The 72,089-nt window shown below is 42.8% G+C and overlaps 2 long non-coding RNA genes across 2 annotated transcripts; one reads left to right on the forward strand and one right to left on the reverse strand.

Moving 5' to 3' along the window:
* Positions 1 to 17,682: 17,682 nt before the first annotated feature.
* LOC134358143 (uncharacterized) lies at positions 17,683 to 57,023 on the forward strand. Its single transcript, XR_010020812.1, has 3 exons — positions 17,683 to 17,761; positions 42,218 to 42,353; positions 56,664 to 57,023. It is a non-coding gene; the product is annotated as an uncharacterized LOC134358143 (long non-coding RNA).
* LOC134358144 (uncharacterized) lies at positions 35,385 to 46,277 on the reverse strand. The gene is made up of 3 exons (XR_010020813.1): positions 45,888 to 46,277; positions 44,434 to 44,515; positions 35,385 to 35,474 (listed from the first exon to the last, which is right to left on the reverse strand). It is a non-coding gene; the product is annotated as an uncharacterized LOC134358144 (long non-coding RNA).
* Positions 57,024 to 72,089: the final 15,066 nt, after the last annotated feature.

A 72,089-nucleotide genomic window follows, 5' to 3' on the forward strand; every position in this document is an offset into this window, starting at 1 on the left:
TGAAGCGGATGGAGCGGAGGTGCTCGACAAAGCAGTCCACAGAATCAGTACATTATGGGTAAAGTCTTCCAAACGATCGAACACATCTACATGAAACGCTGTTGTAGGAAATCAGCATCCATCATCAGAGATCATTATCACCCAGGTCATGCTGCTGCCATCAGGTAGAAGGTACAGGAGCCTCAAGTATTCACCACCAGGTTCAAACACAATTACTACCTCCCAGTCATCAGGCTCTTGAATAGATGGGGATAACTACACTCAATTCCTACAACCAATATCTCACTTAAGGATTTTTCACCTTGTTATCTCATGTTCTCATTATTTATTGCTATTTATTTCTATTTGCTTTAGCGCAGTTTTGTTGTGATCTCTGATCTCAAGCCTCCGCTGCCTTGCAGCTATACCCACTCATGGGGAAGGCTTCGGGAGTAAACCCCGAGGGAAAAATCTGGAGCTGGAGTCCCTAAGGCAGTTCTGGGTTGAGTACAATGCTGGCTGGTAACTCCTGTGATGCTGCTGTTACCAAACTGTATCGGTCTCTGCCGCTGCTTTGGGTTCATTAGATGTGTGGAGCAGGGGAGATTGCTCACCATATCGTACTGCCCTGGCTTGTGTATCCAGACAGACAGGAATGCAACATCCATGGTCGACCCTGACCGACGGAGGCCTCACTCACTCACAGTTTGTTGTCTTCTGCACTCTGGTTGATCTTTCATTGGTCCTGTTGTAGTTACTATTCTATAGATTTGCTGAGTATGCCCACAGGAAAATGAATCTCAAGGTTGTATATGGTGACATATATATACTCTGAACTTTTGAATTTTTAAGTTATTTTGTAATGATGAAAAGTGAGAAACTCCTCTTTTGGCCGAAGGGGAGATAAAGATCAGCATTGTTTGTCACACGTACATCAAAACATACAGTGAAATGTGTCATTTTGTGTCAGCTACTAACATAGTCCGAGGATTGTGCTGGGGGCAGCCAGCAAGTGTTGCCACTTTTCCAGTGCCAAAATAGCATTGAGTTACGCTATTGGGCCATGCAAAGTTAGATATGAAAGCACCTGTCTTAGTACTGTGATACACGGAATGGCTAAACTCTTGTAGTTCACTAATGTCTCTCTGGTCTGGAAGTTGTGTATATTTAGACTCATCGATCCAGTTCTTTGTCCATTGCACCAGTTCAGGGAGGAGCAATTAGGAAATAGCAATAAATGGTGACATTACCAATGTGGCCTATCTCTTGCAAATGATTACTGTCCCTCATCGTGATCCTCCTATGTGCTCCTATCTGACTCTTCTTCCTTCTCCCTGATTTTCCCCTATCTCCGGTCTGTCTCCAGTAAAAGGGTGGCGATGGAACAAAGAAAGTTCTGGCATTCATCACCATCATGTACTTTGGAGGCTGGTTATAGCACTCATCAACTCTAGCCTCCCAGACAACATTGAGCCACAACAATTTGGCCACTGCCAAAAGAGGCCCACAGTAGAAGCCATCTCCCTGCCCTTATACCCATTTCAGAACATCTGGATATGTCCTACATCAGAGAGCAGCTTCTGTTCCTCATATACTAAAAGATGAACTCTTAATCTCCCAATTCTTCCCCAGTCTCACTTTATTTCCCTGTGAGTGAGTGGATGTTGCAAACATTGGGTGAACATTTCTGGCAGGTTTAATCTGTTCTAATTCTAGTTCCATACTTATCCTACAGCTGAAGGTCTAAAAACGTACATTAACATCTGACATCAGATATAACTCTTTCCTCATTAATTTGTGCTTCAACTTTGGATATTTTGTAACTTTGCAAGCTAAATTGGATTTTAAATCTTTGGAACTGTAGCTGGTTATGGCTCCTTTTAGATTTCTTCAAAATTTCCCTTCATAATTTACAACCTAAAATCTATGGCCTGTCAAGGTCTGTGCCCCTGAGCCGAATGGATTAGCTGAAATTGTTATTCACAGCGAGTTTCTCAGAAGGAGATTTATTATGCACACTAGACGCAACTATCTCTCAGGTTATTTCATGCATAAGGTCAGGTGTTTGCTCGAAGGAAGTACTTCTTGCCTGTCGGACTAATTCTTCACATTTGAATATCAATAAAGTTACTCACAGAATCTTATCATAGAGTCAATGTTATTTTCCTCCAGACACAAAACAAAACTCTGATGATACAACGTCCTTGGATCTTTGGCGGTGTCAGGCTGGAAAATTTTCCATTGCACTCAATATTGTTAATACCTCAAAACTCTTTTAGCTCTTTTTAAAAAAAAGATGATACACTCTGTGTTAATTAATTTTCCAGTGAATTATCAGGAGGGATTTGACCTGCCATGTTGTGGGAGGAGAAGATGGCAGCACGACGCAGCGCGCGCAGCTCTCCGGTGGAATAGTCATAGTCATACTTTATTGATCCCAGGGGAAATTGGTTTTCGTTACAGTTGCACCATAAGTAATAAATAGTAATAAAACCATAAATAGTTAAATAGTAATATGTAAATTATCCCAGGAAATAAGTCCAGGACCAGCCTATTGGCTCAGGGTGTCTGACCCTCCAAGGGAGGAGTTGTAAAGTTTGATGGCCACAGGCAGGAATGACTTCCTATGACGCTCTGTGTTGCATCTCGGTGAATGATATCGTATCTGTCATATAGGGGCCGTGGACAATTCTGATTTGATGGAGACAGATGTGAAAGCACAGAAGAACATCTGGAGAAATTTCTGAAATGTCCGGTTCGCTGCCACTGTTACTAGGCGATCGAGAATCTCCGGAGGGAAGGCCACAAAATCCCCAGTTTTGCCTGCTGCTGGCCACCGAGACTGAGGTCGAAGCGTTCGGATAGAGATGGCGTTCAGTACTCGGTGTCGGAGGGCTGATCAGAGCACAAAGTTTTCTGACGACTCAGAGTCAGACTGCGGTCGGGCCTGGCAGGGAGAGTTTTCTTCCTTCTCCCGTCTGCGTGAGATGTGGGACTTTCGAGAGACTTTGAACTTTTTTACTGTGCCATGGCCTGTTCTTCATCAAGTTATGGTGTCATTGTACTGTTGTAACTATATGTTATAATTATGTGTTTTTTGTTAGTTTTTCAGTCTTGGTCTGTCCTGTGTTTTTGTGATATCACACCGGAGGAATATTGTATTATTTCTTAATACATGCATTACTAAATGACAATAAAAGAGGACTGCGTGTCCTCATAATCTAATCTAATTTAATCTAATCCCTTCCCCCAATGATGATGCTCAACCTGTTGAGCTCCTCTAGTACAGAGGTTTCCAACCTCTTTTATGCCTGGACCTCTACCGAGGGGTCCGTGGGCCCCAGATTGGGAGCTCCTGCTCCAGTAAATTATTTGTGCTCCACATTCCAGCATCTCTCAAGTTTCCAAGGTAAAAGGTTAAATAGGTGAATTGGTTTAATATTGTCACATGTACTGAGGTACAATGAAAACCATTGTTTTGCATGCCATCCAAACAATTCACTTCATCACATCAGTATATTGAGGTAGTACAAGGGAAAACAACGACAGAATGAAGAATAAAGCATTATAGTCACAGAGGAAGTGGAGTGTGGGCAGCCAATTAGGTGAAAAGCCATATCAGAATACATTGTGAGGTCAAGAGTCTACCTTATCGTACTAGAGGTTTGTTTGATGGTCTCCTGAGGCCTCCAATGCTTAGGATCTCCCTTGAATGTTGCATCCTGGCTGTCTAGATATGCAAGCCTGGTCAGTACGATATGGACAACAAGTTGTTGCCCATGTAGCAAGCTCCCCCTCTCCACACATCTGATGAACCCAAAGGAACGGCAGAGACCGATACACTATGGGACCAACAGCATCGCAGGAGTTGCCAGTCAGCACTGAACTCAACATAGGACTGCCTTTGGGACTCCAGCTCGGGATTTTCCCCCAGGGTTTACTCCTGAAGACTTCCCCATCCATGGGTACAGTTGCGAGGCAATGAAGTCTTCCTTCGACTGGATGAACTGCCAACTACGGCTGATGAGCCCCATCTGCCCAAAGAGACTGGTTCTAAGGCACCAGTAACCTGCCTTTGCCCTTTCTCCTGTCAGTGGAAATGGTTCTGCTGGGCTTAGTAGCTAAGCCACACGTGAAGGCCAGGAGCTGGTTATGGTTGTCAGAGGCTATTTGAGGAGTACCGCAATTGAGGGCATTTAATAGGTAGTGGGAGCTTGTCCCCGTTACCTTATTATTGTTACATGTACCAAGATACCTTGAAAAGCTTGTCTTGCATAATGTTCATGCAGATCAAGTCTAATGGCTTCGGGCCTGTATCCTCCGCAGATGAGAAGAATGAGGGAGGATCTGATTTAAAATATAAGACCATAAAACCATAGATTGATCTTGAAATAGTTTAAAAGTTTGACAGAACTTTGTGGGCTGAAGACCCTGTTCTATGCTTTATGTTCCACAGAAATAGATTCTGTGGTTACATCATAAGACCATAAGACCATAAGATATTGGAGCAGAAGTAGGATATTCAGCCTATTGAGTCTGCTCTACCATTCAATCATGGGCTGATCTAGTCGTCCCCACTTTCCTGCTTTCTCCCCATACTCTTTGATGCCCTGGCTAATCCAGAATCTATCTATCTCTACCTTAAATGCACCCAATGACTTGGCCTCCACAGCCACTCGTGGCAACAAGTTCCACAGATTTACCGCCCTCTGACTAAAGTAATTTTTCTGCATCTCCGTTCTAAATGGGTGTCCTTCAATCCTGAAGTCGTGCCCTCTTCTCCTGGACTCCCCTACCATGGGAAATAACTTTGCCATATCTAATCTGTTCAGGCCGTTTAACATTCGGACTGTTTCTATAAGATCCCCGCTCATTCTTCTGAGTTCCATGGAATACAGCCCAAGAGCTGCCAGACGTTCCTCATTCCTTTCATTCCTGGAATCATTCTCGTGAATCTTCTCTGAACCCTCTCCAATGTCAGTATATCCTTTCGAAAGAAGCCCAAAACTGCACACAATACTCTAAGTGTGGTCTCATGAGTGCCTTATGAAGCCTCAACATCACATCCCTGCTCTTATATTCTATACCTCTAGAAATGTATGCCTGTATACAACTGCCATTAGGGTCCTTTTACCCTGTCATTTCTTAACTCAACCCATAGAGACTCTACACCTTTCGATCCTATGTCATCCCTTTCTAATGATTTAATATTATTTCTTATACACAGGCCACACCACCCCCTCTACCTACTAATCTATTTTTCTCATACACTGTATATCCCTGGATGTTCAGCTCCCAATGGCAGCCATCCTTTAGCCAAGTTTCAGAGATGGCCACAACGTCATACTTGCCAATCTTTCGCTGAATTTCAAGATCATCCATTTGAATATTGTAAGGCCTAGATAGAGTGGATATCAAGTGGTCATTTCCTATAGTGGTGGAGTCCAGGGCCAGTGGGCACTGCCTCAGGATAGAGGAATATCCCTTTAGAACAGAGATGAGGAGGAATTTCTTTAGCCAGAGGGTGGTGAATCTGTGGAATTCATTGCCACAGACGGCTGTAGAGGCCAAGTCACTGGGTATATTTAAAATGGAGGTTGATCAGTTCTTGATTACTGAAGGTGTCAAAGGTTATGGGGAGAAGACAAGAGAATAAGATTGAGAGGAAAATTAAATCAGCCATCTTGGAATGGTGGAGCAGACTAATTCTGCTCAAATGACTTATGGTCTTCTGGTGTAAGTCATTGCAGTGCATTCACATAAAAAAACAATAACAATGCAGAATAAAGTGTAAAAGCTACAGAGAAAGTGAAGTTCGGATAAACAGCAGAGTACAAGATCATTATCAGGTGGGTTGTGAGTTAAAAGGCAGGAGACTGGAGACTGCATGCTGAGTGCTGGAGACCTGTTCCTGAAATTAGAGGAATCTCTGTGTCGGAGGGAGGAAAGGGGCTTGTTTTGCTCCTGCTATTTTGTTGCTTCTTGTGTTCTGTGTTGTTCTGCTGGGCATCGTGGACATGTTATGTTGGTGCTGGAATGTGTGGTGACACTTGCGGCCTGGCTCCAGCATATCCTTGGGCATGTTAGTTGTTAACACAAATGACACACTTTATGTTTCCATGTATAGCACTCATAACAAGGTCAGTGAACGTGTGCCACAAATCAGTATAAAGGGGTATGATTTAGTGGTCATTTCCGAAAGCAGGGTGGAGAGGATTGGGAATTAAATATCCAAGGATACCAGGTAATACAGAAGGATAGACATAGACATACTTTACTGATCCCAAGGGAAATTGAGTTTCGTTCCAGCCGCACCAACCAAGAATAGAGCATAAATATAGAAATACAAAAACCACAAACAATCAAACAACAATATGCAAACCATGCCAGATGGAAATAAGTCCAGGACCAGCCTATTGGCTCAGGGTGTCTGACCCTCCACAGGAGGAGCTGCAAAGTTCGATGGCCACAGGCAGGCACAACCTCCCGTGACACCCAGTGTTGTATCTCGGTGGAATATGGCCTGAGGCCAACAGCAAAAAGTTCAATATCCAGGCTACAAACATGTTCCTCGATCGTAATATAACCAGGATTGCACCATCCGTTGTTAACCAGAACAGCAAGCCCCCAACTCCTTAATGTTTACTGCTCTCAGTGCACTTCCAGTCCGCCCGAACAGATAGGCAAGAAGGTAAGGGAGTTGGGGTTGCGCTCTTAATTAAGGATGAGATCAGGGCAATAGTGAGAGACGATATAAGATCTAAGGAGCAGAATGTTGAATCCATCTGGGTAGAGATTAGGAATAGTAAAGGGACGCTGATATCAAAAGGGATGCCAGGCATAACATTCTGACAACGGCTGAACTGCAGGAGCTGCCAGAATGATGTTGAATCAACATCAGACTGCCTTAGGATCTCTGAATCTGGATTTCTTCCTCGGGGTTTGCTCCCGAAGCCTTTCCCATGAGTAGGTTTTAAATCAGAGCTTTTTTTCTCCTGGGTGAGCTGCCTTCCAAGGCTAATGAGCCAATGTAACTTATCTGCCTTCAGGCCTTTCAGTTTCCCAAGAACCTTCTCTCTAGTTATGGTAACTTCACACACTTCATGACTCCTGACAGCTGGAACTTGCACCATACTGCTTGTGTCTTCCACCGTGAAGACTGATACAAAATACTTATACAGTTTGTCTGCCATTTCTTTATTCCCCATTATCTCTCCAACATCATTTTCCAGTGGTCTGATATTCATTCTCCTTTTTCTTTCCAACTTTGTGTAGCTGTAGAAACATTTGGTATCCTCTTACCTTAATTTCGTATTCCATCTTTACCTTCTTAATGACTTTTTTAGTTGCCGTCTGTTGGTTTTTAAAAGCTTCCAAATCCTCTGACTTCCCACTAATTTTTGCTCTATTATATGCCCTCTCTTGCCCTTTTATGTTTGCTTCGACTTCTCTTGTTGGCCATGGTTATGTTATCTTGCCTTTAGAATACTTCTTCCTGTTTGGGATCTATATCCTGTCTCTTCCAAATTTCTTCCAGAAATTCCAGCCATTGCTTCTCTGTCCTCATCCCTGCCTGTGTTTTTTCCCAATCTGTCCAGCTACTCTCTCATGCCTCTTTAATTCCCTTTACTCCACTGTAATACTGATACATCTGACTTTAGCTTTCCTTTTCAAATTTCAGGGAGCATTTGATCATATTATGATCACTTCCCCTAAGGGTTCTTTTACCTTAAGCTCTCTGATCAATTCTGGTTCATTGCACAACAACCAATCCAGAATAGCTGATCCTTTAGTGGGTTCAACCACCAGTTGCTCTAAAAAGCCATCTCGTAGGCATTCTTGAAACAACCCTCCTGAAATCCATCACCAACCTGATTTTCCCAATCTACCTGTATATTGAAGTCCTTCATGACTATTGTAACCTTGACCTTTTGTCATGCATTTTTTATCTCCCTTTGTAATTTTTGTAGGCCACATCCTTACTACTGTTTGGGGGCCTGCATACAACTCCCATCAGGGTCTTTTTACCCTTGCAGATCCTTAGCTCTACCCACAATGATTCAACACCTTTTGATCCTATGTCACCTCTTTCTAATGATTTGATTTCATTTTTTACCAACAGAGCAAAATCACCCACTCTGCCTTCCTGACTGTCCTTTCGATACAATTTGGATCCTTGGACATTAATCTCCCAGCTGTAATCTTTCAGCCATGATTCAACATCATACCTGCCAATCTGCAATGGTGCTGCAAGTTCATTTACCTTATTCTGCATACTCTGCGCATTCAGATTCAACACCTTCAGTCCTGTATTCACCCTTTTCGATTTTGTCCACCTTATGCACTTAAACACTTTGCAACTTATCCTGTTGACTGCAATTTTGCCCTATCTACAGCCTCTCCTCACTACACATTGCCTCTGTCTGTAAACCAGCTACCTCATCTTCAGCACTGTTATCTGCCGTTCCTGATATTTCTTGTATTGAAATATGTGCAGCTTACGACACTAGTCGCACCATGCTCAATCTTTTGATTCCTAACTTTGTCTGAGGTCTTATCAGCATCTGCCACCTCAATCTCTTCACTAACTGTTCTGGCCCACATTGAAAATATTGAATGTTACCAGGCCTCGATAGTGAATGTGGAGAGGATGATTCTTATGGTGGGAGAGTCTAAGACCAGAGAACACAGCCTCAGAATAGAGGGGTGTACTTTTTGAAAGGAGCTGAGGAAGAATTTCTTTGGCCAGAGAGTAGCGTATCTGTGGAATTCTTTGCCCCAGGTGACTGTGGAGGCCAAGTCATTGGGTATACTTAAGCTAGAGGTTGATAGATTCTTGATTAGTCAGGGCATGAAGGAATATGGGGAGAAGACAGGAGACTGAGGATGAGGGGGAAAATGGCTCAGCCATGATGAAATGCTGGACCAGACTCGATGGGCCAAATGGCCTAATTCTGCTCCTATACCTTAATGCCTTAAATAGATACAACATATAAAGCTCAGTTGCTGAAGACTTTTACATAATACTGAAGTAATTTTATGTATTGCACTATACTGCTGCCACAAAAAACAAACACATTTCACCCGGAGTACTGCATGCAGTTCTGATCTCCTTACTTGAGGAAGGATATACTGACTTTGGAGGCGGTGCAGAGAAGGTTCACCAGGTTGATTCTGGAGGTGAGCGGTCTAGACTATGAGGAGAGGTTGAGTTGCCTGGGACTGTACTTGCTAGAATTCAGAAGAATGAGAGGAGATCTTATAGAAGCATATAAAATTATGAAAGGGATAGATAAGATAGAGGCAGGAAAGTTGTTTCTACTGCAGGTGAGACTAGAACTAGGGGATATAGCCTCAAGATTCGGAGGAGTAGATTTAGGATGGAGATGAAGAGGAACTGCTTTTCCCAAAGAGTGGTGAATCTGTGGAATTCTCTGCCCAATGAAGCAGTGGAGGCTACCTCAGTAAATATATTTAAGACAAGGTTGGATAGATTTTTGCATAGTAGGGGAATTAAGGGTTATGGGGAAAAGGCAGGTAGGTGGAGATGAGTCCATGGCCATCAGCCATGATCTTATTGAATGGTGGAGCAGGCTCGATAGGCCAGATGGCCGACTCCTGCTCCTATTTCTTAAGTTCTTATATTATGTTCTTATATACATGACCATATACAACCCTGAGATTCATTTTTCTGTGGGCATACTCTGTAAATCTATAGAATAGTAACTGTAACAGGATCAATGAAAGACTAACCAGAGTGCAGAAGACAACAAACTGTGCAAATGTAAATAAATATAAATAAATAGCAATACACAACAAGAACATGAGATAATGAGATAAAGAGTCCTTAAAGTGAGAGCATTGCTTGTGGGAACATTTCATTGGGTGGGCAAGTGAGTGTAGTTATCCACTTTTGTTCAACACCCTGATGATTGAGGGTACTAATTGTTGTCGAACCTGGTGGTGTGAGTCCTGAGGATCTTGTACCTTCTACTTGATGGCATCAGTAAGAAGACAGAATGACCTGGGTGGTGAGGATCTCTGATGATGGATGCTGCTTTCCTCCGACAGCATTTCAAGTAGATGTGCTTGTTGATTGGGAGGGCTTTACCTGTGATGTACTGGGCTGAATCCACTATCTTTTGTTGGATTTTCCATTCAAATGTATTGGTGCTTCCATACCAGGCTGTGATGCAGCCAGTCAATACACTCTCCACTACACAGCTAAAGAAGTTTGTCAAAGTTTTAAATTACATGCTGAATTGCCTCAGAATCCTAAGGAGTAAAGGCCCTGCCATGCTTTCTTAGCAATTGCATTTATGTGCTGGCTCCAAGAGAGATTCTCTGAAATAGTAACACCCAGGAACTTAAATTTGCTAACCCTCTTGACCTTTGATCCTCTGATGAGGACTGGCTCATGGACCTCTAATTTCCCTCTCCTAAAGTCTACAATCATTTCTTTGCAACATACATCAAAGTTGCTGGTGAACGCAGCAGGCCAGGCAGCATCTATAGGAAGAAGCGCAGTCGACGTTTCAGGCCGAGACCCTTCGTCATTTCTTTGGTCTTACTGATATTGATTGAGAGGTTGTTGTTATGACACCACTCAGTCAAATTTTCAAACTCTCTCCTGTAAGCTGATTCATCACCACACGTGATATGGCCCACAACAATGGTATCATCAGCAAACTTGAATAAGGTGTTGGAGCTGTACTTAGCTACACAGTAATAGCTATAAAGCAAGTAGAGTGGGGGCTAAGCACGCAGTCTTGTGGTGCACCTGTGCTGATGGAGATCATGGAGGAGATATTGTACCCAATCCAAACTGACTGGGGTCTACAAGAGAGGAAATCCTGGATCCAAGTCACCTCTGAAGGAGGAGCTGATATGTTTCACCACCTGACTCTCAAAACACTTCATCACTGTGAATGTAAGTGTTCACTGTCCTGAAGGCAACTGAGGCATGTCACCACTCTCTTCTTCGGCACCAGTATAATTGAAACCTGCTTGAAGCAGATGGGTACCACACACTGCCGAAACGAGAGGATAAATTTCTCAGTGAGCACACATGCCAGTTGGTCAGCACAGGTCTTTAGTATGTGGTCAGGTATCCTGTCCGGTCCGGATGTTTTCCATGGATTCATCCTCCTGAAGGCAGCCTGCACATCAACTTCAGATACGGCGACCAGAAGACCATCAGGAGATGTGGGGGTTCACAATGGTTCCTCCATGTTCTGACAGTCAAAGTGAGCATAGAAGGCGTTGAGTTCATCTGTAAGCAAAGTCCTGCTGTCTCCCATGTCACTTGATTTAGGCTTTGTGGATGGCGATAGTATTCAAGCCCTGCCACAGTTGTCGAGCAGCCTTTGTTGATTCAAGTTTGGTCTGGAATCTCCACTTCACCTTTGAGCTGGCTTTCTGGAGATCATACCTGGATACATACAGACTCTGAGTGATTTAGTGGGGACACCCTCTTCTACAGCTGTTTCAGTAACGTCCATTACAGCCATGGTGTATTCATTCAGATCCCTAGATGAGTGCTTGAACACGGCCCAGTCCACTGACTCAAAGCAATCCTGTAACTGTCCTGCTGTCTCTCCTGCCCGCCTCTTAGCTGTCCTGATCTTTGAAGTCCTGCTTTTTAGCCTCTGCCAGTATGCAGGTAGGAGGAAGAGAGCCAAGTGATCCAATTTACCAAAATGCATTCTGGGCAAGGAACAGTAGGCATTCCTTGTCTTAGTGTAGCAGTGCTCTTGTACGTTGGGAATTCTGGTGCTGTAGGTTAAATGCTGCTGATAATTAGTCAGGGTTTTCTTCAAATATGCCTGGTTGAAGTCTCCAACTGCTAGACAGGTATATGGAGAAATTTAAAGTGGGGCTTATATAAGAGGCAGGGTCTAAGGGTCAGCACAACATTCTGGGCCGAAGGGCCTGTACTGTGCTGTACTATTCTATGTTCTATGTTCTATAATTTGTGTGAAGAAGTCATCTCTCAGTTTCTTATGAAATCTTTCCCACTCTCTCCTTAAGTCCACACCCTCTATCTCTTGCTTCTCCAACCTTGGAAAAAGGGCTTAAAGAGCCCTTCCTATTCCTGTGTTCCCAAATTTCCAGGGAACTGTGTCTGTGGATTATTCTTTTTAACATTACAGGAGAGTTTAATGGCAGAGGTACTGATTTTTGTGATGCAGCTGGAGCTCCCAAGTCTGCCAAAAATTCCAGCATAGTGCATTGTGCAATGGTGAAATGGTCCAAGACTGGAGCCTAAACAACACGACCACATGAAATCCAGAACTTTTGCAGGAGGGTTTTCTTCCTCTGTCTGAATAGGTGTGTCTCATAAAATACTTCAGCAAATTAAACTGAAGCTGCAAGATTAAGGTTTGGCTTACAAGATGATAAGACGCATAGAGTAAGTGAACAGCCAGAAACCCTTTGGTCAGGGCAGAAATGGCTAACAGCAGGGGGCATAATTTTAAGGTGATAGGAGGAGAGTAAGGGGGGAGGGTGATATCAGAAGTAGTTTTTTTACATAGAGGTTTGCCCACAAGAAAACAGATCTCAGGTTTCTGCACTATGTGGTGACATGTATGTTCTTTTATTACAAATTTACTTTAAACTTTGAGAATGGTGAGTCCACGGAACACCCCAGTGAGGGTGATAATCAGGGAGATACATTAGGGACATTTAAGAAACTCTTAGATAGGCACATGGGTAATAGAAAAATAGAGTGCCTTGCAGGAGGGAAATATTAAATTGATCTTAGAGTAAATTAGAAGGTCAGCACACACACACTGTAGCTAAAGGGCCTGTACTGTACTGTGCTGTAGTTTTCTGTGCTCTATGTCCTACATTCTACCAGTGACCATGTAGGTTTCCTCCAGGTGCTCTGGTTTCCTCTCACATTCCAAAGACATACGGGTTAGAGTTAGTAAGTTGTGGGCATTCTGTGTTGGTAGCAGAAGCATGGCGACACTAGCAGGCTGGCCCCCAGACTGCGCTGATCATTGACGCAAATGACTCATTTCACTGTATGTTTCAAAGTTTCAATGTACATGTGACAAGTAATGTTAATCTTATCTTAAACCTCCCCTTTAGTTTTAGAATGGGGGCACTGGCACCTGATTTATACGGCATTGCACAGAAGTCTTAAGCACACATATATACAGTGGCAATTAAAAGTATTCATGTTTTACAACATTCCCCCCCCCCCCATGGAAGTTTTCATATTTTATTGTTTTACAACATTGATTTAATCTGACTTTCTTGGACATTGATCAACAGAAAAAGACTCTCTCCTTTCAAAGTGATCTAAGTTAATTACAAAATATAAAACACAAAGTAATTGATTGATTAAGTATTCACCACCATTAATATGACACAACAAATTATCACTGGTGCAGCCAATTGGTTTTAGAAGTCACATAATTAGTTAAATGGAGATCGGTTTTTGGAGATCACCTGTGTGCAGTCAAGGTGTTTCAATTGACTGTAGGAAAAATACACCTGTATCTGGAAGGTCCATCTGCTGGTGAGTCAGTATCCTGGCAAAAACTACACCGTGGAGACCTATGACAACTCTGGAGGAGTTACAGTACCTATAAAAAGTATTCATCTCCCCTGGAAGTTTTTATATTTTATTGTTTTACAACATTGAATCACAGTGGATTTAATTTGGCTTTTTTGTACACTGATCAACAGAAAAAGACTTGTGTCAAAGTGAAAACAAATCTCGACAAAGTGATCTAAATTAATTACAAATACAGTGCCTATAAAAAGGATTCCTCCCCGCTCCCCGAAGTTTTATTGGTTTATTGTTTTACAAACATTGAATCACACTGGATTTAATTTGGCTTTTTTGGTACTGATCAACAGAAAAGACTCTTTCATGTCAAAGTGAAGACAAATTTCTACGAATTGGTCTAAATTTATTAAAATTATTAAACACATAATAATTGATTACATAATTACTCACCATCTTCAAGCTGGTATTTAGTAGATGAACCTTTGGCAACAATTAAAGTCTCGATTCTGTGTGGATAGGTCTCCATCAGCTTTGCACATCTGGACATAGCAATTTTCCCCATTCTTCTTTACAAACTTGCTCAAGCTCTGTCAGTTTGCAAATTCAGCTACAAATTTTCAATTTGGCTGAGGTCTGGACTCTGACTTGGCTACACCAGGACATTAACTTTGCTGTTTTTAAGCCATTCCTGTGTAGCTTTGGCTTTACGCTTGGGGTCATTTTCCTGCTAGAAAACAAATCTGCACCCAAGTCACAGTTCTGTTGCAGTCTGCAGCAGGTTTTCCTCCAGGATTTCCCTGTATTTTGCTGCATTCATTTTACCTTCTACCTTCACAAGCCTTCCAAGGCCTGCTGCCGTGAAGCATCCCCACAGCATGATGCAGCCACCAACATGCCTCACATAGGGATGGTGTGTTTTTGATGATGTGAGGTGTTTGAGTTGTACCAAACTTAGCATTTAGACTGATGGTAAAAAGTTCAAAGTCATCAGACCAATAGAACCTTCTTCCAACTGATACAACATGAATTCCAGCCCTTTGAGCCAGGACTAATCACAGGACAATTTATAATGACCAATTAACCTACAAACCCGTGCATCTTCGGACCATGGGAGGAAATTATAGCACCCGGAGTAAACCCATGTGGTCACAGGGAGAAGGTACAAACTCTTTACAGTCGGCAGTGGGAATTGAACCTGGGTCGTTGGTACTGTAAAACAGTGTGTTAACCACTATGCTATCGTCCCGCGCCCTTCCTCAGGATTCAAACCTCAATGTGCCAGCAATGGCTTAGTGGGAAACTCTCTCACCTTTGTGTTAAAGGAACACTCCAGAGAGCTCAGCTGAAAACTGACTCTGATCCTCTTGCATGTTGTCTCTCTGAAGCCTGTGCTGTATTTTGAATATAATATTCAACCTGTCCCACAGGTGGACATCTGACATCCCACAGCAATGCTCTGTAGATAGGGGAGGATGTTCTGGCCTCCACTTCCCCTTCGCAGCATTCTAGAATGGATATTGAAATGTGAGCTTTCCCCAGTTTAGCGGAGAAAACAGAAGTGCTGAGTATTTTTTTAATAGAATATGTAGAATGGCACAATTAGGAGAGCCATTGCCTCTGAGCTTCTGTGACCTGGGTTCGATCCTGACCTCGGGCACTGTCTGTGTGGAGTTTGCATAATCTTCCTGTTGGTTTCCCCGGGTACTCTGGTTTCCTCCCACATTCCAATGATGTGTGGGTTGTAGGATAATCGGCCACTGGAAATCGCTCCTGGTATGTGGATGAGTGCTGGAATCTGAGGGGAACCTGATGCAGGTTTGGGAAGGAAAATGTTGGGCAAGAATAGGATTGGTGTAAATGGGTGTTTAAGAGTCAGCACAGACTCAATGGGCTGAAGCACCTGCTTATATGCTGCATGATTCTGTGTTCAAAGATACCCAGTGTCCACTGAAGGATGAGTTCAGAAGGGACTCAGGAAAGGAAAACCCTAGGCCTCCCATCCCATGATCCTCTCATATCCCTTTTGCCAATCAACTTTCCAGCTCTTGGCTCCATCCCTCCCCCTCCCACTTTCAAATCTCTTACTAGCTCTTCCTTCAGTTAGTCCTGACGAAGGGTCTCGGCCTGAAACGTCGACTGTACCTCTTCCTAGAGATGCTGCATTCACCAGAAGTTTTTATGTGCGTTGCTTGATGTTGTGGTGTTTGCTGAGCTTGGCAATCAGCTCGCAGATGTTTCACAATCCTCTTGTTAGCCTTTACTGCAAGAGGGTTTGGGTACAAAATATGTCTTTCTTACTACAGTTGTATACAGTATTATGTTGATCAAGGGTCATCTTTATTCATTACATACATTTACATATGCTAGAAACTTGATGTGTGTTGGTCAGCACACGACATGAGATAAAAACATCATTCAACAATTATAAAGAATAAAGAATCACATAAAATTATTTTAGAGGTAGAATGTGCATAAATACATAAATACCAGTGAATATATGCGTCGTCCATGATGGTAGTAATGTGAAGAGGGCATGCCCTGGGCACTGGGGTTCCTTAACGATGGATGCAGCCTTCTTGAAGCACCGCCTTTGGAGACGTCCTCGACGGTGGGGAGGGTTGTGCCTGTGATGGGGCTGGTGGAGTTTACAACCCTCTGCAGCCTCGTTTTCTCCTGTGCATTAGGGCCTCCATTCCAGGTAGTGATCCAACCGATCAGAATGCTCTCTGAGGTACATCTGCTGGAACTTGCTAGAGCCTTTGGTGGCATATCAAATCTCTTCAAACTCCTCATGAAGTATAGCCACTATTTCTAACTATAGCAACACACACATCTGAAGATTTCCATGTGTTTAGATTTCTAACTATAAGTAATGTGCACAAAGTGCCAAGCAAATGCACACGTCTTGAAGGGATGGGTGAACTAAGTGGGTTTTTACAACAGCACAGTAGCTTCACGGTCATCATACTAAGACTAATTGCTTTTGTTTCAAATTAATTCCAGATTATTAACCAAATTAATCAAAACTGCAAGCTCTCCCAGACCTCAGTGTCATTGCTCCAGTAACTTAACATCTGTGTCAGCACCACACCCTTAGACTGACTCTGGCTGGACACATGGGCTCAAGGCAAAAAGAAAACAACAGGAATTCTGCAGATGCTGGAAATTCAAACTCAAGGCAAAAAGAGTTTATTCTAAATCTCACAGCAAGGAGCTCCCCACTCATTGCACTCACACTAGTATATTTGCATAATCTGTGATGATGTCATCTCTATAAAGGCATCCGTTAGTCTTGCGAGACCATGGATCTGAGCCTGGAAAGTCTTCACTCTCCAGGGCGCAGGCCTGGGCAAGGTTGTATGGAAGACCGGCAGTTGCCCATGCTGCAAGTCTCCCCTCTCCACGACTCCAATGTTGTTCAAGGGAAGGGCAAGGGCCGATACAGCTTGGCACCGGTGTCGTCACAGAGCACTGTGTGGTTAAGTGCCTTGCTCAAGGACACAACACGCTGCCTCGGCTGGGGCTCGAACTCACGATCTTCAGGTTGCTAGTCGAATGCCTTAACCACTTGGCCACATGCCTACATGTCATCTCTAACTGCATGACTATTCACATAGCTTCACACCAGCATACCAGCAAAAGAATCTTGTAGAATAAATATCTAAACCAGACCTTTAGGAACAAAGCAACACACATTAAAGTTGCTGGTGAACGCAGCAGGCCAGGCAGCATCTCTAGGAAGAGGTGCAGTCGACGTTTCAGGCCGAGACCCTTCGTCAGGACTAACTGAAGGAAGAGTGAGTAAGAGATTTGAAAGTTGGAGGGGGAGGGGGAGATCCAAAATGATAGGAGAAGACAGGAGGGGGAGGGATAGAGCCGAGAGCTGGACAGGTGATAGGCAAAAGGGATACAAGAGGATCATGGGACAGGAGGTCCGGGAAGAAAGACAAGCGAAGGGGGAAACCAGAGGATGGGCAAGGGGTATATTCAGAGGGACAGAGGGAGAAAAAGGAGAGTGAGAGAAAGAATGTGTGTATAAAAATAAGTAACAGATGGGGTACGAGGGGGAGGTGGGGCATTAGCGGAAGTTAGAACAAAGACAAGCCTTGCATTTACAGAGTATCATTCTTCTCCTTTTCAGGTTACCTGGAACTGTTTCCTGAAGCCAATGAAGTTCTGTTTTTCCTGAGGTGCAAAGGTTAATTTGAGAGAAAATACTTTAAAGGTGACTAGAAGAAAGAATAGGGGATGTCAGAGGTAAGTTTTTTACACAGAGAGTGGCAAGTGCATAGAATACCCTGCTGGGACCAGTGGTTGAGGCAGATACATCTGGGACATTTAAGAGACCCTTAGGAAGATACCAACTGAAAGTAAAATGGAGACCTATTTGGGAAGAGTTAAATTGATCTTGGAATAGTTTAAAAATTTGACAGATCTTTGTGGGCTGAAGACCCTGTTCTATGTATTATGATCAATAGAAATAGATTCTGTGGGTACATCATAAGACCATAAGATATAGGAGCAGAAGTAGGCCATTCAGCCCATCAAGTCTGCTCTACCATTCAATCATGGGCTGATCCAATTCTTCCAGTCATCCCCACTTCCCTGCCTTCTCCCCATACCCTTTGATACCCTGGCTAATCAAGAACCTGTCTATCTCTGCCTTAAATGCACCCAATGACTTGGCCTCCACAGCCACTCGTGGCAACAAATTCCACAGATTTACCACCCTCTGACTAAAGTAATTTCTCCGCATCTCTGTTCTAAGTGGACATCCTTCAATCCTGAGGTCGTGCCCTCTTGTCCTAGACGCCCCTACCATGGGAAATGACTTTGCCATATCTAATCTGTTCAGGCCTTTTAACATTCAGATTGTTTTTATGGGTTCCCCCCCTCATTCTCCTGAACTCCAGGGAATACAGCCCAGGAGCTGCCAGACGTGCCTCATACAGTAACCCTTTCATTCTTGGAATCATTCTTGTCAATCTTCTCTAAACCCTCTCCAATGTCAGTATATCCTTTCTAAAATAAGGAGCCCAAACTTCACACAATACTCCTAGTGTGGTCTCATGAGTGCCTTATAGAGCCTCAACATCACATCCTTGCTTTTATATTCTATACCTCTAGAAATGAATGCCAACATTGCATTCACCTTCTTCACCACTGGCTCAACCTAGAGGTTAACCTTTAGGGTATCTTGCAGAAGGACTCCCAAGTCCCTTTGCATCTCTGCAGTTTGAATTCTCTCCCCATCTATATAATAGTCTGCCGGTTTATTTCTTGCACCAAAGTTCATGACCATACACTTTCCAACATTGTATTTTGTTTGCCACTTCTTTGCCCATTCCCCGAAACTATCTAAGTCTCTCTGTGGGCTCTCTGTTTCCTCAACACTACCCGCTGCTCCACCTATATTTGTATCATTGTCAAATTTAGCCACAAATCCATTAATCCAAATCATTGTCGTACATCGTAAAAAGCAGCGGTCCCGACACTGACTGGTAACCGGCAGCCAACCAGAATAGGATCCTTTTATTCCCACTCTCTGTTTTCTGCTGATCGGCCAATGCTCCACCCATGCTAGTAACTCCCTTGTAATTCCACGGGCTCTTATCTTGCTAAGCAGTCTCATGTGCGGCACCTTCTCAAAGGCCTTCTGAAAATCATACGTACAAGAGATCCTGCAGGTGCTGGAAATCCAGAGGAACACCCACAGAATGATGGAGGACCTCAGCCAGTCAGGCAGGATTTATAGAGGGGAATAATCAGTTGATACTTTGGGCTAAGAAGGTCCTGATAACATGTCGACTGTTTATTCCTCTCTATAGATGCAGCCTGACCTGATGAGTTCCCGCAGCTTTTTGTGTGTATTACACGGAATCTAAAACTCTTACCTTGAAATATTGTCCTGTAATTATGATGTGTGTGGAAGCTTGCAGTGTGCACATTGGGTGCCAGGTTTCTTAACAGAGCTAAGGAGTACAGTCACTGGTAAAGTGCTTACCTGCTTCAGGCGAAGAGAAGAGGGACTTTTACTTCCAGAGGGCTTCACAATTCAGTACCTCTGAGAGGTGTGGAGGTGGAGTTATTGAATATATTCAAGAATGAGACAGCATTTTGGTCTTTAGGGAAGTTGAAGGTTTTGGGGAATGGAGCTAAGAGCAAATCAGATCAGTCATGTTATTACTAAGTGATCAAGCACCCAAGGGGCCATATGTTGCTTAGTATTCCAATGTTTATGGACATAACATTTATAACCATTTTAAAGTAGCTGCCAAAATCTAGTGAGGAATATTTTCATAACGACAAAAGAAATAAAGTTCTGAAAATGAACAGGGTCTGCTTAGTACTGCTCGTAAGTAAATAATTAATCATTCTAGTTAGCCACCTCTCCCTCCAGACCTCCTCTAACTATTACCTCAGTCACTACACTTCACTACAAAGGTGCTTACACTGTAAATACATGCTGGTATTCACGTCGGAAGGCCCCTACACTCGAGTAATCTCCCTCTTGCTCTCTCGGCGGTGAGTGAGAATCTGTTGATCCTCGAGTCAGGGAACTTGGACAAGTGACACGGCAGATTGTTACATCGAAGCAGCAAGCTGCTGGTCTCCCCTCATGTTGTCGCGAGTGAGAGAGAGAGCCTCTCTGAGATGTCTACGTGTTGGGATGGACAGTAGTTTTTGATGGACTCTTTGTAGTTTCTGTCGTTTCTTTGTAGATGCCATCAGTAATTTCTGATGGACAAAGATCATGGCCTCTTTGGGGGCTTTGCATGGTGAGGGGAGGGGTGTTTTTCCTGGAGCAAGTGGGAGGAGGGGAAGGGAAAGGGTTGATGCTTTTTGCCGCTGCTCGTGTGTAGGAGGAGAGAGGGAGCTTTGGGGTTCTACCGTTTTCTGTCATTCATTCTTTGGGTTTTTTTTCTATTTCATGGATGTTTGTATAAGAAGTTCAGGTTGTATACTGTATACATTCTCCAATATTAGATTGAACCATTTATGAATATTTTATCCATGTCCGTACTGCAAACTCTAACTTTATTCTTTAAAATTATTTAACATTGTTTTTTGTTGCATGTTGGGAACACACCACAGCAAATTCATAATACATGTAAATGTATATGGTGAATAAAGTTGATCCTTGATCCTTGATAACCAATTTAATGTTCAACAGGCCAGGGGAACACGTTATCCCAACATACCATTCACATAACTGCATGCATTTTCCTTCTGCCTTCTTGCTTGGTTCCTTTCCACTTTGAAAAGTGTTATGCAAGCTTGATTTGTTTTTTTTTTCTTTGCGTCTTCCATTATGGTCTTAACCTCCACATAGCGATCCTGTTCAATCATAGCTGTTTCTGCCTGACTTAGCAGCAAAAGTCATCTGGATTGATTTAATCCCACTACCTTAGCAGGAAAGTATTAGTAAGGCAGATCTGCTGGTGTTCTGAAAACGCAGCACTCCATGTGAAAAATTCTGTTTGTTCATTTGATTTACTCCAGTAATTAAAGCAGATTTTGTTACGAAAGTGATTATAATCAAGAGGAAAATGCTCTTGTGATTGCAAGTGTCTGTCTTTGATCAAAAGCTTCACTTAAAGGAACAAATGGAAATTCATAACACATTGTTTCATAAGGCAACGCTGAAAGGTCCTGTGGTATTCATACCAGAATAGACAGACAAAGCAGATTAGAACAGGAACCACATCATAGAGTCATAGTCATTGAAAAGTACAGCACTGAATCAGGCCCTTTGGCCCATCTAGTTCATGCCAAAACCATTTAAACCGCCCATTCCCATCGAGCTGCACCGGGACCTGGCCCTCCATACCCCTACTATCCACAAACATATCCAAACTTCACTTAAACATTGAAATTGAGTTTGCACGTGTCATTTGTACTGGCAGCTCATTCTACACTCTCATGATCCTCTGAGTGAAGAAGTTTCGACTCATGTTCCCCCCTAAGCTTGTCACCATTTACCCATGTAGTTTCACCCAATCTCAGTGGAAAAAGCCTGCTTGAATTTACCCTATCTATACCCCTCATCATTTTGTATACGTCTGTCCTCCCAGTCTTCCACTTTCCAAGGAATAAAGTCCTAACCTATTCAATCTTTACTTACAACTCAGGTCCTCCAGACTAGAGGTCTAAATTCAGCCTTTGCATTGCAAAACTAAAATCAGAGCATAGATCCACATTGATTGCTTGCACTATACCAGACTTAATTTAACAACCACCTTAAGGAAAAAAAGGAATTGGTTACTGGATGAAGAAATGGAAATATCCTTCACTTTTTAAATATGTTTTAGTTCAACAATCTGCATCAGGAAATAAAGACCCGTTCCATCAAGAATTGACTGGAGTAAAGCCTGTTTGTCTGATTGCATATCCTGCAGGAATATCTTTCTTGTCCCATTTCCTCGAATTCCCTCAGCCCTTCCAGACTGGAGGCCCCGGACTGTTGCATTGCAGTCTTTGTTGTGGTTCTATTGAAACTACAAATGTATACATTAAAGAGAACATTCATTGGACTCAGAGAACAGACAATGGATTTATAACCATTTTGCTTTTGAGCAGGTTTGATCTCTTTGTGCAGTTGTCTCCTTTACAACAGTGCCTTGTTGTCAGAGGTTCAGACTACCCTTCACATGTCCCAGAGGAGCGGAGAGCACAGCTTGCCTGATCCTCCTTTGGGACCAACTCTTCCTTTTTGATGACAACAGCCCTGCTTGTCCAGGTGGGTCTTCCCTAGGGAGTGTGGCAAATCTCTGGTGAAGCAGGACAAATGCTTAGACAGGAAGTTTTCCTGGGGCTTCGTAGCACAGAAAATATCGATGCTGGGTCTATCTTTCCAAACATTCTTATTAACTCTAATGAACAAAGCCCTGGGGAAATCAGGAAAAAGAAGTACACAGGATTATGAGGAGTATACCAATCCCACCAGTTTGTTCTGTCTGCTCTTTCCCCATATCTTGCAAACAGCTTTTCCAGCTGGTGACACTTGCTGGCTGTTCCCAAAACACCTATGAGCATAGCACATTTCACTGTATGTTTCGATGTACGTGTGATAAATAAACTTGAATCTTGAAGCTAACCAATTCCTTCTTGAGGGAAGTGATTGGTTTTAGTTTCAGATCAAATTTTCCTTTTGCATTAAAAAAAGCTAAAAATACACTTAAATATTTAGGTAGCACAAGAATTATTTAGATCTATGAACAATGTTGATAAAAATAGAATATATCTTCATCTTTCAGAATGCAGAGTGGGGATTAGTCATTTGACAAGCATCTGTAGAGTGCTAAAGTTAGAAATAAGCATTGATATGAGTCAGTTGTACTATGATTGCAACAGGAAGGAATGCCTTTGTAGGAACAGGAACGTGAACATAGTATTCTGTCTACGTATCCTTAATCCTCCTGCAGGGATCAGAGCGTCACCGAACATCTAATACCCAGCACTAATTGCCCTAAACATATGGCAAGGAAAGTTGCTTAGAGCAGTTCATTTCAGTGTGCTACAAATCGGGTTGTATACTGGCCCATTGCACACAGCAGATAAGAGTCAACTACATGAGACAGGAGATAGACTCAGAATTACAAATATATCTTCTTTTAAAAGACCATTCTTTGGACAAGAACAACATCTGACAGATTTAAATCCATAATGAATGCCTGGGTGCAGATTTGATTTTTTTCTTTTATTGGGTAATTTTCTCCTGCATTAAGGATGGAAAATTTCCTCCCCTGAATGGTGTTTAAGAAACTGGTGGTACTTTAAGACAATCCAGTACTCTTACGGTCACCATCTCTAACACAAGCTCTGCATCCCATAATTTTTTTTTAGCTTTCTGAAATTATCTACACCAGCCACCATGGTGGGATTCGAATGTGCATCTATGCCAGTGGCTATGTGTCAAAATAATTAGACTTGTATCTTAAATGCCAGGATGCGAGGTGACTTAAAGGAGGTATAGATGGTGATGAGAGGCATAGATCGAGTGGGTAGCCAAGAAACATTTTTCTAGGGAAGAAATGGCTAACATGAGGGGGCTTAATTTTAAGGAGATTGGAGGAAAGAATAGGGGGGACAGCAGAGATAAATTTTTTACACAGAAAGTGGTGAGTGCGTGGAACGCCCGGGCAGGGGAACTGGTTGAGAGAGATAATTTAGGGGCATTTGCGAAACACTTAGATAGGCATGTGGATTAAATAAAAATGGAGGGCTCTGTAGGAGGGAAGGGTTAGATTGATCTAGAGTAGGTTAAAAGGTTGGCACAACATTGTGGGCCGAAGGGCCTGAACTGTACTGGAACGTTCTATGTTTTTAACTAACATGCTACCATCTCCTTTGAAGACATCAAGTCTGTGCTTTGTCCTTTGTTTTCATGATTCGATCGTATTAGCATCAGCAACAAATACAAAGTGAAAGAAAAGCTCTGTCCATTTCCTCCTTTGCTTACTCCAGAAAATCTGCAGACGCTGGAAATCCAAAGCAACACACACAAGATGCTGGAGGAACTCAGCAGGTCAGGCATCGATGGAAAAGAGTAAACAGCTGACGTTTTGGGCTGAGAGCCTTTGCTACCTCAGATGCATTCAAGGCCAATGGAGGGTCAAAATCATCCATGGAGAGATTTGAAAGTGCCCCACCTTGTCAGTTAACTTTCATAGTTTGGCTGTAAGACCATAAAACCATAAGATATGGGAGCCGAGTTAGGCATGCAGCCCATCAAATCTGCACCAGCATGCAATCATGGTTGACTTTATCAACCTGGTACTCCTGCCTTGTCTCCATAGCCCTTAGGTATAACCCTTTGGATAACACCTTGATACCCAAAATCAAAGTAAAAATTTATTATTGAAGTACGTATATCTCACCATATAGATTACTGGTAACCTGTTGATTGTTGACGTTGTTGTTTCTCTTTTCACCATAAGGGTTCATATACCAAACTTATAGATCCAATGATGTCAACAATCAGCAATCACCAGTAATCTCGGGATCTGGACAGTTAAGCAAACACCTCCCTCAAAGCTAGCCAATCATAATCTTCTACTGCTGAACTGTTCACAGTGTTTTGAACCAGCCAACCAGATTACCACGTTTAATCAATATTCATTCGGACCTCGGAGGAGTACATAAGCCAGTATTCTGAGCCAGCATTCAACACCCTCAACAACACACTGATGATAACTTCTCAATTGGAGTCGAAATATCTGCAAACATTTTGCTGAGCTCGGCAATCAACCAAACTTCCAAATAGCCAACCCGAGCTACCAATATTCTGCAATATTTCTGGCATACTGTGTGCCATGGGTTTATGAACCATTCAGAAACCTGATGGAAGAAGGGAATAAACTGTTCCTAAATGTTAAGTATGGGTCTTCAGGCTCCAGTAACTCCTCCTTGATGATAGTAATGAGAAAAGGGTATGTCCAGATGGTGAGGGTCTTTCGTGATGGATACCACCTTCCTAAGTCACTACCTGCTGTAGATGTCTTCGATGTCTGGGGAGGATTGTGATTGTGCTCATGGTGGACTTTCTGAATCTACATCTCATCATCCATAGCTATTTTTCCCAACGGATGGCTTATCTTTGTATGTCCACAACAGCAGACCTGATTCTTCCTGCATCCCAGCTCCCCAGCCCTGCCTGATTCTCTCTCTCAGCTTGCTGAGTGTTGCAAACTCTGCAAGATCTTGTCAGTGTTTGAACACTTCACTAGATCCCGTGAGCACACATCCACTTACAATAGAAAGTTCTGTCTTGTCTCTGGGGTCAGCCAGCTAATGAAGGTACTCTATAGAAGTTGAAGTCGTTGTCACAGGAGCTTGAGGCCAGCTCTATTTCCCAGGTAAGTTCGTCAACAATCACCTCTTATTCCCAAATGATGTGATCTGTCCTTCCTGAATATGAAGGAAATCTTTACGGGCAGCACTGGAAAATATTTGTCTCAATATGCATGAAATTGCATTCAAGCCCCAGTAAAATAATATATACAGATATAAGGTTTTATTGTACGGCTTAAATCTTTCATGAATGCCTTTCTGTAACTTTAGCTCTTGGTTACGTACAAGGAGGATGAATTTCAACAGATTTATATTTTGTATTAAAATATTTGTTCTTTGTTTGAGCCCTGTGAAACTTTCTCAGCTGTTTAGTTCTTCATCCATTGAGAACGTGTATCATATTGAGAACCTGTGTTTCAGATTATCCGTGAATGAATGCTCTGAGGACTCTATTCCTCTGTGAAGACCACTTACTGTGATAGTGCCTATGGCTTACAAATGAAGGTTAAAGATTAGCATTATTTGACACATGTACATCAGAATAGAAGAATGTCCCTTTAGCCAGAGGGTGGTGAATCTGTGGAATTCATTGCCGCAGACAGCTGTGGAGTCTAAATCACTGAGTATATTTAAAGTAGAGGTTGATTAGTAAGGGCATCAAAGTTTATGGGAAGAAGGCAGGAGAATGGGATTGAGAGGGATAATAAATAAGCCATGATGGAATGGTGGAGCAGAGTTGATGGGCCAAATGGCCTAATTCTGCTCCTGTGCCTTATGGTCTACATGGAAACGTAGAAACATACAGTGAATTATGCTAGGTGGGAGCTCTTGTGTGTTGCTGTATTTCCAGTGAATATTCACTGTTCAAGGCCAGGGGTAGGATCCCTTTTGCCAAGCTCAGCTTTCTAACAGAGCAGCCGAGACTTCTGGAGATCAAAGAGTTGGTTTTGAGGAAGCTAAACTTCCAACTGATATTCTTTGTTCAGCTTTGTGTTATAAATGGGAGCCAGTCTTCAGTTCTTACTGTAAATGGAAAGCAATAATCAGTCTGAAGTTTAAAGGACAGCTTTGCAAACAAACAGTAATGTCAATAGAGCACAGTCTGATTGCCCAAAGCATGAGGATGACTACTTAGGACAGTTCAATTATGTAGTTGGTCCCAAATCAAACCAGAAAACATTGGCTAAGTTATTTAGTTCATGGAAGTTTTCAAACTAGATTGATTCTATCACTTAGCACATCAAATAGCTGATCTATCAATAGTTGGAAGATTTGTGCACTCAGAGGGTCAGTTTTCACAGCATTAATTTTGGGTGTTTGGGATTTCTGTAGCCCTGAGATTGTAGACTCTCTGTGTGAAAAGTTATCTGCAAAAATATGACATGTGTGTGAATTCACCCAAGTAGCAAAAAAAAAAGTATAGGTGTTAGAAAGCAGTCAGGATTTTTAAACACAGTCAAGGAACAGCAAGAAGAATGACAGAAAGATGGGGTGAAAAATATCTATTTCTTGGCCTTCAATTTCTGTGATGGACAACTTGTTCATCTGTTCCTCATTGGTATGTATTTCTAGGGGACATAACTTGGAATTGTACATCTGTGTTGGAAATCCTCTGTGTTTTAAAAATCATTTGTAATTGGGAAATCTTTTATAAGACAGAAAATCTCTGTGAGTTTTAGATGTGTTTAAGAATCTTGTCTGAATTTAAACATGTATCACTGACAATAAATGAATTGTTTAAAGTACTTTGTTAGCTGGAAGTATCTCCTCCTTGGTAGGGAGGGGAGACCCACCACTCAAATAGAGGGTATTGGCAGGTAAACTCATCATGGATGATAAACAGGGAAGTGATCTAGCCTTTGAAGGGTAGATGGCTGCTCTTTAGTGAGGGTACCTGTAGCTATCTATATTGGATAGGGCTTAAGATCTTCATTTGAGTTTAGAATTTTGTAGACAGCTGACGCAATGCTATCACAATCAGAATTATTCTACGTGGAAAATTTGATTTATTTAAATGTAACACACCATTGTGGTACAGAGTACAACACTGATAGAGGTGGCATTCTTCAGATGTGACACTAAATCAAGGGCCCGTCTACCCTCGCTAATGGATGATAAGAGATTATGATCCTATGTGGGTGGAATGAATAATGAGGTAGAAATATCAACACAGCTCGACTGTAGTTTGCACACAAACAATTGACACAATCTCACCACAATTCTCACATTATTTTAATATGGTCTTTAGCATAACTTCAACGCAACTTGGCTACAATTCACATATGGTCAGCATAATTTTTCATGCACATCTTCAACACAAGTTTAGTTTAGTTGAAATTCCTTTTCCACGAGTAAGGTTGACCTTGAGCAATAGCTCGTGAACTTCAATAATGTAGTGGACCAAGTCCACTTGGGTTCTAACCAAGCCATCAACAATGCAGGACAACCAAAGGCAGATTGTAAATCAGGTTGAATGGTACCACAACAGCTCTCACTCAATGTCAGCAAAACCAAAAAGCTGATTATTGACTACAGGAGGAAGAAGCCAGTGGTCCATAGATGCTGCTTGCTTGTGGCAGTACTCCTTGTAGATGTGCTCAAAAGTGGGGAGAGTTTTGCCTGTGATGGACTGGCCTGTGATCCTCATTCGAGGGTTCTAGGTGGAAAGAGTCAGTAACTTTAAAGTCCTTGGGGTTATCATATCACAGGATATGTCCCAGGACCAACACAATGGAGGCATGACAGCACCTCTACTTTCTTAGAATTTTGCCTAGATTCAGCAAGTCATCTAAAACCTTCATAGAGGCACAGTGGAGAGTATCCTAACAAAGGGCACCACAGCCTGGTAGGGAAACACCAATGCCCAGGAATGAGAATGTCTACAGAAAGTGGTGGATACAGCCCAGTACATCACAGGAAAATCTCTGCTCTCCATTGGACACATTTGCAAGGAGCGATGCCACAAGCAAGCAGCATCCATCATCAGGGACCCCCACCATCCAGGCCACTTTCTCTTCTCACTACTGCCACCAGGTAGGAGGTACAGGAGCCTTAGGGCCCACACCAACCAGGTTCAGGGACAGTTATTACCCCTCAACTTTAGGCTCCTGAATCAGCATAAATAACTTCACTCACCTCAATACTGAACTGATTCCACAACCTATGGACTCACTTTCAAGGAAACCACATTCATTTACTACTCATTTGTGTAAATATAATTTTTGTACATTTGTTTGTTAGTTTTTGATTATGTATAGTTTCTTTCATAAGTTCTATTGTCTGTTTTTATTTTCCTGTAAATGTCTGCAAGACACTGAATCTCAGGGTAGGAGATGGTGACATCTATGTACTTTGATAATAAATTTACTCTGACTTGACTTTGAAAGGTTATCGTTCAGGAACTGGCTCTTGGCCAAGTTATGTTAGTATCTGAGCATCAGCTGCTTACAACGCTTCAATCCTGAACTGTCTGTGGAGTAGTCTACAGATGGACATGACAGGATATGTGCTGAGTTTTATTTTCTTTGAAAAAATATATATTACAAAACAGTGCCCAATTACCTCATTTGACCCAAAGCAATTGGTGTTTTTTACATTTGGAGTTTCATTGTAAAGACCTTGACAGTTCAAGCAGACAGCAAACAATTACTCATCATTTATCTCTCGCTATATATGTCTGCCAGAGCTCTCAAGCATTATTCTCAAAGCACAATGGTTAGTCTGCAGTCCTCCTATGGACATGAGAGCACATGGAAATAGCTAGCTCTGCCATTCAGAGTGATCATGGTTCATCTGCCCAATGTCTTTACTGCTCCTGTGTGCCAGGTTCAGAGCGCACTTGATTCCTTCATCTTTCAAAAACTTAAAAGACTACGAGACCATAAGACATAGGAGCAAAATTAGGCCATTTGGCCCATCGAGTCTGTTCCACAATTTCACCATGGTGAATCCATTTCCCCTTCAACCCCATTCTCCTGCCTTCTCCCCATAACCTTTCACACCCTGCCTTATCAAGAATCTATCAACCTCAGCCTTAAGTACAGCCAATGACTTGGCCTCCATGGCTCAATGAGATCTCCCCATCCTGCCTTCTTCAAAATTGCAGTGTGTAAAGGCCCAGAGCCATCAAACACATCAAACGCTCCTCATACGATAACCCTTTTCATTCCAGGAATTATTCTTGTGAACCTCCTTTGAACTTTCTCTAATGTCAGCATATTCTATCTTAGATAAGGGGCTCAAAACTGCTCACAATACTCCAACTGAGGCCTCACCAGTGCTTTACCATGCCTTAACATTGTTTTTATATTCTAGTCCTCTCAAAATGAATGCTAACCTTGCATTTGCCTTCCTCACCACTGACACAACCTACAAGATAAACTTCAGGGAATCCTGCATGAGGATTCCCTTTGCACCTCAGATTTTTGAATTTTCTCCCTGTTTAGAAAATAGTATATGCTTTGGTTTCTTCTACCAAAGTGTACGACCATATACTTCCTGACATTGTATTCCACTGCCACTTCTTTGTCCATTCTCTTAATCTATCTAAGTCCTTCTGCAGCCTTTCTGCTTCCTCAACACTACCTGCCCCCTCCACCTATCTTCATATCTTCCACAAGCTTGGTCACAAAGCCATTAATTTCATCATCCAAATCATTAACATACAACATAAAAAAAAGCAGTCCCAACACAGACCACCGTGGAACACCACAAGTTACTGGCAGTCAATCCAAAAAGGAACCATTTATTCCCACTCTTTGCCTCTTGTCAATCAGGCAATGCTCTATCCATGCTAGAATCTTTCCTGTAATATCTGGGCTCTTAACTCATTTAGCAGCCCCATGCGTGGCACTTTGTCAAATCTTCTGAAAATCCGAGTACACAACATCCACCGATTCTCCTTTGTCTATCCTGCTTGTTACTTCTTCAAAGAATTCCTACAGATTTGTATGGCAAGATTTTCCTTTAAGGAAACCATGCTGACTATGGCCTATTTTACCATGTCCTTCCAGGTACCCCCAAAACCATAGCCTTATCAATCAACTCCAACATCTTCCCAACTAATGAGGCCAGGCTAACTGAGCTATAATTTCCTTTCTTCTGTCTCCCCTCATTCTTGAAGAGTGAAGTGACATTTGCAATTTTCCAGTCCTCTGGAAGCAAGCTAGAATCTAGTGACTCTTGAAACATCATTACCAGTTCAGCTATCTCTTTCAGAACTCTGCAGTGTAATCCTTCTGGTCGAGGTAACTTACCTCTTACCTACCTTCAGACCTTTCAGTTTCCCAAGAACCATCTCTCTGGGTAATGGCAACTGCACTCACTTTGGCCCCTTGACAGTCTTGAACTTCTGGCACAGTGCTAGTGTCTACCACAGAGCCGACTGATACAAAATATGTATTCAGTTTGTCTGCCTTTTCCTTTCCCCCCATACCACCTCTCAAGCAGTGGTCTGATATCTATTCCCGCCTCGCTTTTACTCTTTATAATAATTTGAAAAATCTTTTGATACCCTCTTTGATATTATTCAATAACTTACCTTCATATATCATCTTTTCCCTCATTATGGTTTTTTTAGTTCCCTCCTGCTGGTTTTTAAGAGCTTCATAATCCTCCAGCTTTCCACTGATATTTGTTCTATTAAATGCACTCTCTTTCATTTTTATGTTGGCTTTGTCTTCCCTTGTCAGCCATAGTTGTATCATCCTGACTCTAGAATACTTCTTCTTTGGGATGTATCCATGCTGTGTCTTCTAATTTGCTCCCAGAAACTCCAGCCATTGCTGCTTTACAGTCATCCCTGCTAGCGTCCCCTTCCAATCAACTTTGACTAGCTCCTCTTTCATGCCTCTGTAATTCCCTTTACTGATACATCTGACTTCAGCTTCTCGCTCTTAAATTGCAGGGTGAATTCTATCATATTATGATCAATGTCTCCTAAGTGTTCCTTTACCTTAGGCTCTATCGAATCTGATTCATTACACAACACCCAATCCAAAATAGCTGATCCCCTAGTGGACTAAACTATAAGTTCCTCTGAAAAGCTATCTCATAGGCATTCAACAAATTATCTCTCTTGGGATCCAAAACCAGCGCCAATCTGACTTTCCTTATCTACCTGCATATTGAAATCCTCCATGACTATCATAATATTGCCCTTTTGACAGGCATTTTCTATCTCCCATTTTAATTGTAGCCCACATTAAGGGAGGAGAGGAGGAGAAGATGGCGGCGCGACGCAGCACACGCGGCCTCTCCAGTGAAATGATATCGTATTTGTTAAACAGGGGCTGTGCATAATCCTGATTTGATGGAGACGGACGTGAGAAGCACAGAGGAACATCTGGAGAAACTTCTGAAATGCCTGGTTCACTGCGGCTGCTACTGTGCGATCAAGAATCTCCGGAGGGGAAGGCCCCAAGTCCTTGGCTTTGCCTGTTGCTGGCGGCCGGAGCTAGGGTCAAAGCACTCGGCAGAGATGGTGTTCGGTGCTTGGTGTCGGAGGGCTGGTCGGAGGCTCGAAGTTTTCGGACGGACTGAGAGTCGGACTGTGGTCGGGTGCTTCCAGGATGCTGCATCGGCAAGTTAGCGGCATTGGAAGCTCATGGCAGGGAGAGTTTTCTTCCTTCTACCATCTGCATGAGATGTTGGGACTTTCGAGAGACTTTGAGACATTTTTTACTGTGCCCATGGTCTGTTCTTCTATCAAATTACGGTATTGTTTGCACTGTTATAACTATATGTTATAATTGTGTGGTTTTTATCAGTTTTTCAGTCTTGGTCTGTCTTGTGTTTCTGTGATATCATTCTGGAGGAACATTGTATGATTTCTTAATGCACGCATTACTAAATGACAATAAAAGAGGACTGTGCGTCCTCATAATCTAATCTAATCTAATTATGGCTACTCTTCAGAAACGTCTATAGAGCTCCCATCAGTTACCCTTGCAGTTTCTTGCTTTTGCCCACAAGAATTCTATATCTTTCGATCATATGGCACCTCTTTCAAAGAATTTGATTTCATTTTTACCAGCAGAGCCCACCCCATCCCCTTTGCCAGTCCTTTTGATAGAATGTGTATCCTTGATGTAAGGCTCATACCTGCAAATCTCTAACTGTGCTATAAATTCATCTACCTTATTCCATGTACTGGCTGCATTCAAATATTTCACCTTTAGTCCTGTGTTTGTTACCCTATTACAATGCAGCTCATCCCACTGACTGCAATTTTACCCAATCATCTGCCTGTCATCCCTGACAGTCTCACAACACACTGCCTTTGCTTGTATACCTACTGTCTCACCCTCACCCCTATCACGCAGTTTCCCATACCCCTGATAAATTGGTATAAACCCTGCCCAACAGTTTGAGTAAACTGGCCCACAGGATATTGGTCCTCCTCAGGTTCAGGTGCAACCCGTCCCTTTTGTTCAGGTCATGCCTTCCCCAGAGAAGATCCCAAAGATCCAAAAATCTGAAACCCTGCCCCCTGCACCTCTTCCTCAGCCACACATTCATCTGCCAAATCGTCCTATTCTTACCCCACTGGCGCGTGGCACAAGCGGCAATCCAGAGATTAGTACCCTGAAGATCCTGCTTTTCAGCTTTCTACCTAGCTCCCTAAGATCTCTCTTCAGGACCTCTTCTCTTTTCCTAGCTATGCCATTGTTGCCAATATTTACTAAGACTTCTGGCGGCTGACTTTCCTCCGTTAGAATGCCGTGGACCCGATCCAAGACATCCCTGACCCTGGCAGCATACCATCCGGGTGCCTCTACTGTGTTCCCAGAATCTCATGTCTACTCCTCTAACTGGACCCCCTCTCCACACTTCTGTTCAGAGCCACAGCACCAGACTCAGTGCCAGAGAGCCAGTCACTGTCTTTTCCCCGGTAATTCGTCTCCCCCAACAGTATCCAAAGTGGTACATTCATTATTGAGAAACAGCCACTGGGGTGCTCTGTGCTGGCTACTCATTCCCTTTCCCTCACCTGACAGTCATCCAAGTACCTACTTCCTGTGTCTTAAGTGTGACTACCTCCCTGTAGCCTCTACCTATCACCTTCTCTGTTTCAGAGACTAAGGGAGCTAGGGCTTTACTCTTTGGAGAGAAGGAGGATGAGAGGAGACATGATAGAGGTCTACAAGATAATAAGAGGAATAGATAGAGTGGATAGCCAGCACCTCTTCCCCAGGGCACCACTGCTCAGTGCAAGAGGACATGGCTTTAAGGTAAGGGGTGGGAAGTTCAAGGGAGATATTAGAGGAAGGTTTTTTACTCAGAGAGTGGTTGGTGCGTGGTATACACTCTCTGAGTCAGTGGTGGAGGCAGATGCACTAGTGAAGTTTAAGAGACTACTAGACAGGTATATGGAGGAATTTAAGGTGGGGGCTTATATGGGAGGCAGGGTTTGAGGGTCAGCACAACATCGTGGGCCAAAGGGCCTGTACTGTGCTGTACTATTCTATGTTCTCTGTTTTTCCGAAGGTCATTCAGCTGCAGCTGTATTTGCTTAACATGTTATCTATCTCCCCTTTAGGTATCTCCAATGATCTGGCCTCCAAAACTTTCTTCAAAGATCAAAGTTCAAAGTAAATTTACTATCAAGGTATATCTATGTCGCCATATACTACCCTGAGAGTCATTTTCTTGCGGGCATTCACAGTAGATACAAAGAAATACAATGGAATCAATGAAAATCTACACACTTAAAAAGACCTATAAACATCCAATGTGCAAGAGAAGGCAAACAGTGCAAATGCAGTAATAATAACAATACTAAATAATAAATAAATATATTGAGAACATGAGTTGTAGAGTCCTTGAAAGTGAGTCTGTAAGTTGTATAATCAGTTCAGTGTTGACGCAAGTGAAATCATCCACATTGGTTCAGAAGCTTGATGCTTGAAGAGTAATAACTGTTCCTGACAGTTTTAGGTGACCATCCTCTTAACTTGTAATGATGTTCCCTCATTCAAGGATCTCCCATGTCCTGCCCCCCGTAACACCTTACATGCTTCAAAAACATCATCCCTCATTAACTTAAACTTCCAAAAATAGAGATCTAACATTTTTTGCTGCTTGAGCCTTCAATCTTCAGTAACATAGTCCCGTAAGCTTGTGTGTGGCATTTTATCATATGCCTTCAGGAAATCCAAATACTCCAGATCCACAGGTTCATCTAGAATCACTGAGCATAGAATCATACCTATCAGAAACTGACCTTTCAACCCACGAATGTTGTCCATCAAGTGCACATTTACCCCACTTTCATTTTTTTATTGTCCCTACTTTCCCATCCACTTTCACTGGAATCTATCACTCCACTACTCACACACTAGGAGTGTGTCTTCTCCCTTCCTCTTCAGTCCTAAAGAAGGGTCTTGATCCAAAATGTCAACTGTTTATTCATTTCCATAAATGCTGCCTGTCCTGCCGAGTTCCTCCAGCGTTGTACATGTGTTACCGAGAACATGAGCTGTAATGAATGCTGCATGACTGCGTTGCTATAGGTTACACTCTCAATATGTTATATACCTGAATGCCTCATCCTGTGCATCTCTCTGAGGTTGATCCTCAAGTGAAGAAATTCTTCCTCATTCTTGTCTGAAATGCACAAAACCCTTCTTCTGAATTAGTGACTCCTGAATTCAGATCCCCGTGAGAGAGAAACTTCCTCTCACTATTTACCTTTCAAATTCTTTCAGGGCGCGATGTTTCAAAATATCCCTGTTCTTCCAGACTCCAGTGCTCAACCTCTCCGAGGAAGGGAACTTCTTAACCTCAGGAATCAATGCAGCAATTCATCTCTGAACTCCTCCAATTCAGCCATATTTCTCCCTGGCTAAGTAGACTAAGCTGTACATTGTATTCTAGGTGTAGTCTCAGCAAAAAAAAATAAAGAAAAGAGAGAGATAAGACAAGGATGAGAGAGGGGTGTGACACAGAAAACAAATTTTGGCTTTGTACAGTGTGTTTAATGAAGGAGATTTATATAACAAAAATCAAAGCGAAGAACATTTCAAATAATTGAAGGATCTTGACCTGGAACAAGAATGTCCATTTCCCTTCACAAATGCCATTTGACCTGTGGAGTCCCTCCAGCACTTTGCTTGTTGTCTCTAATGGTTACACCTCCAGATGAAGGCTATGACTCTTCATTGTGTGAACAACCGTCCTTAAATTAAGAAATCTAAGTTTTAACAATTATTGCAGTAGCTTGGCATTGTGAGAAGACAGTCCAGATGTTAATCTGCATTATTCATTAATTAACTACTTACTTCTTTCATTCCTACACCATATTGTTAAACAGAGCAACACACAAAACACTGAAGGAACTCAGCAGACTAGGCAGCATTACGCAGGCACCAACCAGTCCAGATGAAGGGTCTTGACCTGTAACGTTGACTGGACATTGAGCATAGAACATAGAACAGTACAGCTCAGGAACAGGCCCTTCAGCCCACTATGTTGAGCCAAACCAGCTCAAAAATAAATCAAAAACCGTCCAAAACTAACCTTTCTGACCTACACAATGTCCATATCTGACCATCTTCCTCATATTTATGCGCCTGTCTAAACATCTCCCAAAAGCCTCTGTTGGAATGATTCTCAACCGGGGTGGTACCACCCACAAGGGAGCGAGTATGTGTGTGTCCTAAGGGAATGTTAGGGGAAATCAAAGTCACTGGGAGACATTTAAGATTCTTGGGGGTAGGCGATAAGCAGCACCCTAACTTGAGGCAAGAGACCTGACAGACCGTCAGGAAAACAGGCACTGGAATGCAGGAAGAACTATTGATCTACAGGCAGTGAACACTCATTGTCATAGCATGTCTGAACTCGGCAATCTCATCTGACCTTACCAACCAAACAGACATTACTGGTGATGCATAAATTAGCAAGCAACATAACATCTTGACTTTTGAACTCAATGCCTTGGACTAATAAAAGCAAGCACTCCATATGCCTTTTTAACCACCTTATCGACCTGTGTATTGTTCCCATAATTTTTCCTCGTTCCCTTCTTAAATAGAGAAATGATATTAGCTACTTGCCAGTCCTCCAGGACCTTGCCTGTATTCAGAAAGGACACGAAGATACTGGACAAGGCCCCAGCAAACTCATCCCTTTTATTGTTCAGTTATTAAGTCAAGTCCGACTCTTCATGACCTCATGGACTCCTACACACCAAGCCTTTGTGTTGGAAACTGCCTCTCTAAGATCCCCCAAAGTCATACACATTGTCTGAGTAATATTATCTATCCATTGTAACCTGTGTCATCTTCTATTTTTTTTTAACCTCCTTCAATAACGTGGGGTAAATCTCATCATTCCCTGGGAGCTTATCCACCTTAATATTCATTAGGAGGCCCAACACTACCTCCTCCTCTTCCTCCTTGACATCTAGATACCCTGGCATACTGTATTTATACACTCTTTATTGATCTCCTTGTCATCCATGTCCATTTCCTTGTTAAATACTAAAGCAAAGTACTCATTAAGTACTTCATTCACATTGTCCACATCCAAGCAAAAGTTCCTTCATCCTTCAGTGGTCCTATCTTCTTCCTGGTTGTCCTCTTGCTCTATGTATAGAATGTATAGAATGCCTTGGGATTCACCTTAATCCTACTTGCCAAGGACTTTTCATGACCCCTCCTGACTTATAACCATATAACCATATATCAATTACAGCACAGAAACAGGCCATCTCGGCCCTTCTAGTCCGTACTGAACTCTTACTCTCACCTAGTCCCATCGACCTGCACTCAGCCCATAACCCTCCATTCCTTTCCTGTCCATATAGCTGTCCAGTTTAACTTTAAACGACAACATCGAACCTGCCTTAACCACTTCTGCTGAAAGCTCGTTCCACACAGCTACCACTCTCTGAGTAAAGAAGCTCCCCCTCATGTTACCCCTAAACTTCTGCCCTTTAACTCTCAACTCAAAGGGACTTACCTAAATCCCTTCCTTAGGTCTTGTCTGGCTTCATATATTCATCATGTACTCCATTTGATTCAAACTTCAAAAGTTTTACATACTTTTCTTTTTTCTTCTTAGCTAAGTTCATCACCTCTCTGGACATCCAAGGTTCTCTTATCTTTCCATCCCTGTCCTTCCTCCTAATAGGAACATATTTTCCCTGTACTTGTGCTGAAATGTACTCTGTTCATTTTCCTCCATTTGATCCAGTATTTTGCATGTTATTCCAGATTCCAGCATCTGTAGTCTCTATAGTTAAATGGGATCTATTTTGTGAAGCTAAACAGGAACAAATACTGTGTTTCTTTTTTCCGCGGGTAAGAGAATGGTAATGGCTGTGGCCAAGTCTCTGGACTATCAATTTAGAGCTTGGTGAACTATCTCTGCTCTGGGCTATTTTGACTCCAAGTCTCCTGTGCATATTGAGACAGATGGGGTGAACTGTACAGTTCAATGCATGAGCAACTGATGCCAACCCTTATGGAGAGGAATAAAGAGACAACATTTTGGGCGGAGACCCTTCATCAGGCTTGAGACATCGACTCTGTACTCCTCGTCATAGATGCTGCCTGACCTGCTGAATTCCTCCAGCATACAGCAGGTGTTACTCTGGATTTCCAGCATCTTTAGAACCTCTTGTGTTTGGAATAAAGGAGTATTCATTAGATCTCCCATGAAATTATCCTTTGTGGTTGCATTGTCTGCCTTCATGGTTCATGTAAGACAAGACTTAGGAAATTGGAACTTGGAAATGAAAGAAAAGGCAAAAGCCATTTCCCCCTTCCAATCTATTCAACCACTCAATTAAATTCATTTCTGAAGTTCATTTTCAGTGTTGGTTCCAAAACTTTGACTATTCATTTTCATTAGTCTCAGTTTTTAATTGCCACCATTTTCAATTACTCTTTGGTTGAAGAGTGCTCTAGATTTCAATTATGCGCCTGTGTGAACAAATAGTTGGCTTAGTGAATTGTTAATTATTGTTGTCTCATATACCGACCCCATCACAACGCAGTTCATCACAGGAAAAGCCCTCCCCACTATTAAGCACATCTACAAGGAGCGTTGTCACAGGAAAGCAGCATCCATCACCAGGGACCCCCACCACCCAGACCATGTCCTCTTCTTGTTATGCTATCATGATGGAGGTACAGGATCCTTAGGTCCCACACCACCAGTTTCAGAACAGGTATTATCCGTCAGTGGGCACGTGGCCAAGTGGTTAAGGCATTCGACTAGGAACCTGAAGATCATGAGTTCGAGCCCCAGCCGAAGCAATGTGTTGTGTCCTTGAGCAAGGTACTTAATCACACAGTGTTCTGCGACGACATTGGTGCCAAGCTGTATCGGTCCTTGCCCTTCTCTTGGACAACACCGTGGAGAGGGGAGACTTGCAGCATGGGCAACTGCCAGTCTTCCACACAACTTTGCTCAGGCCTGCACCCTGGAGAGTGAAGACTTTCCAGGCACAGATCCATGGCCTTGCAAGACTAACGGATGCCTTAAAATTATCCGTCAACCATTTGACGCATAAACCAGTGTAGATAACTTGAGTCACCTTAATATTGAACTGATTGCACAACCTACGGACTCATTTTCAAGATCTCTACAACTTATGTTCTTAGTATTTATTTATTTATTTATCTGTCTATCTGTTTTATTATTATTCATTATTTGCTGTGTCGTATGACATGGGTGATCATGGTCTCATTTCTACAGAAGTGATTTGCCATTGCTTTCTTCTGAGCAGTGTCCTTACAAGATGGGTGACCCCAGCCAGTATTCTTCAGAGATTGCCTGCCTGCCGTCAATGGTTGCATAACCAGGACTTGGCTCCTCATACGACTGTCCACCACCTGCTCCCATGGCTTCATGTGACCCTGGTTGGGGGTCTGGAAGGGGCTACACCTTACCCAAGGGTAACCTGCAGGCTAGCGGAGGGAGGAAGAGCCTTACACCTCCTTTGGGAGAGACGTATCTCCAACTGGCCACCAAATAAAAATTATTATTATTATTTTGTGCTACTGTGAGTGCCTGCAAGGAAATGAATCTCAAGGTAGTATATGATGACATATACATAATTTGATAATAAACTTACTTTGAGTTTTGAACTTTGAGGTACAGTGAAACACTGTTTTGCAAGTCATCCATACAGATTATTTCACCACATCGATACATCGAGGTTACACAGGGAAAAACAGCATAATGTATTGAAGTGCAGGCAGACAATATGGTGAAAGGCTTGACGAGGCAGACAGTGAGGTCAAGATGCTATTTTTTGTACAAGTGATCTGTTTAATAGTCTTATAAGAGCAAGACACAAGTGGACCATGCCTGGTGGTACATTCCTTCAGGCTTTTGTATCTTCTGCCCAATGGGGTATCTGGATTGGGAGGGATCCTTGATTATGTTGGCTACTTTACTAAAGCAATAGTAAGTGTAGACAGGGTCAATAGACAGTATAGACTGGTTTTCGTAATGGAGTGGGGTGTGCTCACAACTTTCTGCAGATCCTAGCAGTTTTAGGAAGAACAGCTACCATGCCAAGCCATGATGCATCTGGGTTGGATGTTTCCCATGGTGTATCTACGCAAATTGGTGTGGGTTGCATTTCCTGGTATCATCTCTGGAAGGGCTAGCTCTAGATTTGAGAATATAACCTCTCTATTTAGAAAATCATTACAGTTAGCGGTGCTGTTGTGAAATTGCATTTGCCTATTCCACGGGAACTAAATTTCAGAAGTAAGTCAGACATGTAAAACACCATTTGAATGACCAACTAGGAATGAGCATCTAAGTAATTTCTAACAAAAGTAACATTTACACTCAAGCTACTCTTGCAAATCCTTTGTATTACCTGAAGCACATCAATCAAATCAAATCACCCATTAATCTACATAATCTAAGTTAATGTAAACCTATACAATCTGTTCTCACGGTTGAACACTTCCAGGTTCAGTGTTATTATGGTAATTTTGCACAGAGATACACTCAATGGCCACTTTATTCAGTACCTCCTTTACCTAAGAAAGTAGTCACTAAGCATATTTTTGTGGTCTTCTGCTGTTGTTGTCCGTCCACTTCAAGGTTCAACATGTTGTGTATTCAGAGATGCTTCTCTACTCACCATTGTTACCTTCACCTCCTGTCAGCATGAACTAATCTGGCCATTTTCCTCTGACATCTCTCATTAATAAGGCATTTTCCACACTCAGAACTGCTGCTCACTGGATCTTTTTTTGTCTTCCGCACCATTCTCTGTGAACTCTAGAGACTGTTGTGTGTGAAAACCCCAGGAGATCAGCAGTTTCTGAGATACTCAAACCTCCCCATCTGGCACCAACAATCATTCCATGATCAAAGTCACTTAGATCACATTTTTTTTCCCATTCTGAAGTTTGGTCTGAACAACAACTGAATCTCTTGACCATGTCTGCATGCTTTTACGCACTGAGATGCTAGCGCATGATTGGCTGATCAGAGTCCCTGTGGAATACTTGGACGTCTTCCTGTTTCTTCCCACAGTCTAACAGCAGTTAGTAGGTTAATTGGTCATTGTAAATTCTCCCATGATTAGTTTAAGGTTAAGTCGGGCATGGTTGGGCAATGTGGCTTGAAGGCTCAGAGGGGCTTATTCCATGCTGTATCTCTAAATAAACTTTGCATTAATGAGCAGGTGTACAGGTGTACCCAATAAAGTGGCTACTGAGTGTATGGTACCTGTGCCTGGGTTGTCTAACAGAGTTTTAGGTTACCTTCAGTGCTTTGTCTTCCAGCTCCTTTGAAATGATGGCTATCCCACTATCTGGTGACCTCTTGCTTCTATCTCTTAGTTTTCAATGATTTATATAGTCAGAATGTTTATCCTCAGGTAAAAATGTTGAATACTAGATGACATCTGGAGGATATCAATCTTTCATTGGGATCTGAACCAGCTGGGAAAATGGGCTGAAAAATTTGCAGATGGAACTTAATCCAGACACGTGCGAGGTTTTGCACAATCCAGTGAATGGTAGGCCTGTAAGGAGTGCAGTAGAACAGAGGGATCTGGGAATACAGATTCATAATTCCCTGAAAGTGGTGTTATGATAGATAGGGTCATAAAGAGAGCTTTTGGACATTGACCTTCATTAATCAATATATTAAGTACAGGAGTTGAAATGTTATGTTGAAGTTGTGTAAGATGCTGGTGAGGCCTGGGTTGGAGTATTCTGTGCAGTTCTGGTCACCTACCTACAGAATAAGATTGAAAAAGTACAGAGAAAATTCACAAGGATGTTCTCAGGACTTGAAGACCTGAGTCACAGGGAAAGGTTGAATCGGTTAGGCCTTTACTCCCTGGTTCATGGGAGAATGAGAGGAGATTTGATAGAGGTTTACCAAATTATGAGGGGTACAGACAGGGTAAATGCAAGCAGGCTTTTTCCACTGAAGCTGGCTGAGACTAGAACTAGAGGTCAAGGGGTAAGGGTGAAAGGTGAGATATTTAAGGATAACCTGAGGGGGAACTTCATCATTCAGAGGGTGGTGAGAGTGCAGAATGAACTGCCAGCAGAAGTGATGGATGTGGGTTTGATTTCAACATTTGGAGAAATGTGTAAAATAGATGGATGGAAGGGGCAAGCAGGGATATAGTCCAGGTGCAGGTTGATGGCACTAGGCAGCGGAATAGTTCAGCAGGGATTTGATGGGCAGCGGGGCTGTGTCTGTACTGCAATGCTCTTTGACTCTGTGACCCTTATTCTCACTGATAGATTAGTTTTCAATCATTGTACTTGTTACACCCAGTCAATATTTAAAATAATGACATTTACAAAGCCCAAAATGTTCCCCTCTATAGGTGCTGCCTGACCTGTTAGTTCCTCCAGCATTTTGTGTGCTTTGCTCTGGATTTTCAGTATCTTTTGTGCTTATTGCTTTGTTTTATTACAGACAAAGCTTCTCCTCTGCAGTGCACTGTCTGGATATGGCTACGAAAGTATTCTGTATGCTGAAACCATTTGTCACTGTTCGGGTAATGATCCAGAGCGGCCAATACATCTAGCTTGTCAGATAATAAGCTAATAAGGTACATTTGAAGTGCATGCTCTGGGACTCCTTGTAACAAGTCCCCATGAACAATATTCTGTTTTTGCTTTATGGCTAAATATTGTGTGAATGTTAGATTGAAAAGGCATCACACGGTTTGTTCTTATAAATACTCTTTATTGTGCACTGGTGAATGTACTTCCTCTCCTTACACAGTCCCTTAGGTCGGGGGTGATTTGCTTCTACACCAGTCCTGCAGGAGTTGATATATCGGAGGGAAAGTTGGGCGGAGTGTTGACCGAGAGGGTTGATTTCATTTTGGGAAGTCAAGAAGGTGTAGGATATATACAGTAAATGGTAGAGTGCCAAGGTACGTTGATAGACCTTGAGGTTCAAGTCCGTGGTTCCCCTGAAAGTGGTGAACACATGTGGACAGGGTGGTGAAGAAGACATACTGAATAGCCATGTGCCATGGAGAGCATCCTGACTGGTTGTGTCACTGCCTGGTATGGAGGCTCTGATGTACAGGTTCAACAAAAGGCTGCAGAGGGTTTTGTAGACAGAGCCGGCTGCGTCATGGGCACAAGTCTCCCACTACCGAGGACTTCTTCAAAAGGCAGTTTCTCAAGTAGCTGGCATCCATCATTAAGGACTCCTGCCACCCAGGACATGCCATCTTCTCATTAGTACCATCAGGGAGGAGGTAAAAAATCCCGAAGTCCCACACTCAACATTTTAGGAGCAATTATTTTTCCATTCTGCCATCAAATTTCCAAATGATCCATGAATCCATAAACACTACCTCACTATTCCTGCTTTGCACTAAATTATTTTATTTCCTATTCTAACTTATAGTAATTTTTCATTCTTTGCATTGTACTGCAGCCGCAAAACAAGAAGTTTCATAACATGTCAGTGATAATAAACCTGATTCTGATTCTGATTATGGTTCTGGTAAACCTTTACAGACGTTGGCATAGAGTATAAGAGTTCAGATGTTATACCGCAATATTACAAAACACAATTTAGATCTCACTGGGAGTATTGTGTGCAGTTCTGGTTACCAAACTCTAAGAAATATATAGTTATGCTGGATTTGTTTTCAACAGTGCTCTACTACCAAACACATCTTTACTTCTCCCTCACTCTCCGCTTTCTGCAGAGTTCACTCCCTCCGTGATTCCCTTGTCCATTCGAACCTCCTCAATAACCTCCCTCCTAGCAGTTATCTCTGTAAGCGACAGAAATGCTACACCTGCATACTCACCTCCTCCCTTGCCTCCTTTCAGGACCCCAAACAGTCCTTCCAGGTGACGCAATACTTCCCCTATGAATCTCTTGGGGTTGTCTATTGTGTCCAGTGCTCCCGATTCGGCCTTCTCTACATTGGTAAGATCCAACGTAAATTAGGGGACTACTTTGTTGAGCACCTCCACTCCATCCACCAAAATCGCAATTTCCCAGTGACCTGCTATTTTAATACCGATATGTTTACGTGATGAGGCTACTCTCAAGGTGGGGAGCAGCACTTCATATTCTATGTGGTGGCATGAACATCAATTTCTCCAACTTCAGTAAGTTTTCTTTTCCCCCACCTTCCCTCTTCTTCTATTCTCTACTCTACTCTCTTAGATCTTTTCCTCAACTGCCTGTCACTTTCCCCTGGGTCCCCTCCTTCCATTTCTCCCATAGTCCACTCTCCTCTCTTATCAGATTCCTTCTTCTCCAGCCTTTTGCCTTTCACACCACCTGGCTTCACCTATCATCTTCTATCTTGTCCTCCTTCCCCTCCCCACTTCTTTTTATTCTGGTGCCTTCCCCTTCCTTTCCAGTCCTGATGAAGGGTTTCAGCCCAAAACATTGACTGTAAATCCGGAGTTCTTCCAGCATTTTTTGTGTGTTGCTGTTGGAATTATGCTTTTAATATTTACATAATTTATCTTCATTTACACGGGGGCTGTTTGTCATTCTTTCAGTATAGATTTTCACAAATACTACTGCATTTCTTTATTTTCCTATAAATGCTTTCAAGAAAACAGATCTCAACATAATATACGGTGACATATACGTACTTTGAAAATAAATGAACTTTGACTTTTGAGTGTGCAGAAGAGACTCACCAGGATGTTGCCCGGATTGAAGGACTTCAGTTATAGGGAGAGGTGGGATAGTCTGGGCTTGTGTTCCCTGCAGCGAATGAAACTGAGAGATCATACGATACAGATAATAACTGAATCAGATTTACTTTCACCAGCATATGTTGTGAAATTTGTTAACTTAGCAGCAGCCGTTCAATGTAATACATAATAATATAGAAAGAAAAGAAAATAATAATAAGTAATTCTATTAAAGTAAGTACGTATATATATATATATTCTATAAGATTGAAAAACAGAAATAATATATATTAAAAGAAGTGAGGTAGTGTTCATGGGTTCAATGCCCATTTAGGAATCAGATGGCAGAGGGGAAAAAGCTATTTCTGAATCACTTAGTGTGTGCCTTCGGGCTTCTGTAATTCTTTACTAGAGGTAACAATGAGAAGAGGGCATACCCTGGGGTCCTGATGTTGCCTTTCTGAGGCACCTCTCTTTGAAGAAATCTTGGATTCCATGAAGGCTCTTAATTGGAAGCGGAGATAGAGTAGAGAGTCAAACCTTTTTCTCTTGTTAAGGGTATCAAAAACAAGATGACATAGGCTTAAGGTGTGTAAACTGGGTTCTGTCCTTATCCCGGATGCTGTCTGTGTGGGGTCTGCACCTTCTCCTTGTGACCATGTGGATTTCCCTAGGTGCTGCACTTTCCACCCTTATAACAAACGAGCATGTTTGTAAATTAATTTACCACAGTAAAATACACCTAGTGTTAGGTGGAATCTGGGAGAACTGAGGAGAATGGGCAGAGATTTCAATAGGGATTACTGTAGGATTAGTGTAGCAAGGTTTAGTCGATGTGGATTGTAGATTGGACTCTCGGGTTTAGGATGTGTTCTTGCTCTCGTCCTCTTTTTTGTTACTACCTTTGAACGACTTTTGAAACACAGTGGCCTACAGATAATGAACACTGAGCTGAACTGAACTGAAATATGCCTTTTAATTTCATGTTTTTATATTCAGTGTTTTCGCTCTTTTTTTGTTGCTGTTTGCACAGGCGGGGTGTTAGTTTGATGTTTGGTGTTTTTCTTTGTGCGGTTTGTTCCGTGGGGAAGACGAATTTCAGGGTCGTATACTGCATTCGGTAATAAATGTACATTGAGATTTGAAAAGGCTGGCTGATTGTTAGCACAGACTCTTGGGCTGAATGGCCTTCTTCCCTGCTGTATCTCTCCATGTCTCGTAGATGTGCATGAGCAGACATGGGAGCAAAGAGGATTGGGAATTAAATTTTATCACCTGGAGCGTCTGCTGCTGTAGAGCCTAACCAATTCCACTAGCCTGTGGAATTAGCTCTGTCATGTTGACACTCAGAGGAATTAAATTATTTACCCCCTCAGGATGGAAGAATCCTATTTTGGATAGAGACGTGAAGAGGAGGATAAATCAAATAATCAAGGAAGGAGCAGCAAAAGACTCACCGGGGACTGGAGGAGGGAAGAATCAGAGATACAAAGAGAAGAGGCAGAGTCGCACTTGCTGGATGGCCCATGGAGTCAGCATGGTGCTGTCTGTTTGCTGAATTTCTGGACCCTTACAACAGGCAAAGTGCAATTCCATTGCCAGTTCCAGGCGGCTTCTTGCTGTGAGCTCCTCTCCTTCGGGAGCTGCGTCCAATCCGCTCAGGTCTTGCCCCGGGATCATGAACAGCCATCAGCAAGAGCAGAACTTCATCCCATCTGTCTGTTCCAGCGCAATTGTGGATATTCGCTGCTACATAAATCCCTGTGAAACGTGAGCCATCATTGAGGGTGAGATTCTCATTCAGTGTCGGTCTTGAACATAGACGATTCCAATGAGCATTAACTCGCTGTGCCGTCCTGCATCATAGAGCAACAGTAAGCAATTAACAGATATACACAAATCAATATAAATAAGGGATGTAAGAAAAAAGTATACAAGAATAATCCATGCAATGGCTTTTCATTCTTATATTCATAGAGCAATTTGTTTAGTGTTAAATTATACTGAAAGATTAAAGATTAGCTTTATTTGTCAATGTACACCGAAACTTAGCAGTGAAATGCATCATTTGCATTAAATCAAATCAAATCAGCAAGGATTGTGCTGGGAAGCTGTAAGTGTCACCATGCTTCACGCACCAAAATAGCAGAGTTACAAAACACACGTGGACTAAGATGTTAACTGTCCTGTGCTATCACCAGTGGGATCATCAGTTGATCTGCCACCTGTCTTCAGGAGTTTCGGCCCGCTTATGATCAAGACTCCCTCAAGGTGGTGGGCCAGCAGTGCTAAAGCACCACCTCCCACTGGTGAGCTTAAAAACTTAGCATCTGCCTCTATCAGAGTTGTTGGTCACTTCCATCCAACAGATAGTCCACTCTTCAGGTGCCTATGCAACTACTGAAGGGTTTGCAAAAGATGTATACACTGTCTGACTATCTGCCCCTCTGGACATACTTGGTCCACACCCATGCTGATCCTTTTTCTGCTGCCTCAGCTACAGCCTTGCTGGTTGACTTGATCTCCCTTCTAGTAAAGCCAAGGTCACGCAGCCACTTCTGGAGAGTGAACGCAATAAACCCACCAAAATAGCATACCCTTAACTCACTAACCTTAACCGTACGTCTTGGACTGCGCGAGGAAGCCCACGTGGTCATGGGGAGAACATGCAAACTCCGTACAGGCAACACTGGGAATTGGATCCTGGTCGATGTTTGCTGGCGCTGTAAATCGATACGCTAACCACTACTCTACCATACCACTTCTTTAAAACCAATAGCACTGTTGCCACTCTTGTGGACCCCTGGAGTGGTACACTACCACGATAACTGAGGGCCTTCCTCACCCAACCTGTTCACTTGCTGTCTTGTAGTGGAGGAGCCCCATGCTGTGGCTCTTCCCCACTGAGCCCTTGTGGTGATTTGCATCAAGCTTCAGTGCATCTCCCAGGTCATACACCTGAAACCTGGAACGTGCCAGTCTGCAACCTTCCCGTACGGACATCTTGATGTGTTGGTAGACCAACAAGTTTCGGGCAGATCAAAGCACCTTTTTCATTGTGTTGGTTATCTCTCTGAAACACTGATGTCCATCTCTCTGTAGGTCCCTGGGAACAGCTTGTAGATCTGAGAGCCCCTTGTTATGCAACTGCCCGAAATGAACTGTTGCACCATACAAAGTACAAAGAAAGTTTATTATCACTAGATTCAACCCTGAGATCCATTTTCTTGTGGGCTTTCAAGAGACTTTGAGCTTTTTTACTGTGCCATGGACTGTTCTTCATCAAGTTATGGTACTGTTGCACTGTTGTAACTATATGTTATAATTATGTGGTTTTGTTAGTTTTTCAGTCTTGCTCTGTCCTGTGTTTCCGTGATATCACACCGGAGGAATATTGTATCATTTCTTAATGCATACATTACTAAATGACAATAAAAGAGGACTGCGTATCCTCATAATCTAATCTAATCTAAATCCAAGAAACCCAATAGAATCAATGAAAGAGCACACCCAACAGGATGAAGATGCAATCGATGTGCAAAAGACAGCAAACTGTTCAAAGACAAAAGGAAAAATAAATAAATAAATAAACAAACAATAAATATCAAGATCATGCGGTGGAGGATCCTTGAAAGGGAGTCCATAGGCTGTGGGAACAGCTTAGTGATGGGGCAAGTGTAGTTGAGTGAAGTTATCCCCATTAGTTCCAAAGCCTGATGGTTGAGGCTCTTGCATCTCAATTTAAACCAAAAACATCCTAAAGGTAATTGTTATAGGGCTATTTTTGCTTTACGTCTACTTTTTTTCAAAATGTCCCTCTGCAGTTCTTCAAACCACTCAAAGCTACTTACGAGGAAGGCTTGGTATTACTAAGGGCAGCTCCTTGAATATAAGGTTACAGCACAAGTGATCACAGGTGTGAGTGGAAGAAGTAATTGCAGAGCAAAATAAAAATGATCGCAGATGCTTCTCAGAATCTTGCCTTGGGCATATTCGTCAGTATTCCCAAACGAAGGAAGCCATGTGTAGATGAAAACACACAAGGAGGGAAAAAAACACACAGGAAAAAGGAAAATTAATGAGTCATGGAATTTTTCAACCATACTGGAAATCCATTAATTGAGACAACATTTTAATTCTCAAACTGGATTTGTTTTAGGGCCTACAACAAGTAAACAACTGGTAGCTCAAACAAGACATATTACCACGGTGATCTCAGTTAATGAATGCTTTGGTGTTCAAAGCCAGTATACACCATATTCTATTTATTTCTGTACAACTGTTCTTGATTATAAGGCCCATTTACTACTCCAAGGTCATTGCGTTTGGAGTGCATCTCCTCTTGAGTACCCACAGAGAGGAATCTCATTAGATTTTCATCTCATTCACTGAACTCTGACACTCTCCAGTAATCTGATAAAACAGCTTTACTACCTGGAGTGGTGTGCGTTGTTGGTTTATATTCAAAAACTTCTGCAGCACTAAAAGAGACCGGAATTTGTGCAAAAGGCTGCAGACAGTTAACGTTTGAAATTTTTTTGTTTTGAGTCTAATACCGGGAAGGAGCAGGTTGTTTCACGAAGAGAGATTGCGTAGCAAGTGGGGGCAAGGTAACGTAACAGTCAGCATAACACTATTACAGTGCCAGTGACCCAGGTTCATTTCCACAGCTGTCTGTAAAGAATCTGTACGGTCTCATCACGACCACGAGCGTTTCCTCCAGGTGCACCAGTTTCCTCCTATAACCCAGAGACATGTGGGTTAATTGGTCACATAGGTGCCTAGTGTTACTTTATGGATATTAAAGCTGCCTTATGTATTTATATTTATTGTGTTTTTTAAATTATTATTGTCTTTATCTGATTGTGTTTCTTTTTGTGCTGCATTGGATCTGGAGTAACAGTTACTTCATTCTCCTTTACACTTTTGTACTGGAAATGACATTAAACAGTTTTGCTCACTCTAACTATGACTATGACTATGACTAAAAGAAGTTGTGAGGTAGTGTTCATGGGTTCAATGTCCATTCAGAAATCGAATGGCAGAGGGGAAGAAGCTGTTCCTGAATGGTTGCACGTCTGCCTTCAGGGTTCTGTACCTCCTTCCTGATGGTGGCAATGAGAACAGGGCATGTCCTGGGTGATGGGGGTCCTCAATGACGGATGCCGCCTTTTCGAGGCACCGTTCCTTGAAGACGTCCTGGATACAATAGAGGCTAGTGCCCATGATGGAGCTGACTAATTTCAAAACTCTCTGCAGCTTACTCTGATCCTGTGCACTAGTCCCCCCACCCCCCATACCAGATGGTGATACAGCCAGATAGAATGCTCCCCTGGTACAGCTGTAGAAATTTGTGAGTGCTTTAAGTAACGCACCAAATCTCCTCAAACTCCTGATGAAATATAGCCACTGCCTTGCCTTTTGGGACCAGGTTAGGTCCTCAGTGATATTAACACCCAGGAACTTGAACTTGCTCACTATTTCCACTTCTTTGACTCCTCAATGAAGACTGGTGTGTGTTTCTTCGTCTTACCCCATCTAAAGTCTGCAATCAGTTCTTTAGTCTTACTGATGTTGAGCGCAAGATTTTCGCTGCGACACCGCTCAACTGGTTGATGTATCTCGCTTCTCATCACCATGGTTCACCATGGTGTTTCTCTAAACAACGATGCCACGAACAATAGTGAAATAGTGACCAGACCAAATTAATTTTAATTTGCCTTAAACTTAATTTTACTCACCTTGATCATCTTTGACAAAATGAGATCTTTTGCAAGCACCCAAAAGAAAGAAGGCAAAAAATGGTACATCATCTAAAAGATGATACTTCTATTTTAATCGCAGTTACAAGAAGTTGCTGTTGCTTTGATCAGGGAATCTGGCAAAGGATGAACAATATGTTTAATACCCTCCCCCCCACCCCTGACATCTCACTTGACATTGTGTCGGTTCTCTCTTGCTTTCTGGATCTTTAAATTTCTTGTTCCTTCAGCTCTTTTTCACTTGTAAGCCCTTGAATGGCATAAAATTCTGCTTGCAAATTATTCTTGCTAATTAGGTAATAGCTGTGCTCCACTGTGCACTTCGAGACCTGTCAAAACATTTAGTTTGGCTTGCAAACCCATTGATTCCAGCATAGTTCATGTAGAAACACAAACCTTCCACACCATGAGAATGTTTCTGTATGCCATGAATAACCAATTCATAAACCCATTTATAACCAAAATGAGGTTTAATATCACTGGCATATGTTATGAAATGTGTTGTTTTACAATACATAATAATAAAAACTGGTTGGGTTGAGTTGTTCTCCGATCTTGGCAATTTACTTGCAAGTCTCGCTGCTGATTGGCTGTGCGGCAAGCTTTGGCCATTGTGGTCTGGAATTTTGCCCGTAACCGGTTCATAAATAGGATTGAGGCCTCCCCACAATCGGCGATGAGATTTCCTCCCCACATCATAACTGAGTTCCCGAAATGATACCCAATCTTCTGATTGAACAGTACATAAAGGCCAAGCATTTGGGGGACATACCAAGTCACAGTGCAACAGATGATGTCTCCTTGTATGGTGACGAAATGTTTGCAAGTAAATTGCCAAGGTCGAAGAACAACTCAACCACCTGAGCTACTCATCTTCTAAATTATTATGCAATAAAAATATTATTAACTATGATAAGAAATATATAAGATTAATTAAATAAGTAGTGCTAAGGAAAATAAATAAAGTGAGGTATTGTACTATGATGTGGGATGGAGATACATCTCTAACAAAGGAACATAGAGCATACATAGAATAGTACAGCACAGTACAGGACCTTCGGCCCACAATGTTGTGCCGACCCTCAAACCCTGCTTCCCATATAACCCCCCCACCTTAAATTCCTCCATATACTTGCCTAGTAGTCTCTTAAACTTCACGAGTGTATCTGCCTCCACCACTGACTCAGGCAGTGCATTCCATGCACCAACCACTCTCTGAGTAAAAAACCTTCCTCTAATATCCCCCTTGAACTTCCCAGCCCTTATCTTAAAGCCATGTCCTCTTGTATTGAGCAGTGGTGCCCTGGGGAAGAGGCGCTGGCTATCCACTCTATCTATTCCTCTTAATATCTTGTATACCTCTATCATGTCTCCTCTCATCCTCCTTCTCTCCAAAGAGCAAAGCCCTAGCTCCTTCAATCTCTGATCATAATCAGTACTCTCTAAACCAGGCAGCAACCTGGTAAATCTCCTCTGTACCCTTTCCAATGCTTCCACATCCTTCCTATAGTGAGGCGACCAGAACTGGACACAGTACTCCAAGTGTGGCCTAACCAGAGTTTTATAGAGCTGCGTCATTACATCGCGACTCTTAAACTCTATCCCTCGACTTATGAAAGCTAACGCCCCATAAGCTTTCTTGACTACCCTATCTACCTGTGAGGCAACTTTTAGGGATCTGTGGACATCTACCCCCAGATCCCTCTGCTCCTCCACACTACCAAGTATCCTGCCAGAAGTGTAAGGTACTTCTTCCATCCATAACCCGCAGGTCACCCCTGGGTAAGATGTAGCACCTGCTTAGCAGCCCCCCCACCCCGTTCTGGATCACATGAAACCATAGGAACAGGTGGTGGATGGTCATTTGAGCAGCTGGAGCATATCACAAGTCCTGGTTATGTGACCACTGAAACCTGGCAGTCAATCTCTGAAGAGTATTGGTAATGACTGGGGTCACCTGTCTTGTGAAGGCACTGCCCGGAAAAAGGCAACGGCAAACCTCCTCTGTAGAAGGATTTGCCAAGAATAATCATGGTCAGGGATAGAGAAAAAAATAAGTAGAACAGTGTGAAGTGATCTTCCCCACAGGGAACGATCACATTAAAGACAGATGGAAGACCACGTTCGCCCACGTCATGTGACACAGCACATGATCACCGTAGCTGCTCACAAAGGTTCCTCCCAAATGTTTGATGCCTTCAGTCATAAAGGACAAAGAAAGGTAACACCTGCAAATTTCCCTCCCTGTAGTGTGTTACCATGACTTGGAAACCTGCTGTTGCTTCAGCACTGCTGTGTCCATATCCTGGAGATTGCTAACCAATCACACTGCATCATCAACTTCATTGGTAAGGCCGCTGAAACTCAAGAAAGCATCTTGAATCACACCTTCTTAAGGGAAGTTCTTCCTAAATACTGACCTCAAAGGCAATGTCTGCAACCTATAAATCCAAATGAGTAGTTCCCCTGATCAATGTAAAGTCAAAGTAAATTTTAACATCAAAGTACTGTACTACCTTGAGATTCATTTTCCTGAAGGCATTTACAGGAAAATCAAAGAAACACAAGAGAATTTCAGAAAAAAATATACATACCAATTACTGACAAACAACCAGTGTACAAAACAAGTCAAACTGTGTAAAGAAAAATATAAATAATAGAGAACGTCAGTAGTTTTCAGTATTAAAGGTGAAAAATTTAAGGGGAACGTGAGGGCAAATTTCTTCACTCAGAGGGTAGTGAGAGTGGAACGAGCTGCCAGCACAGTGGGTGCAAACCAGCTGAATTTCAACAGTTAAGACAAGTTTGGATAGGCACATGAATGGTAGGGGTATAGAGAGCTATGGTCCCAGTGCAGTTTGATGGGGGTAGGCAGATTAAATAGTTTGGCATGGACTAGATGGGCTGAAGGACCCGTTTCTGTGCTGTACTTTTCTATGACTATTATTTGAATGAATCAAAGTCTTTTCACCTCACCAAAGGCCAATTCAGATTCAGATTCATGCCCAACAATAGAGAAGAAATAAGCATCAAAACAACAACAGCAAATCAAGCCCCATTCCTCCCTCCCACCCACGCACTCTCCTCCTACCCCAGAACGAGTGTCTCTGGCCTCCAGCCTCCAGCGGACTCTGGCTCACAGACACTGGGTTTCAACCAGCCTAGTGAGCTCACAGCCTGGCAGACTTACGGCTCCAGTCCCTGGGGTTTGACTTCTTATTCCAACTGTTATTTAAAGAAGCATTAAGCAATTAGTCCATCTCTGGGACTTAAATCTAGACCATACATTATGATGAGAAGTCCTTTGCATACTTTCTCCATGCAAAAGAAGTTTGTGCTGTCTCAAAGCGAGTGCCTGTATATAAGTAAACAGAGCAGCAAGTAGACATCAGGTTGAGGACTAATTAGAACTAATTTAATGATCACACACAGCAGGGCCATAAGGACAGTGCATGCAGGAGACAGAAGAGGGAGACAGTTGTCTTCAAGTTACTACCCTGTAGTGCAATCCATTTTTATAATCATATTAAATATTAGATGAATTTAGGAAGTACATTTAACTTTACCTGAGGTGGAAAGGTAAGCATCAATGCTAACTAACGTGTGAGAGAGGGGGGTCATTATATCATTCACTATGCAGGTCACCCTCTTCTCACTGCTGCCATCAGGTAGAAGGTACAAGAGCCTCAGGACTTGCACCATCAGGTTCAAAACAGTTACTACCCCTCAACCATCAGGTTCTTGAATAAAAGGGAATAAAGATACTACTTGCCCCATCAATAAAATGTTCCCACAGCTAATGATCTCACTTTAAGGACTCTTTATCTCATTTATCTCATGTTCTTGTTACTTATTGCTATTTATTCATATTTGCATTTCCTCAGTTAGTTGTCTTCTGCACTTTGACTGATCCTGCTATAGTTACTATTCTATAAACTTGCTCAGTATTCCCACAAGAAAATGAATCTCAGGGTTGTATATGGTGGCATATATGCACTTTGATAATAAACATTACTTTGAACTTTGAACTTCAATAAACTACAGTCTCTGGCATTGAGGGTTTGGTACTCCACCTCAGAAATGTTCAAAGGTTTTAATCTGGTTGCAAAAATTACTTCAGATGATGGAAACGGAAGCAACACTGGAAGGACTCAACGGGTCAGGCAGCTTCTGTGGAGGGAATGGACAGTCTACGTTTCAAGTCAGAACCTTTCATCTTGACAGAAAGAAAGAAGGGAGAGAGAAAAGTGGAGGGAAGGGATGGAGCAAGAGCTGGCCAGAGATAGGCGATGTTGGCAAGGGGTGTTGATAGGCAGATGAGGGAAGGGGGAAGGCTGGAAAGATGGTAGAATCCGAGAGGTGATCGATGGAAGTGACAAAGTGCATTTTGTTACCAAAGACTGTAGAAAATTTCTACAGATATACAGTGGAGAACATTCTGACTCGTTTGCATCACCGTCTGGTGTGGAGGGTTCATTGCACAAGATTGAAAGAGACTACAGAGGATCCTAGACTCATCCAGCACCATCAGGGATGTGGCCCTCCCCACCATCAAGTCTACCCTCAAAGGCTGGTGCCTGAAGAAGGAGGCATCCATTAATAAGGACCCCCACACGTAGTGCAAAAATCAAAATAAAAAAGTAGTGAGGTAGTGTTCATGGGTTCAATGTCCATTCAGAAATCGGATGGCTGAGGGAGTACCTTAGGCTCCTGTGCCTTCTCCCTGGTGGTAGCAATGAGAACAAGGCATGACCTGGGTGATGGGGCTCCTTAAAGAAGGGCATCGCCTTTTTGAGGCATCAATCCTTGAAGAAATTTTGGATATTATAGAGGCTGGTGCCCATGATGGAGCTGACTGAGTTTACAACTTTCTGCAGCTTTCTTCAATCCTATGCAGTAGCCCCCCCGCCCCACCACCCCCCATACCAGATCGTGATGCAGCCAGTTAGAAAGCTCTCCACAATACATCTGTAGAAACTTGCGAGTTGCTTTGGTGACACACCAAATCTCCTGATACTCTGAATGAAATATAGCTGATGCTGTGCCTTCTTTGTAGCTGCATCCAGATGTTATTTTCTGGATTCTAGTTCACCCTCCTCTGTCTGTTACCCCTGTCACTGCACGGTAAACTTTTTAACCTGCTTTTTATAATGCAGTTTACATTGAAAATACATGCTGGTATTTATGTATTTACATACTTTTTATTCCCTATCTGTACTTTAACCTCTAACTTTATTTTTTATATAATTCTTTATTCTTTATAATTGTTGAGCGTTGCTGTTTTTTGTCGCATGTCGTGCCCTGACCGACACATTAATAAGGACCCAATTCCTAATACGTGTAAAGCTATATACAGTATCAAACCAAGTTGATGCTTGATCCTTGATAAAGCTTTAGCCTGAGTAAAAGTTTGCTTAAAGCAGAGGTTTGTTATTAATGTCCAGCATGCTGGCTGGGTCATGGGTTTTTGTGTGTATAGGGAGAAAACAAATACTATGATGAAGCCCATGTAAATATCTGATCAATTTCTTCTGGAGAGTTACTCAGGCATAACTATTCAGGTTAGTCTCTGCGGCAGTGCCTCAGATGTGTGAGATACAAATACAGCTGTGGGGAGCAATGGTAGTAATTCGTTCATTGTGACATCAATTAACCTTTGAGCTTGTGAAAGGATGGAAGAGACGCACTTTGATGGGACCCAATTTCATTCCCTGTCTGCTGCCCAAATGCGATTACTGTATTAAATTGAAGACATTACAATTCCTAAGCAAGTTTAAGAAAATCCCTACTAATCCAATGAGTGGGGAATCCAACTTGATCTCCCTCCCCTCTTCTCATCAGGGAGGAGGTACAGGAGCCTAAAGACACACACTCAAAGTTTTAGGAACAGCTTCTTCCCCTCTGCCATCAGATTTCTGAATGGACAATGAATCCATGAACACCCCTTCTCTACCTTTTCTTAATCTCTTTTTGCTCTGTTTGCGTCATTTTATTTATTTATTTATTGATTGATTGATTGATTGATTGAGATTCAGCTCCAAGTAGGTCCTTCTATCTGTGCCACCCAGCAATCCCTTGATTTGATCCCACCCTAATCACAGGACAACTTACAATGACCAATTAACCTACCAACTGGTACGTCTTTGGACTGTGGGAGGAAACTGGAACACCTGGAGGTAACTCACGCATGTTACGGGCAGAATGTGCAAACTCCTTACATGTAGTAGCGGGAATTGAGCCCAGGTCACTTGTACTTTAAAGCATTGTGCTAACTACTAAGTACTGTGCCTCCCCATATTATATATATCTTATTGTAATTTATACATTTTAAAAAATTTATTGCACTGTACGGCTCCACAAAACAACAAATTTCATGACAGGAGGAGGAGCTAAAGATGTCTTGACTTCTTCCAGTCCATCTGAGAAACAGTTTAATTTCTTCTCTTTAATGTCTTTTCTTTCCTTTTGAAGACAACTGGGGTTCTGTCAGAGTCCATTGTCTACAGCTGCACTCAAACTGCTGTTCTTCACGGCAGAGGGTTCTTGCTCCCGGAGCTCGCCGATCGGCCTAGTGTTTCTGATATCTCCAGCATCAGCCTGGAAGACGTCCACTTCGGGGTACACAGGGTGCGGCCTTGCCAGTGTTGCCAACTGAAGCATCGCAGGAGATTAAAACCTTGAGACAGCAGTGGACGCTCCGGTTGAAATAAGCAATGCTGCAGACTGTAACATCAAAACAGCGAGATGTTGGCCTTCACTCCTGCTAGTGAGAGAGAGGGCCTGTGGGATGTGAGTGGTGGATGGACAGTGTTTTTTAATGTACTGTAGATCACGGTCTCTAGGGGCTTTGCAGTTGCATGATGGGGGGGAGGGAAGGGAGCAGGGTTGATGCTTTTGCTTGGAGGGGTCTTTGGGGTTCTAACATTTCATGGATGTCTGTGAAGAGTCAAAATTTCAGATTGTATACTGTATACCTTCTCCGATATTAAATGGAACCAATGAATATATGCCAGTGATGTTAGAGCTGATTTTGATTCTGAGTGTAGCTTTGTTGGAGTACAGCTCTACAGACAAAGTGGGGATGACAAAAAGACAGACTGCCAATGCAGACAAGGTAATTTACCTGTCAATTAATTGCACAATGCAATGTAATATTCAGATAGGCATCCACATGCCGATTATTTTCTCGGCCAAAAGAAATATTGCAAAAAGCAAGAACAACCAAGTGAATCCTAACCGTATAAAATACGTCAGAATAATGATTGATCAATTTAAGATGGCCTGCAAAAGATTAAGACAAGTGAAGCACTTGATTCATCTACTTCATTGCAATCAATAACTGCATTTTGATGCATGGCTGGATGACTATGGTCCCATTAGATCAAAAGCATGCAAATCACAAATTATTCAGTGATTCAAATTCACGTGCAAACATTATTGCAAATTCCCAGGGAATTCCCACTTCTGACAATATTTTGTTTCGGTTTCCTGCCAAATCCTGTGCAATTCTCTGAAGTAAAACACACAAATTGCTGGAGGAACTCAGCAGATCAGGCAGCATCTCTGGAGAGGAATAAACAGTCAACGGTTCAAGCCAATACCCTTCATCAGGAATAATTCTCTGAAACAGCAAATTCCTAAATGCATGTAACTGTATATGGTGAATAAAGTTAATCCTTGACCCTTGAAATTCTCAATGATTAGCCTCCACAGTCCTCCATGGCAAAAGATTCCATAGATTCAGCACATTCTGGCTGAAGAAATTCCTCCACACCTCCATTTTAAAGTGACAATTCTTTATAGAGTCACAGAAAAGTACAGCACAGAAACAGGTCCTTCAGCCCACTTAGTCTGTGCTGAACTATTTGTACTGCCTATTCTCATTGAACAACTGCAGGAACATAACCCACCAAACCCCTAATATCCTTGTACCTAGCCAAGCTTCTCAAACATTGAAACCAAGCTTGCATGAGTCACTTGCACTGGCAGCTCGCTCTACACTCTCAAGACCCTCTGAGTGAAGACATTTCTCCTCATGTTCCCCTTAAACTTTCCACCTTCACCCTTAACCCATGATATCTAGTTGGAGTCTCACCCAATCTCAGTAGAAAAAGCCTGCTTGCATTTACCCTATCTATACCCCCTCATAATTTTTATACCTCTATCAAATCAACTCTCAATCTTCTATGTTCCAAGAATAAAACCCTAAACTACTCAATCTTCGCTCTCATAGCCTAGACTCTCCCACTAACGGAAACATTCTCTCCATGTCCACTCTCTCTAGGCCTTGCAGTATCTGATAACCCAGTGAGATCCCCATCATCCTTCTAAACTCCATTAAGTGCAGGCACAGAGCTAGCAAAAACTCCTCAATCTAAAATCTCAACTGTCCAGTGCTTCCTGGTTCATGGAGTTCCTCCAGCATTTTGTGTGTGTTGCTCCAGATTTCCAGCAACTGCAGAATCTCTCGTGTCTCCAATAATTTTAAGGTGACCAGCAAAATTCTCAAGGATGACATATAGAAGAACTATTTTATAAGAGGGCTTATGACTTAGATTACGGTTTAGTAGGTTAGTAAAGACAGTTCATGGTAATTTTTAATAAGGAACTGGGCAAATAATTGGTGTTGAAAGAATGGTGGGGTTACAGAGATGCATCAGAGATCTTGAACAGCACACCAAACGCTGGAAGAACTCAACAAGTCAAGCCTGGAAAGGAAAGGAGGCAGAAGCTAGACTAAGAAGGTAGGTAGAAGGGAGGTGGTTAGTTAGTTAGGAAGGTTCAATCGTTAGGCATTAATATCGAAGTAGTAAAATGGATTCAGCAGTGGCTGGATGGGAGATGCCAGAGAGTAGTGGTGGATAACTGTGTGTCAGATTGGAGGACGGTGTGTAGCGGTGTGCCTCAGGGATCTGTACTAGGTCCAATTTTATTTGTCATATATATTAATGATTTGAATGATGGGGTAGTAAATTGGATTAGTAAGTATGCAGATGATACTAAGATAGGTGGCGTTGTGGATAATGAAGTAGGTGTTCAAAGCTTGCAGAGAGATTTAGGCCAGTTAGAAGAGTGGGCTGAAAGATGGCAGATGGAGTTTAATGCTGAAAAATGTGAGGTGCTACATTTTGGTAGGACTAATCAAAATAGGACACACATGGCAAATGGTAGGGCATTGAAGAATGCTGTAGAACAGAGGGATCTAGGAATAATGGTGCATAGTTCCCTGAAGGTGGAATCTCATGTGGATAGGGTGGTGAAGAAAGCTTTTGGTATGCTGGCCTTTATTAATCAGAGCATTGAGTACAGGAGTTGGGATGTAATGTTGAAATTGTATAAGGCATTGGTAAGGCCAAATCTGGAGCATTGTGTGCAGTTCTGGTCACCGAATTATAGGAAAGATGTCAATAAAATTGAGAGAGTACAGAGGAGATTTACTAAAATGTTGCCTGGGTTTCATCTCCTAAGTTACAGAGAAAGGTTGAACAAGTTAGGTCTTTATTCTTTGGAGCGTAGAAGGTTGAGGGGGGACTTGATAGAGGTGTTTAAAATTATGAGGAGGATTGATAGAGTTGACGTGGATAGGCTTTTTCCGTTGAGAATGGGAGAGATTCAAACAAGAGGTCATGAGTGGAGAGTTAAAGGGCAAAAGATTAGGGGTAACATGAGGGGGAAATGAGAGAGTGGTAGCTGTGTGCAATGAGCTTCCAGCAGAAGTGGCTGAGGCAGGTTCGATGTTGTCACTTAAAGTTAAATTGGATAGGTATATGGACAGGAAAGGAATGGAGGGTTATGGGCTGAGTGCAGGTCGCTGGGACTGGGTGAGAGTAAGAGTTCGGCACGGACTAGAAGGGCCAAGATGGCCTGTTTCTGTGCTGTAATTGTTATATGGTTATATGGTTATAGGTGCACAAGCTGCAAGGTAATGAGTGGGTGAGGCCAGGTAAGGGGGAAGATGGGTGGAATGAAGTGAGAAGCTGGGAGGTGAGAGGTGAATGAGACAAAAGGCTGAAGAAGGAATCCGATGGGAGAGGACAGTGAACAACGGGAGAAAGGGAAGGAGGAGGGGAACTAGGGGGAGATGAGGGTAAGAGAAGGAATGAGACAGAAACTAGAATGGAGAATAGAAAAAGAGAGAAAGAGGGGGTAATTCTCCCTTCTCGGAGGAGTGGAAGTGCATTTGCTTTTTGAGGGATTGCTGCAGGCTTGATGGCTAAATGACTACAATTCTACCATAATATAGACTTGACACATCTAAATTCAAGCAAAGCAATCACAACGATATTGATTTAGTCCTGCGACACTGTCCCAATATCCTTTAAAATAGTTGACTATCAAATTTTGACCCAGAGTGCTGTGAAATTATTTGAGTCTATCTGCACTGTGCTAAATAAATTCAGGTAGTTTTTGTAAACGATGTCAACTTGGTCAACAAAGTCATAGGGTTGTATATGAAATCAGGCTCCTCGGCCCAGCTGAGCCATGCTGACAAAGGTGTCCACCTAAGCTAGTCCCATTTGCCTGCACTTGGCCCACATCCCACTAAGAATTTCCTATCCATGTACCTGCACAGATGTCTTCCTCATGCCTTTCCATGAGGAAGACATGGAGGGATTGCCTACAGAGTCTCCGTAGGTGGAAGTTAGGAACAGGAAGGGGTCAATAACTCTACTGGGTGTTTTTTATAGACCACCCAATAGTAACAGGGACACCAAGGAGCAGATAGGGAGACAGATTCTGGAAAGGCGTAATAATAACAGATTGTTGTGGTGGGAGATTTTAATTTCCCAAATATCAATTGGCATATCCTTAGAGCAAGAGGTTTAGATGGAATAGAATTTGTTAGGTGTATTCAGGAAGGTTTCTTGACACAATATGTAAATAAGCCTACAAGAGGAGAGGCTGTACTTGATCTAGTATTGGTAAATAAATCAGGTCAGGTGTCAGATCTCTCAGTAAGAGAGTATTTTGGAGATAGTGATCACAATTCTATCTCCTTTACCATAGCATTGGAGAGGGATAGGAACAGACAAGTTAGGAAAGTTAGGAAATTGGAGTAAGGGGAAATATGAGGCTATCAGGTAGGAATTTAGAAGCATAAATTGGGAAATGTATGGAAGAAATGTGGCAAATGTTCAGGGGATATTTGCCTGGAGTTCTGGATAGGTTCATTCCAATGAGACAAGGAAAGGACGGTAGGGTACAGGAACTATAGTTCACGAAGGCTGTTGTAAATCTAGTCAAGAAGAAAAGAAGAGCTTACAAAATGTTCTAAAAACTCGGTAATGATAGAGATCTGGAAGATTATAAGGCTAGCAGGAAGGAGTTTAAGAAAGAAATTAGGAGAGCCAGAAGGAGCCATGAGAAGGCCTTGGCGGACAGGATTTTCCTTAAGGCATTCTACAAGTATGTGAACAGCAAGAGGATAAGTTATGAGAGAATAGGACCAATCAAGTGTGACAGTGGAAAAGTGTGTATGAAACTGGAGGAGATAGCAGAGGTACTTAATGAGTACTTTGCTTCAGTATTCCCTACGGAAGAGGATCTTGGCAATTGTAGGGATGACTTACAGTGAATTGAAAAGCTTGAGCTTATTGATATTAAGAAAGAGGATGCGTTTGGAAAGCATCAAGTTGGATAAGTCGCTGGGATCAGACGAGCTATACCCCAGGCTATGGGAGGTAAGGGAGGAGATTGCTGAGCCTCTGGCGATGATCTTTGCATCATCAATGGGGACGGGAAAGGTTCCAGAGGATTGGAGGGTTGCAGATGTTGTTCCATTATTCAAGAAAGGGAGTAGAGATAGCCCAGGAAATTATAGACCAGTGGGTCCTACTTCAGTAGTTGGTAAGCTGATGGAGGAGATCCTGAGAGCCAGAATTTATGATCTCATTTGGAGAGGCATAATGTGATTAGGAATAGTCAGCATGGCTTTGGCAAAGGCAGGTCATGCCTTACGCGCCTGACTGAATTTTTTGAGGATGTGAGGCAGGCAGGAATATAGTGTATATTCTTAGATATAGTAGATATAGTGTATATGGATTTCAGCAAGGCATTTGATAAGGTACCCTATGCAGGGCTTATTGAGAAAGTAAGGAGGCATGGGATCTAAGGGAACATTGCTTTGTGGATCCAGAACTGGCTTGCCCACAGAAGGTAAAGAGTGGTTGTAGAAGGGTCATATTCTGCATGGAGGTCGGTGACCAGTGGTGTGCCTCAGGGATCTGTTCTGGAACCCCTACTCTTCGTGATTTTTATAAATGATCTGAATGAGGAAGTGGGTTAGTAAATTTCCTGATGACACAAAGGTTGAGGGTGTTGTGGATAGTGTGGAGGGCTGTCAGAGGTTACAGCAGGACATTGATAGGATGCAAAATTGGGCTGAGAAGTGGCAAATGGAGTTCAACCCAGATAAGTATGAGGTGGTTCATTTTAGAAGGTCAAATATGATGACAGAATATAGTATTAATGGTAAGACTCTTGGCAGTGTGGAGGATCAGAGGGATCTTGGGGTCCAATTCCATAGGACACTCAAAGCTGCTGCGCAGGTTGACTCTGTGGGTAAGAAAGCATACGGTGCATTGGCCTTCATCAATCATGGGATTGAGTTTAGGAGCCGAGAGGTAATGTTGCAGCTATATAGGACTCTGATCAGACCCCACTTGGAGTACAGTACTCAGTTCTGGTCGCCTCACTACAGGAAGGATATGGAAACAGTAGAAATGGTGCAGAGGAGATTTACAAGGGTGTTGCCTGGATTGGGGAGCATGCCTTATGAGAATAGGTTGAGTGAACTCGGCCTTTTTTCCTTGGACCAACGGAGGATGAGAGGTGACCTGATAGAGATGTATGAGAGACATTGATCAGGTGGATAGTCAGAGACATCTTCCTAGGGCTGAAATAGCTAGCACAAGAGGACATAGCTTTTTAGGTGCTTGTAAGTAGGTACAGAGGAGATAGTTTTTACACAGAGAGTGGCGCGTGTGTGGAATGGGCTGCTGGCAATGGTGGTGGAGGTGGTTACGATAGGGTCTTTTAAGAGACTCCTGGACAAGTACATGGAGCTCAGAAAGATAGGTAACCCCAGGTAATTTCTAAGGTAAGGACATATTCGGCACAGCTTTGTGGGCCAAAGGGCCTGTATTGTGCTGTAGGTTTTCTATGTTTCTGTTTCTAAATGTTGCCTCAACCGTTTCCTTCAGCGCCTATTCCATATGCTGATCACCCTCTGGGTGAGAAAGCTGTTTCTCAGCTTCTTTTTAAATCACTTCCCTTTTACTTCAAGCCTATGCCCTCAAGTTATGGTAAGATGGCAGCATGTACGAAAGCAAGGGCCTCTCGGGGGCCAACCAAAGGTGCTTTTTTCTTTGTAAAATTAGTTTTTTACGATTGCAAGACAATTCTACTCTGAGATCATCGGGTACTGCAGGGCTACTCCATCAGTGAGCTGTTCGTTGATCAGAGTCGCGGCACTGGCGGCAGAGCTGGCCAAGGTGCCAAGCAAATCGGCCAAGGTGTTGAAAAAGCGAGTCGGGATATCGGAGGAACCGTTTTGGGAACGGTAGAGCTGGCCTGGCGCCAGACCGTGTTGCTGCCCACTACTTGGAAGCATCGGAGTTGGTGCAGTATAACCGTGGGAGATTGTCTCAGATATTTCTCTTGCGATCACAAGACTGTATAGGACAGTGATAATGTAAGCTGCCACAGGCCTGTTATCCATACCTGGTGGGGGTGGGGGGGGGTACGGTTGGCATGGGAGCCGTACTGCCTCAGTTGTAGTGAGAACTAGGCCTTAAGCCTCTGGCTTGCTGCTGCTGCAGACCAGGTGAGAGACGCAGAACCACCATGGTTAAGCTTGGCTGGGGCCTGGCCTCGCCCGCCGGTGCTGCCCTCTGCTATTCGAGCAGTGGAATGACAAGCTGGATTGCATACATCTGTACACCACTGAGATACTGCACCATCCATTGCTGGACATTGTCGCTCAGATTCTTGGACTACATATGTTTTTTTTTCGCACGAATATGCTTCTTTGCTTGATATTTTGAATGTATTACTCACTATTCTAATTTTTGCTTGCTATTTCGAATGCTTTGCCCCTTGGCCCCAAAGGAACACTGTCTCGTCCAGCTGCATCTACGTATGGCTAGAATAATAATTAAACTTGATTTGATTTGAAGTTCTTGATTCTCCAACCAAGGGAAATATTTGTGTGTCCTATGGGTGGCAGGGTGGAGATATGCCTCTACCAAAGGAAATGTAAGGCGTTCCTACCCTCCGTTAGCCTGCAGCTTACCCTTGGGCAAGGTGTAGCACCTACTTAGTTCATCCCCACTGCTGCACCCCGCTCCATCACGTAAAGCCATGGGAGCAGGTGGTGGATGGTCAAATGAGCAGCTGATGTATATCACGAGTCCTGCTTATGCAACCACTGACACCAGGCAGACAATCTCTGAAGAGTATTGATAATGGTGGGGTCCCCATCTTGTAAAGACACTGCCCAGAACAACACAAAGGCAAACCACTTCCGTAGAAAAATTTGCCAAGAACAAAGTTTGTGATTGTCTACATATTCGACATGGCACATGATGATACCCCTCACGATTTTATACACATCTATAAGAACAGAAAAGTGTACTCTTTCCCCTCCCTCACCTTGTTATTCCGGCTTCTTCTCCCTTCCCTTCCAATTCTGATGAAGGGTTTTGGCCTGAAACATTAACTATTCATTCACTCCCATAGATGTTGCCTAATTTGCTGCATTCCTCCGGCATTTCATGTGTGTTACTCTGGATTTTTTAGAATATGCAGCATCCCTTGTATTTAAAATTTCCCTCTCCCATCAACAGCCCCACTCTCGACCATTTCCTCCAGAAGAACCTTTCTGTCTATATTTGGTCAGGACAAACAATTCATCTCATTTTAAGGCTGACTCAGTTCACTTGTAGAGCAAAGGAGATTCATCAGTAGAAGTTGTAGCCGGCAGAAAAAAAATATCGCTTCACTGAGGCAAACAAATGAAGCAGCAGCTGAGCTGAAGATGTGAATCAATAATTGTAGTGATTCACAGTACTGCTGTGATGTGGCACCATAGAAACCTGACGCACTCCGGATAAGGCTGAGTCCTCTTGCATTGCCCGCCACATAAAACATCATATCCATACATAATTTACAATCAGTGTGGCTCAGTGTTAGGCATCTTATCTCTGACACAGGAGATTTTAAACCAGTGCCACACGCACAAAATGCTGGAGGAAATCAGCAGGTCAGGCAACATCGATGGAGACGAACAAACAGTCGATGTTTTGGGTCAAGACCCTCTATGAGGATGGGACTGGAAGGGGAAAGAGGCTGGGATAAAAAGATGGGGGGGGGGAGGAGAATAGCTAGAAAGTGATGGGTGAAGTCAGATGGGTGGGAAAGATATAGGGCTGGAGAAGAAGGAATCTGATAGGGGAGGAGAATGGACCATAGGAGAAAGGGAAGAAGGAGAGGCTCCAGGGGAGGTGATAGGCAGGTGAATGGAAGAAGAGAGAAGGGGAAGGAGAAAACAAAAAAAAGAGAAAAAGATAACTATTGGAAGGAGGAATCAACATTTGTGCCATCAGGTTGGAGACTACCTGGATGGAATATGCGTCGTTACTCCTCCACCCTGACAGTTGCCTCATCATGGCAGAAGAGGAAACCACAGACTGAGCTGTTGGAATGAGAATGGTGATAGGAATTAAAGTGGTTGGATAACTGGGAAATTCCGCTTTTTGCAGATGGAGCAGAGGTGTTCGACAAGGTGGTCCCTCAGTTTAAGTCGGGTCTCACCAATATAGATGAAGCTGCATCAGGAGCACCAGATACAATAGGCAACCCCAAGAGATCATAAGACCAATCAAGAACGGTTTAGGTCAACACACAAACTCCTGGTGGAACTCAGCAGGGCTGGCAGCATCTCTGGAGGGTAATGGACAGTCAACATTTCGGGCCAAGACCTTCCATCCAGACAATTTACTCATAGGATATAAATCCAGTGTAAAGGGTGAAGGACGGGGATGGATCAAGAGCTGGCAGGTGATAGTGGATGCAGATGAAGAGGGATGTGAGAGAGGCGAGGTGTAGTGGGAATGATGTCAGATGCCGGGAGGTAACAAAGGGCTACAGATAGGAGGGGAAGGTGGAGCATGCAACAAAATAAGGAAGGTGAGGAGAGCATAAAGAAACAGTGGGTGGGGGCAGCTGTGAGGATTACATGTACTAGTTTACGACATCTGCACAAAGACCTGAAAGGTAGCACCTAAAGTGAAAGCTGAACCATCAGAGGCACTATCTTCCCACTAGGACATCCACCCTTCCTACTTAGATGGACAGATATAAGACCTTATGACATAGGAGCAGTGTTAGGCCATTCAGCCCATTGAGTCTGCTCTACCATTTCATTCTGGCTGATTTATTTTACCTTTCAACTTCATTCCCCTGCCTTTACCCATAACCCTTGACACCATTACTAATCAAGAACCTATCAACCTTTGTTTTATATATACCCAAAGGCTTGGCCTCCACAGGCATCTGTTGTAATGAATTCCACAGACATCTGGCTCTCTGGCTAAAAAAAAATCCTCTTCATCTTAGTTATAAGGGGAAGCCCTTCTATTATGAGGCTGTGTCCTCTGGTCCTAGAATCCCCCACTATTGAAAACATTCTCTCTTCATCCATTCTATCTAGGCCTTTCAATATTCAATATGTTTCAATGAGATCTGCTCTCATTCTTCTAAACTCCAGTGAGTACAAGATTATATTGAATGTTTATTTAAAAAAGACTAAGCCACACTTGGGAAATTTGTCCAGCCCTGGCCACCATTGTTTAGGAAAGGTATGAAATACTAAAATGCATGTACAGAGATTCACTAGAGTGGTTCTAGATCAGCGTCCAACATGAAGGACCCTCACAATCTTGCTAAAAAAATTCCTCCTCATCTCTGACACCCTCCTATTCTGAGGCTACACCCTTGGCTTTAATTGAATAAGACTGGCTAAGTCTTCTTGGCCAAAGTTCTTCCCTCACCATGCATCACTTAAGCAGAATATCTGGCTAGTTCTCACACGGTTAGTGGTGGGATCCTGCTGTGCAAATTGACTGCAACTTTTTTTCCCACAGACACAACAGCAACAGTGTTTCAGCAACGGTGATTTATTAACCATAAAACAGTCTGGAATTCCTGAGAGCCTGCAGGGATCCCAACTTATTTTCATTCGCGGACCGCACACGTCGGAACGCGTAGAAGCGAAGCAACCAAACATGGAATATATTTTTCAGGGCAGTTAGCTTTTGCAGCAGATTAATAAAGCAGAAACCTAATTGGATTGCAGAATAGCAGGTGGAGCATTAAAACTGCTTGCCGGGAAATACAGAGTGACATCTTGTGACACGAATGTATTAGGCAGCCAGAAACGGTTCAGCTCACTCTGAACCTCTGCCTGCTTCACTTTGGAGGGTGCACACACCCACGAGGTAGTCAGTGTGCTACAACAAAAAAAAAGCAGACACTGATAAGGTGGAGCAAGCTCAACAAAAGAAAGAAAATAATTCTGTTATATTCTTCGAATGAAGCTGTGGCTCAGGGTTGATTATCCTGTAATGCTGCATTTTTCATTAGAGTGTTGGATATTTCTTATTCACTTCAACTGCTCTGGATTGTAGAGCACAGAACAGTACTGCACAGGAATAGGCCCTTTGACCCGTCATGTCTGTACTGACCACAATGTTGATCTACTTAGAAACATAGAAAACCTACAGCACAATACAGGCCCTTCGGCCCACAAAGTTGTGTCGGACATGTCCCCACCTTAGAAATCACTAGGCTTACCCATAGCCCTCTATTTTTCTAAGCTCCATGTACCTATCCAAAAGTCTCTTAAAAGACCCTATCGTATCCGCCTCCACCACCATTTCCGGCAGCCCATTCCACGCACTCACCACTCTCTGAGTAAAAAAACTTACCCCTGACATCTCCTCTGTACCTACTCCCCAGCACCTTAAACCTGTGTCCTCTTGTGGCAACCACTTCAGCCCTGGGAAAAAGCCTCTGACTATCCACACAATCAATGCCTCTTATCATCTTATACACCTCTATCAGGTCACCTCTCACCCTCCGTCGTTCCAAGGAGAAAAGGCCGAGTTCACTCAACCTATTCTCATAAGGCATGCTCCCCAATCCAGGCAACATCCTTGTAAATCTCCTCTGCACCCTTTCTATGGTTTCCACATCTTTTCTGTAGTGAGGCGACCAGAAATGAGCACAGTACTCCAAGTGGGGTCTGACCAGGGTCCTATATAACTTCAACATTACCTCTCGGCTCCTAAATTCAATTCCACGATTGCTGAAGGTCAATACACCAACACTTAATGCCATCTTATCTGCATACGGTCTGCAACCTTGTGGTATTAGTGGCCACAGTGTGATCACTCTAGTTAAGTATGATGTTCTCTTCAAGGAACACTGAATATTGAAAGGTCTTGATATAGTGGATGTGGAGAGGATCAAATCATAAACATGAGAAAGTCTGCATATGCTGGAAATCTAAAGCAACACACACAGAATGCTGGAGGAACTCAGCAGGTCAGGCAACATCTATGGAAAAGAACACAGGGTCGACGTTTCAGGCCGAGACCCTGATCTTAGCCAGAAATGGTCCTGATAAAGGGTCTTGGCTGGAAGCATCGACAATCTGTTCACTTCCATTGATGCTGCCTGACCTGCTGAGTTCCTCCAGCATTCTGTGTGTGCTGATGTGGAGAGGATGTTTCCTATAGTGGGGAGCCTAGGACCAGAGGGCACAGCTTCATAATAGAAGGATGCCCCTTGAGAACAGAGACGAGGAGAAACTTCCTAAGCTAGGAGATGGTGAATCTGTGGAATTCATTGTCACACAAAGCCGTGGAGGCCAAAACATTGGGTATATTTAAAGCAGAGGCAAATAGGTTCTTGATTAATCAATGCATCGAGAGTTATGTGGAGAAGGCAGCAGAACAGGGTTAGAGGGACAATAAATCTGCCATGATGGAATTTGGAGCATACTGGATGGGCTGAATGGCCTGATTCTGCTCCTATATCTTATGGTCAAATGTTTACAGCTGTTAATGAACACAGATCTTCAGATACGTCCCATTGCAGCTTCTATCCTTTCACACCATCTCATACATCATTGAACTCTTCTCTTTAATAAAATGCTTGCATCCCTCTAAAATACCCCACATTCTCCTCACATCACTGTCCAGAATACTGAGTGACATTGCACCCAGAGCCTCACCTGAACTCGAATTCAGGAGGACAGGCAGCTCTCATAACATTTCAAAAGATGCTCTTCATCCAGTGAAGTGTTGATGTGTTGTCACAGTTTCAAGCTGGGAAACACAGTAGCCATTCCTTCATACGGCCATAAGACAAAGGAGCAGATACAGGCCATTTGGCCCATCAGGTCTCCTCCACCATTTCGTCATGGTTAATCCCTTTTTCCTCTCATCCCCAAACTCCTGCCTCTTCCTCTTATCCCTTCATGTCCTGACTAATCAAGAATCTATCAAACTCTGCCTTAAATATACCCATTTGCTTGACCTGCACAGCCACCTGTGGCAACGAATTCCACAGGTTCACCACTCTCTGGCTAAAGAAATTCCTCCTCATCTCTGTTCTATTCTGAGGCTGCGTCCTCTGATCTTAGACTCCCTCACCATAGGAAACATCCTCTCCACATCCATTCTATCAGCGCCTTTCAACATTCAATAGGTTTCAGCAACACACACAAAGTGCTGGGGGAACTCAGCAGGCCAGGCAGCATCTATGGAAAAGAGTAAACTGTCAACATTTCAGGGCAAGATCCTTCACAAGACTCTGAGTCTCAGAGGGTCTCAGCCTGAAACGTCACCTGCTTACTCTTTTCCATAAACCCCAGCATTTTGAGTGCATTGCTTGGATTTCCAGCATCTGCAGATTTTCTTTTGTTTGTTTTTAAAAGGTTTTAATGAGGTCACTACTCATTCTTCTGAATTCCAGTGAGTAAATGCCCAGAACCATCAAAAGCTCTTCATATGACAAGCATTTCAATCCCAGTATCATTTTAGTGAACCTCATTTGAACCCTCTCCAGTTCAGCGCATCCTTTCTTAGACAGGAGGGCCATCAACAGTAATGTGGTGAAGATGATATGAAAGTGTGGATTTTCCATTACAAGCCCACTGGTTACTTGCTCTTTACCCTCAGTGACACTCATACACTTTTAGTATTATTGGTTTTATATATTGCTAGTGAGAGCATTGCCACCCACCTGGTCCTCTTATAGAAATACAGATACTCCAGTTTGTGCACAGGGCTGTTCATTGAACCTGGGAGTTAGGTCACCAATCAAGGTGACACCATCAGTGCACAATTGACAACTGCTCGCGTTTATATTATCCCGACTCATTGTTCTGATTGGCTGGCTGTCACGCCGGCCACTAGTCTCACTGGGTCTTGTGTTTTGAGTGGCATTTGGTGGGGTAAGTTTTTTCCACACAGAGAATGGTGGGTTCCTGGAACAGTCTGCCGGGGTTCGTGGTGGAAGTAGGCATGATAGTGGCATCTATGAGGCATTTAGACACATGAATATGGAGGAAATGGAGGGATATAGATCATGTATAGTCAGATGAAATGCTCTCAATAGCATGTGCCTCAACTAGCCTCTGACAACCAAGTCCAGCTCCTGGCCTTCATGTGTGGTTTAGCTACTAAGCCCAGTGGAGCCATTTCTACTGCCAGGAGAAGGGACAAAGGCGGGTTACTGGCACCTTAAAATCAGTTGCTTCGAGCCGATAGTGTTGTTAAATGTTTGTTAATAGTAGCTGTATTCGTACACTATAAGGTAGTTAAATGTTTACTAATAGCCTTTGGATTCTTTCTTAGCCTCAGGCACTAATGACATGAGAACATAAGACCAAAGAAATCATTTATCTCTGTGTATCTCACAATGTTTGCAGATTGAACTATTTATTGAGCAAACTTTCACTCAGTTCTTGGGACTTCACCTAGACCAAGTATGTTGAAGGGCAGGTGCCTAGAATGGACCCAAGGTGATTTCATGAGTTGGAATTTGGAGATCACCAGACAATGGTGACAATTAACTGAGGGTTGAGAATCATGAGACCTGAAATCTTTGTAACTTACTATGTGATGTTTAGTGTAATTTATTTGTGCTTTCTGTTTTATGATAATAAATTAGATTTAAATTACTTTGTTGTGTTTGTACATTTATTACCACATCTCCTGGACATTTGAATTGGTTTGGATCTTCTGAGTCTGATCAACACAGCTCATTATGCATGGGGCATTAAGAAACAAAATGAAATTAAGGACACAAGGCTCAAAGCACATCTTAATGCTCAGAATCAATCCTCAAGGAAGTCTTAAGTCTTAAGGAAGTGAATTGTGTCATAGTCTGAATCTGTTACAAAATTATGTGTTTTAAGCACCCCCATTCAGCAGAATACTGAATTACTATGCCTATAATGCGATTGCAAAGATAAGCTGCTTTTGATGTTGGAACACTCAGGGACAGACTTCTTGTTGCCCTGAGAATCCACATTATGCTCTGGATCCATGGTTCCTATTTCAGACCAGCCTGCTCCCATCCAGCACCATAGCAGCTGTGCTGTGGGAAAGAGCTATTATTTTACCACAGAACATCTGGCATAGAAATGTGCTTTGGAGGCAAACACCATGATATGGAAGGCCGTTCATTATCATACACGATTTAACAGCCATACTTACACACCATCAGGCAGATTCTACCCCTAGTGGATTGGAACATGAGCATCATCCTTTTTAAATGTTGCTCTCTGATGTAGGAAACAAATTTCAGTGATTAAACAGCATTTGC

Source organism: Mobula hypostoma, chromosome 18 (genome assembly GCF_963921235.1).
Source record: "Mobula hypostoma chromosome 18, sMobHyp1.1, whole genome shotgun sequence".
NCBI classification, from domain to species: domain Eukaryota; kingdom Metazoa; phylum Chordata; class Chondrichthyes; order Myliobatiformes; family Myliobatidae; genus Mobula; species Mobula hypostoma.